The 59,796-nt window shown below is 39.1% G+C and overlaps 4 protein-coding genes and 1 pseudogene across 6 annotated transcripts; 2 read left to right on the top strand and 3 right to left on the bottom strand.

The window, feature by feature from the left end:
- Positions 1 to 3,606: 3,606 nt before the first annotated feature.
- Positions 3,607 to 6,100, bottom strand: LOC122011688 (annotated as a pseudogene).
- A 493-nt stretch (positions 6,101 to 6,593) lies between these two features.
- Positions 6,594 to 11,578, top strand: LOC122008748. Of its 2 annotated transcripts, XM_042564587.1 has the most exons (3): positions 6,594 to 6,790; positions 9,168 to 9,373; positions 9,546 to 11,578. In XM_042564587.1, exons 2-3 carry the CDS (start codon positions 9,285 to 9,287, stop codon positions 11,488 to 11,490), a joined length of 2,034 nt encoding a protein of 677 aa, XP_042420521.1. In that variant the 5' UTR covers positions 6,594 to 6,790; positions 9,168 to 9,284; the 3' UTR covers positions 11,491 to 11,578. The 2 variants fall into 2 exon arrangements, with proteins under 2 accessions (XP_042420521.1, XP_042420522.1); XM_042564588.1 differs by lacking the exon at positions 9,168 to 9,373 and having other exon boundaries at positions 6,596 to 6,790.
- A 5,449-nt stretch (positions 11,579 to 17,027) lies between these two features.
- On the top strand, positions 17,028 to 20,302 carry LOC122008747 (lipase-like). 2 transcript variants are annotated; one of them, XM_042564586.1, is made up of 9 exons: positions 17,028 to 17,499; positions 17,581 to 17,675; positions 17,798 to 17,901; positions 18,175 to 18,275; positions 18,369 to 18,469; positions 18,547 to 18,862; positions 18,932 to 18,984; positions 19,081 to 19,212; positions 19,946 to 20,302. In XM_042564586.1, exons 1-9 carry the CDS (start codon positions 17,236 to 17,238, stop codon positions 20,103 to 20,105), a joined length of 1,326 nt encoding a protein of 441 aa, XP_042420520.1. In that variant the 5' UTR covers positions 17,028 to 17,235; the 3' UTR covers positions 20,106 to 20,302. The 2 variants fall into 2 exon arrangements, with proteins under 2 accessions (XP_042420520.1, XP_042420519.1); XM_042564585.1 differs by having other exon boundaries at positions 18,547 to 18,984.
- Positions 20,303 to 20,661: 359 nt separating this feature from the next.
- LOC122008746 (serine/arginine-rich SC35-like splicing factor SCL28) lies at positions 20,662 to 27,749 on the bottom strand. Its single transcript, XM_042564584.1, has 7 exons — positions 27,454 to 27,749; positions 24,897 to 24,974; positions 23,757 to 23,921; positions 23,506 to 23,570; positions 23,372 to 23,411; positions 21,041 to 21,220; positions 20,662 to 20,967 (listed from the first exon to the last, which is right to left on the bottom strand). Exons 1-7 carry the CDS (start codon positions 27,645 to 27,647, stop codon positions 20,958 to 20,960), a joined length of 732 nt encoding a protein of 243 aa, XP_042420518.1. The 5' UTR covers positions 27,648 to 27,749; the 3' UTR covers positions 20,662 to 20,957.
- A 334-nt stretch (positions 27,750 to 28,083) lies between these two features.
- LOC122008745 (serine carboxypeptidase II-3-like) lies at positions 28,084 to 31,971 on the bottom strand. The gene is made up of 8 exons (XM_042564583.1): positions 31,656 to 31,971; positions 31,466 to 31,573; positions 31,027 to 31,289; positions 30,574 to 30,834; positions 29,274 to 29,392; positions 29,078 to 29,170; positions 28,534 to 28,639; positions 28,084 to 28,310 (listed from the first exon to the last, which is right to left on the bottom strand). Exons 1-8 carry the CDS (start codon positions 31,954 to 31,956, stop codon positions 28,164 to 28,166), a joined length of 1,398 nt encoding a protein of 465 aa, XP_042420517.1. The 5' UTR covers positions 31,957 to 31,971; the 3' UTR covers positions 28,084 to 28,163.
- Between the last annotated feature and the right edge of the window lie 27,825 nt (positions 31,972 to 59,796).

Here is a 59,796-nt window from a genome sequence, read left to right as displayed (position 1 = left end):
ACCCAAAAAATAAATAAATAAATAAAATATAGATTTTAAAATATAAAATATTTGTAATTTTAAGTATATTAAGTAGAAATTTATTTTCAAATTAAGCTTAACTTTAGTTTATTCAATTTATGCCAATAACTATTTTTCCATAAAAATCAATTTATAATGAAAAAATTTGGAAGACAGAGCAAGCATTAAATAAAATTGAAATGATTAAAAAATTTTACAAATATTAGAAACTAGCGAAAATTAAAGATATTATTAAATATTCTATAAGAAAACGTCTTATGGGAGATTAATTCAAAGAGAGTAACACCAAGAGAATTATCTAACTTCCCTGATTTATAGCACAAACACTGAACAGTCACTGAACACCAAGCTCCAAGCAACATGATTGTAAGCGAAACGTAATTAGTAGATCTCATTAGTTGAGGAATAGGATTTGTGAAGTTGACATTTGAGAATATGGAACTAGTTAAGTCTTTGACTTTTTATGGTCAACAATATTTAACACAAGTTACTAATTACTGCTGGAAACTATGCTTGGCAGTAATTGCTTCAGGCTTCAGCTGCTCAACCAAACTCTAGATTGTTAACTTTAGACGTAAGGATGAATGTTACCTGGAACAGATTTCTGAATCAGTTGCTGCCTACAGACATCCAAACCTACAAATAAAAGAAAATCACATCGATATACCCAAGTCAACGCTTGATAACATCGTTTCAATGAATAAGTAGTCACAGCAGTGTCTACGGGAAGCACAAAAGTGATCCACTGAAAAAAGAAAGAGTTGTTATAAACCTGTCTTGTGACACCTCCTCAGTGCTCCCGTCGCATCCGACCCAAGGTCATCACGAGGGAGGTAAATCACAACATCCTGAGCGAGCATGTGACAGGTGGGGTGAGTTGCACAGGGACCGGGGGTTTACGCCCCGATTAGTTGAGTTTCAACCTCGCGACCTCATGTGGCAAGCATCCCACCACATACTAGGATAACCTGTGGGATCTATTATAAACCTGTCTTGTGACAAGGGGAAGAGGAGCATCCTGAAGGTGCATCGATTGATGTTCTTGGAAGTGTTGAGACGAGATTAGTGTAGAATGGATTTAGCCTACCTCAACCAGAAATCTATTGACAAAGGGAAAGAAGATATGATAATAATGAATGCAACTCATTCTATCCAGATAAATAAAATCTATGCCAATGTCAGAATGATTTTTCGATACTTACGAAAACTTGACTACTAGGCGTCGAAACGGTCTGACCGAAAAAACTAAAATCCTTTCAAGCCCTTCTTTATGGAATCCTCACCTTTTCTTTGTTCACTTCGGACAAGAATCTTACTCCATTTTTTTCAAGCACTATTTTGGGGCATTTGATGTGTTTTTGTCTTGACCAATATCTAGTGATTGAAATGGAAAGCCAGAAAGCCAACAATCTTCAAGTAACTAGGTTTGCAGCCTACACTGTTATTCTACAAGAACGCAAGCTAAAAGTCACATGCATTAAAACGTAGGTACAAGTATTATACCAATCCTTAGTTACTGGATCAGAGATAGTCGAATCGCGTAGGGATGAAAAATGATACTACAAAAAAATTAGGTAACTTACATCCCAATAAATGAACTGTTGCAGTTTTACTATGCAATTTCGGACTTGTTCTGGGGTAGCAAAAGCTAAAGCACATGGAACTATCAATCAACTAAGCAGAAATGATCATATTCATGATATCAGAAGTGAGACGAAATTAGCACTTTGATGCAAGTATCAACCTGAACTAAGTTCGAAGAGAGCAATAAATACTTGCCGCTATGATTATGATCGTGGCATCCAAAACATCACCATGTGGACTTTAGCACTTTCAAGTTTCAAGAATTCATGCACCGATGAATTGTTAGATATATGTGAATGGAGAAGAGGTGGAAGAGACATGAAGCTCTATTGTGAATGAGACTTTAATCCCACATTGGGAGTTTTAAGGTATTTTGGTTAGTTTATATTGATTCACATGCTTTGATGATGTGAACAAATGTGTGAGAGGCTCTCATGCGCATGCCACGCTGAGTGCCGAACTTGTTGGGGCAAAATTTATCCAAGTGGAACAACCAAGATTTTGCCACGTAAACCTTTTTACTGTTTGTGTAATGGATGCATTAAAGAAATATTAATGTAGCCGAGTGAAACATTAGCGTTTCACAGCTGACAAATAATGATCATTAAATGATCATTAACGCTATCGATTGGTCTGAGCTCCCATATAAGGAGGCTACGACCACAGACACAAGGTTACACAGATAGAAAAGCAGCAGTAGAAGCTCTCCACCTACGTTCCCCTTCTCCTCCGTCATGCAGCTCTTGCTCAACGGAGTGCCCGTGATAGCAGTCGGGTACCTCTCAGTTTGTCGTGACCATCAGTGCTTGGTGGGAATCACGGTTCACCATTGTATCCTGGGAAATAGATGACCCGAGGAAACCTCGAAGCACAGCCGGAGGTGGGGTGAATCTGTTTCAAGGAAACTGCGTTCATCGCAAGCCTCGGTTCGCTTAGTGTACTCACGCGACCAATTTCTCTGCGTCACCCGCCCGGTTGTTTCATTTGTCCGGCAAAAGTTCACTCGACTGCTTCGCCCGACCGGACACTAGCTCGTCCCGACCAGCCTCTCGCTCAGCCTGTCTGCTTCGGCCGACCGGCCACTCGCTCGGCTTGTCTGCTTCGCTCGATTGGCCACTCGCTCAGACTTTGCTGCTTAGACTTAGAGCTCAGTCTGCACTCAGCAATTAGTAGAAACCAACCCCTCCGGACAACCTTAGATTATCAGCTCAGGTCATTTTGACAGATAAGTTGGATTTAATTTCAGTGTAATTTAAATTCAGCTAATACCTTATAAATTTCCGGCAACAAATTGTTTTGTCCAACATGAATTCTAAAGCTAGAAAACAAAGGCATGAAACACAGTGAAGGTGAAGAGCTAAAAGTTGTAGCTCTAAAGCTTTTAGCTCTAGCTCTAAAGCAATAGAAGCATCAATCATAGAGCATTGCTTGTACTTATGAAAGCCTCTCTTGCTGATGTTGCACCAATCAAACAACCATGATCATCTGCAAATTAATCCTTGAGACTTCAGTATTCAATCACTACAACAGAATCATCCCCCAGTTATCTATTTTATGGATGAATTTTTCCAGTTTATTTCAATTCTTCTTAAAAATCACCAAATTAAACCAAAGCTGTGCCAACTTTCTCTGAGTTGTCAATGGCGGATTAAAAAAACATGATAGCTCCATTGCTCAAGGTTGAGTGCCCAATCCCAAATAATTTGAACCATACAGATTTGAGTTTTTCAGAAATAACAAGAAGAATAATAAGTGTTGAAATCTGTACATAATGTGTAGGTATGGGGAATCAATCGTCATGTTTGTGGCAAGAGTGATATAGCCTCTACTATCAAGGAGAAAACAGAATTTCATGACCTTCTGACTTCTAATCACTTTGGCACATTAAGCAACATATCGTATTTGGCACCTTAATCTATATTTAATCCACTTGAGAACTAAATATCACTTTATAGGGTATAATGATCTGATTGATCTGAAAGAACCCAATTTACATGCCAGTTACAGATCAACAATGAATGCAGAATCCTTGATACTCATCTTCAAAGAATTTATTAACTACGTAACATTGACTAAGGAAAAATTGTACATGTTTATCGGCTCATTGTCAGCAATTGTTAAAGACCACTTCCACAGATTGACAAAAATTTAGCTCCACATTCATGACAGAAAATGAAAGATTAGCAGAGATGAAAAATGTGGAAAACAACATTTAAGTACTACGTTTACCATTCAAAAGCACATAAAAAATATTTGTCCAGTAAGGAACCCAGTAATGTACAATGCCTTGCTAAGGATGAAACAGCCTTCAGCTGAGATAAACAGATGGAGAATGATTCAATCAATAAAGCTAGAACTTTGAACAGTCTATGGTGAAACATCTCCACAAAAATGCCATATTTTGTATTTTAGAGGCAATCAAGTATGTGTTTTAATGGCGAGTAACATGAGACTGATCTGGTGTTCCACATTATCCAAGGCCACCATCATAGAGATGAGGTTTATCAGCAACCAGCTAAGAATGTTAAGATAGAATAAGTAATGTAAATAACTTAATATGTTTTAACAATAAGGTGGAAAAGGAAATGTTCACCTTCAATTTTTCAAAAAAAAACTTACAGGTAGAGTGGTACATCCATCCCCGTGCCTTGATAGAATTGGACCTTCAGGGCTCCTAAACTTCATCCCAATACCTCCACCACCTTCGGAAGATCATCATAAATTGCAAATTGAAAATAACTAACTAGAATTTTTTTTAAAATGAACATAAGGAAAAAGAAGGAAAAATTTTTGAAACAAACTAGAAAAGTTAAGAAAGATCCTTGGCAAAATCAATGATCACTCAGAAATGTGATGTATTGTTAAGAACAAGGGAAACTATTAACCATGTTCAAACAACACATTAGATCAGGTAACAATGTAAGTTGAGAATTGTAAAGTAGATATGAGAGTTTAACTGGAACAATTTCTAATTTCACATTGTCAACAATAATCCTCTCTAAGTACGAAGCCTTATCTATCAAATACGTTCTGAGATATAGGAAAAAAGGAATTTAACTGATTTATCTACAACCCATGGTCTCCCATCCATGGTAGCCAAATCAGCACGTGACTTTTCAATCTCACATGTCATGGAAATCAACTTTTTCTCCATTGACTGCTTTTGTTCCATTAGTTCATAGTTTCCTTTCTTCTCGTACTCAATACCCATCCTACCAATAAATAATTTAGATGCTATGTTGATAAAATTCGCTGTTTAAGTCACTGAGTGAGTGAAATTCCAACCAAACACGCATAAGTTCCTGATGAAGCTTATCAATTTCAGCCTTCATAGTGAGGATTTGTTGATTATCAGCTCGCACTCTTGTTAATTCTTGTGTCAGAGATTGAACCTGGTGTAGAAGTTAACTTCTTAATTTGCAAACGAAGATGTATGACTTCCTCCCTTAAAGGTTCAGCAGCTCTCAGGTCAGCCTCAAGCTTTAGACCTTTCTCAATCAACTCCCTTGCATGGGTTTCTTTCTCAGCATGGATATTTGTAATCACCATGTCCACTGACCGATTCCCTCCTGGGTATCGATCATCTCCCGATGCAAAGACATTCAATCCTCTGCTAGCCTATGATTGTCAACCAAAAGTCTCCTTATCTCCAGCATTTGCAATTCAAGTTCGTCTTCAATTCCTGCAGGGTCAGGGGGGCGAACTATTGGACCTTGAACAAATGACCATTCAGGAGGAGCAGGATATTCATGCCATCGCTCTTCAAACGCTTGACGAGGCACACGACCTCTCCCAGCCATGCTGATCTGGAAAAAAGAAGACAAGCCATCAACAAACGAAAACCTTGCTTGAGTATTTAATCAGCTCTTCAACCTATCTTTAAACCAGAAAGCATAAGAGGCACAACAACACTGTCATCCCTGGAACATCAAATTGACAGCCGTATGAAAATTCAAAGGTTTTTATTAATATGAAAAAAGAATGAAAAAACTCCTAATTATGGGTATCAGAAATGTTGTATCTTTACTCCACAGACCTCTTCCCACCAAAATCCAATCTCACTCCCACATACACTAGCTCCGAATCGTTATGCCCATCATCAAATCACCCAAATAATCCACAAATTTTCACCCTTTCCAAGTAAACCAAGCTACAACTTGAACAAAACATGAAATCGGCGTCCAAACAGGTAGTGTGCTTAAATTGCATCAAGACTAAATCATTTAGAGCAGTCTTTCACGTAAATAGGAATCCCCACTTTTCTTCCGGATTCAAAAACTTGATAACACGATCTATGGATCAACTAGTACCCAATAACAGCAAAGAAGAAAAAAAAAACAGGAAACAAAAAACGATGTGGCATTCGTAAACTAATATAGAAAGTAAATGAAGCAACCGGCAAGAACAGGGTATGCTAAAGCTGAAACCTGAGAGCAGAACAAAGCAAGTGACGGAGGACAGAGCCCCCAACTGATCGCGTTCGAGCTCCCCGGTGAATCCTACGAGAACTTTCTGAAATCGAGGTTAAAGTGGAAAACTTATAATACCGAAAAACAGAGAAAGAAATATTAATTTCAAATAATAATTTTAATTATAAACAAGGCGTCCTTTTTATCATTACATTAAAACAATTAAAATTATTACATACTGTTATACATAAAAATATTTTTTTGACTTAATAAATTAAAATCATTCTAACTTAATTAAATTTACTTCAACATTATATATTTTAGAAAATGATAATAAATTTTATAGTTTTAAAATTAAAAGTTGTTCAAACTAGATTTATTTTCTTTAAGCATGTTGATTCAATTTTAACCCACGCCTCAGGCCGGCCTCGGTATGTTAGGCTCAATCTGAACCGCCGGTTCGACCGGTCGGCCGAAGAGTTCAAAAATTACACGTGATCGACTCACAGCTCGCTACGTGGCAATGCATTGATATTATTTTTGGGAGACATCCGGACCCCAAAATCTTCCACTTCCATTGCGGTTTAATACGCGTTCGCGTCCGCGTTTCGGCCGCAACGACTTAGGAGAGAGAAAATCGAAACAGATCGGCTTCGCTCTCGTCGCCGCTCCCAATTGCCCTCCCCTTCAAAACCCTACCTTCTTCCGCCCCTCGATCGCGCCCCCGGTCGTCGCCTCCGCCGCTGCCTACGACTAGTGCTCGCAGCATCAGATTGGTATCTTATTTATCGTCCGTCTGTTTTGTTCCATTCCGTTCCTGTTTTCCAGCTGTTTTTGGTATGATATGCATTAATTTGTTCCCACATGGGTATTCTTCTTGTTCTGCTTCGTATTGGTTGTTATATTTATTGCGTCTTGATGGGCAGTGCGATTATTCGTGATGTTGTGTGTGGGAGGTGACTTTGGAAGGATTTCTACCGGTATTTAGGTTTTTGGGATACTCATTTGAGCGATGCTGCAATTTGAATTTGGTCGTTTATCACTTGGACAAATTAGTGGGGTGTCCATAGGGCGAAAGTTGTGCAATTTTCATACGTTGCTTGCTTGTTAGATCCGTGGATTCGTTCGTTTGCTTTTGTGAGATTTCACTGTTCCTTAGGACGAAAATTCTGCTACACTTCTACTGCAGTACCGTTCTTGCTTTTGCAAAGGAGACGCTTGCCAAATGGTGAAGCTTTGGGGTGTAGAATCGAAATTTATGGCTTTTCTTTTTATTTTGCGGTGTTTTTTCTTCTTATTTATGATTATGGGATTTAATAAACGGTTAATGCATTCAATAGTTTTATCCTAGTGATTGTTGTCAGTTATACAGGTTTGGGTTTCAGAGGTTTCTTAAATTTGGACTCATGATCAATCTGTTTTAGATTGCATTCACTTTGTGCATATCTTATCCGGTGATGACCAAGAGTTCTTTTGGTTTTTTATCATATGAAAGTATGTTCTTGTATATTTTCTGCAAGCAACATCATGTTTTTGTTTAATAATTTGAATTTCATTTTCCATGGCTAATTATTTATTACATGAATTTTGCTGAACCACGGTATTTATACACTTGTACAAGATAGGATTGTAGGAAAACAAATATGTCAATATTTTGCATTTAATGCAATTTATGTGTGGGCATTACTTGATATCTGCGGATGTTTTCTTTGAGACAGTATACAATTGTAAATAATTTGCGAATGCAAATTGAATTAGCAGAGATTCTCAAGGAATCCAAGATTACTAAAATCTTAGTGTTTAAATGCATTCATATATATAGTAAATACATGTTGTCATCAGTAAATCACAATTCTTTAGTAAAGTAACACCTAGATTTTTGTATTAGATTGATTACTTTAGATGGTTAAGAAGGAATACATGTTGATATATAAAGGAGTTGTCTGATAATGAAGCATAATTTAGAGGATTATTAAAATCCCAAAAAAAAATACTTCATGGTTAGTAATAACATAAGTTGGTTTTTATTTTGAATTTTATTTAAAATGGCATGAGGGGCAACAATAATTGTGAGCCCTTCTCTATTTCTCTGGTGTAGCTGACCAGGTGTGGTAGCTGAGTTCTTGTTTTATCAAATTGACAACAATAAACAAAAGCTTCAATGGCTGGTTGGGTCGAAATGCTTAGTTTCATGCAAAACCAATGTGCAATGAAGTGTAGGAACTATGAACAATAGAGAGCATTGTCCAGTGTGTGTTCTGTAGTAATGAAGCACCATGGGTCGCGAACGACTGCTAGAAGAATGTTACAAATCGGTTTGATATTGGGATAGGCCATCACTAGAATAGGTTTCAAAGTTGTCCATCTATCCAATTTCTTTTATTGATTTGGTGATTTTGGTTGATGTTTTGTTTGATTTTGTTGTACTTGAAAAGATACTTGAAGAAAAGATATCTTATTGAGTGAAGTCCCACATAACATTTGTATAGAGCGAAAAGTAACTGATAATGGAAAGGCCATGTATGTGAATAAGTGCCAAATAACAAGGGTGATCCATTTGCTGTTGCATTCGCCAAACTAAGGTGATGCTGGAAGCAGTAATTTGTAACCTCATATTGCCCACTGTGCATTGTAGTCGCCCCACACCATATTCTCACTTTAAAATAATTGTTTCACATTCTTTGTTTCCAATTATTAACTGTATCAGGCATTATCAATTTGGATTAAGTTGACCAATTTTAACAACCAAGCAGATGTACAATTGAAGTAGCCATTACATGGCTATTGAGATGAGTGTGGGTTTATTACTTTGAGACTGCTATTAGACACTGGCTTAGATTTGCCAATAGGGTTTGTGATGAATGTGGAATATCATGATCATCATCTTCCTCCTCTATTACAATGTTCTTTTTATTTGAAAATACAAATGATGAATTTGATTGTTTCTCCATTTTTGAAGTTAAATTTTCCTTTCTTTTTCTGATTTCTCCTTTGTTTGTTTTTTATCTGTAGCATCTTCCTTTTTGTGGTTTGATTTTTAAAAAAAATGACCCAAGCAGTGTTTTTTAGAATTTGTTGTTTAGGAAAAATTAAGTCAGAACTCATTTTTTTCATGCTTAATTTGGTGGCCAATTTGCACAATATATCTATCAGATTGGTGAAATCTACTTGTCCTCGGATAATACCAACATTCAGTAACGACATGGTGGCATGATAAACTGATATTACTTCTTGCACATTTGAAATTCAACCATTCAATCGGGTAACCAAATGGATGCATATCAAACTTTCACATGTGGCAGATGTAGGGCATCTGGAATTGTTGTTCCTTTCTCAGTTGTGCTGAGATGGAGTCCTTGGTATGCATTCGATAGTTTTCTTGTTATGTTAATCCTGTAGTTTCATGTTACTGAGCTATTAGATTGTTTGAGTTGTCAGCATCATTTAGCAGAGCCATGTTTGTCTCAAGTTTGCTGATCCAATGATTTGAGCAATTTATTAATATGTTTCTTTTGTAATGGTCTCATGCAGTAAAATGTCCCCAGCAACTAAATCTAAGTCAGGCAAATTGTCTGGAAAGGTAGTCAAAGCAAATGGCAAAGTCTCTTCAAAACCTTCTTTAGCCCTTCCAAACCACGGAAATGGTGTCCCCTCCAATGTTTATAATCCAGTGACCGGCAAATTCCACAAGTTTGATGTGTCTGCCACTGTTTCCATAGCAACAAGCCAAAACAATGGGCGTCTTGGAACCATAGATGAAACAGAGAATCAGTCTGTTAGTTCATTTGGTACAAGTGGCGAGTTAGATTCCATGTCTAATCATAATGGTTCTGGTGAAGAGGACCAGAAGGAGAAAACAACTACTAGTACTGTATCTCGCACAGAACCTGTACCTGGTTGTGACACGGATAAGAGGGAGAAGATTCGGCAGAAGAATGAGAGAAAACATCAACGGCAGAAGGAAAGGCGGGCTCAGGATCTACATGAACGCTGTAGTGGATACCTCATGTCTTGGAAACTAGATATGCTTGCTCAGAAAATTGTAGCAATGGGTTTCTCTCCTGAAGAGTCAACAATGGCACTGATACAAAATGAAGGACGGGTTGAAGAATCCATTGCGTGGCTCCTTGAACTGAGTGAAGAAAACAAACTCCAAATTTCTTCCAACACAGACAATTCTGGCAAGTGGAAGATGGACATTACAGCAGAGCTCGCAAAGTTATCAGATATGGTGATGAAGTTCAAGTGCACAAAGCAAGAGGTCGAAAGGACAGTAGTAGCATGTGAGGGTGACTTGGAGAAAGCTGAAGAGACTTTGAAGGAACAGAATCAGGAAGGAAAATCTGCTTCATCAAAATTGGAAGAAGCTGAGAATTTTGTCTCAGAAAGTGGCCTTGGCAATAAGATGATAATGCCTGTTCAAAATGGATTGTTAAGACCGCAACAGAAGGGAATAATTCCAGTTGTCACTCAACAACGGATAGGTGAGTGCAATTTAAGCGATAATAAAGCTGTGATAAATGGAACTGTGGACTCTTCAAACAAGAATTTGCAGTCTTTGAGGAGGATGCAGCCCAAACCAGATTGGGGAAGACCACCCCAACTTGTTACTCCCACAAAAGTTGTTACTCCCATGGATAAAAGGTGGTCCAATGCTAGCTCTGTTCCTTCCATTTCATTATCTATGCCATCGTCTCAGCAGGTAGCCGCACCTCCATCTAACCCATACATGCTGATGACGAGTAATGAGCCAAAGGCTAACATGCCATCACTAACATTGAGGGAGCCTGTTATTGTAATGCAGCGGCCCCAATCTATTCCTCCCAAACAAAACTTAGCATCGACAAGCAGGAACACCAGTGCATCGTTACCCTCTTCCACAGGATCATATCCAAATGGTATGTTGAGTGTGGAGATGATCGCGGAAAATGGAAGCTTGAGGCCAAACTCATCTTACTTGGGTTTGCATGGTGTTACTGCTCAACAGTTCGTTAACCAGAATCATTTCAGAGCTCCCAGTGCTAGCTCAGTGGATCTGGATTCTTTTGCAACTGGTTGGGGCACTCCATTCAACTCAAACTTTTCAGCATCATCTTTTGCGGTTCCTTCTTCCCCCAGTCGCTTTGCTGGTCTCCCATCCGGGCCATCCCCTCCATCCTCAGTTGACTGGAGTTCTGGTGTGTCAACACGATACGACTATACTCGTGTAGATTGGAGGATGGATAAAGCTCTTATGGAGCCTTCCACAAGGAATTTTGACTCATCATCAACATGGTCCACCATGTTCATGGGTGGCGAGGTGCCAAGGCCAGCCGTGAATTCATCAGGCAGTGCCTACATTCCTTGGCTGCAGGATGGCGGTCTCACAGCCGAGGAGTCTTCAAACTCCTCCGGGTTAACTGAGTGGTCATCTCCGTTTGCAGGGAAGGACCTACTCAGCATATCAAGACGGTATGTCACCGATTCTTTGCTCTAGAAAGGCTGTAAGATGAAAAAAGAATAATAAGACATAAATTGGTTGTTACTTTTTGATGCTCATGAATGAAAATTTCATGCTTTGATTAGTGACTTAACTGGTAGAATAGAGTTAGTATTCAAGATGGAGACATTGAAGGCAACGCATCAACTCGATGCATTGCAACATTGTTCTCCTTCCTTGCTCATTCAGTCTATTTATATATATCCTTACATATCTCAAAACTTACACTAAACAAAAAAAAGAAATTATCTGAACTGGACCGGATCTAAATCTTAACTTTCATTCTTTAGACAAGGAACATGTTATACCTCTGAACTGGACCATATCAAAAAAATAAATAAATAAATAGAGAGTCCATTTTTCCCTTAAACTTTCTTAGGTGTTTGTTTCTTTTCATTCTTGCATAAATAAAATAGGAAAAGAATTATAATGTTTGCTTGCTTCATGGAAGGAAACGTGTGTTTGCCTATGTAGTGTCTTCTGGAATCCTCTTGCCATTTCCACAAAAGAAAAAGCTCCAGAGCTTCAGTTGATTTGGTTTTTATTTCAGCCTGATTTAGTTTTAAGACAAAAAATGTTGAATTGTTATCTGTGAGGATAAGATGGTGGCTCACCGTTTATTGTCCCCATCTATTTAATTATTATACAAAAACAAATAAAAAAAATCATAATTGTTACTTATGTTTCACTTTCATGTTACGACCAAAATATAATATGAAGAATTTTAAATGAGATAAATATTTTATATAAGTTATATTTTGAGTTTATTTGTTAGATAAATTAGGAGAAGATTGTCTTAACCCTTTCCCTTTGATTATTTTGGTTAAAAGTTATTATTGATAATTTTAGTTATATTTAAAATTATCTATAAAAATCTTATTTAGTTTAGATAAAGAATGATTCTTAGTAACGGAGTATGTTCGCTATATTAATGGAGTATGTTCGTCATGTCAGAAAATGAGAGATTTAATTTGAAATCGGAATACTTCTAAAGTATAAGGTTTTCTACGATTTCGAGTTAATTTTTTTTTTTTTTCCAAATTACCTTTTGATTTTTTTTCCCCCTACTGGACGGTTGTTGTGGGTTCATGTTGAGTGTTGGCAAAGGCGCTCAAGTGTGCCGCCTGTGATTGCCATTGGAGCTTCCACCAAAAAGACCATGGTTAGGGCGCTTGAAGGCTTTCGACGTTGCATCCAGCCTGATAGTGCAAGTTGGGAATAGCAGCGTGGTGGCAGCGGGAATGAAGTCGTCGAGCAAGGATCTGGCGGCGTAGCGACCGTTTATGGTGTTGAGGAAGAGGTTCCAGACCAAGTTCACGGCGGAGCAAAAGGAGAAGATGATGGCGTTTGCAAAGAAGATAGGGTGGCGGATGTAGGGCGGGGATGAGGGGGCGGTGGAGCACTTATGTGATGAGGTCGGGGTGAGAAGACATGCATTACTGACGAAAGCTCACTCAAGAAGTAAAATCACCACCACCACCACCACCAGAGACAACCAAGAACACCAAAATCAAGCAAGTCCATCACCACCGCCACCTTAAAATGTCGGGGGAGTGAGAAGTCTACTTTCAATTACTTCAGTTTACGATCATATTGTAGCAATAATTTCATAGATTTTGACTTATGGTACGATGAACGAATAGTTCTTGTTGGTGCAATTTCAGGTCAAGGTTGACTAAGTTGACAAGCTTGAATTGGCTCAAGCTTGAGTCTTGATGTTTGACAATGTATGGAGACTACATGTGCAATCATCCATTTGGGGAGATTGTTAGAGAAATTCCCCTTTGGTCAATGTTTGACTAGTTTTATGTGAAGAAGAATTAAGTAGGTCAAGGCTGATCGAATATCTGACTGAGAAGTCCTAGGTAAGTGCAAGCCCAACGGAGATGTTGGCAGATGATGAAATTCAAGTGGATCAGTGTTGACTAAACACTTGATGTTGGAAAGTCCTGGTGAGTGAAACCAGGCAGATGAAAGTCTTGGTGAGTGAAGCTAGGCAAGTGAGAAAATTCTAATGAGTGAAGCCAGGTGAAAATCCTAGTGAGTGAAGCTAGGTGATGAAAAACCTTAGTGAGTGAAGATAGACAATGATGAAGTCCTGGTGAGTGAAGTCAGACATGTAGAAATCAACGTAGATCAAGGTTGATCGGACATATGGTGTTTGGAAGTCCAAGTAGATTAAAGGATTGACCGGATACTTGGCATAAGGAGAAAAAGTCCAAGTGAGTCAAAGGATTGACTGAAAATTTGGTGAAAAAGTCCCAGCAGGTCAAAGTTGACCAGATGTTAAGCAATGTGAAGTCTCAACATGTCATAGTGGACCGGATGTTGGGCAAGAAACCCCAGACTTAGGTTTTGGAAGTTAGGGTGTGGTACTCGATTTGCCTAGTCGATTACCATAGCTTAAGCGATTAGATCAATCACTTAAGCTTAAAATCGCCAGGAAGATTTCCTAATCGATTGGTGTAATCGATTAGACACCGTAAGCGATTAGGTTAATCGCTTACGGTGCGTTTCTGCTTCGAACAGAATGTTTCTGTTCGAAGCTTAAACAATCAGGTTGATCGCTTAAGTCATTTCTTGTGATCGAACAGAATGTTGCTGAATCGATCTGGCTAATCGATTCAGCATGTCTTAATCCACTAGGCTAGTCGATTAAAGCTTGAAAATCTAGCCATTGTGCACCCGATAAAAGGGTTTTGACACACTATTTCAGGTATCGCTCTATCCTCTCCCACCGAGCTCACAGCCTTCCACCAGTTTTTGAAGTTTTTTGGAGACAAGTGTCGTTGCACTTTCAAGGTCAAGAGGTGTTCCAAGGCAAGAAGAAGAACAAGTTAGGGTTTCTTTATTGTAAATCTTGTAAGAGTTGACATTGTATTAGCTTGTATTTCTTTCTTCTTGTATATTCTTGTGTGTGAGTTTGTACGAGGCTTCTCCGCCTCCGGAATGTTTCCGAGAAGGAGGTATTTGATAGTGGATGAGTGAGTGAGGGCCAGATTTTTGAATTAGTCACTTCTTCTTGAGGTGGATACCAAGTAAATTCATAGTGTTAGCATTGTGAATATGCTTCAAGTTTAATCCGTTGCAAAACCAACATCATTAAAATACGATGAGTTATTCACCCCCTCTACCTCTCAAAAGGTCCTAATAGTCTTGACTTTTTGAATAAGGATACTAAATGTTAAATTAAATTATACTTGAATAAGGATAGTACATTGACCTCCAAATATGAAGTTGAACCAAGCATTACGTTTCTTGCTTTAAATACTCTATCATGCAAAAGTAGAAATCTATCACCCTAGCAATCCCTATAACTGTCTCACATCAATTGGAGGGAATAAATCAGATACGAAGTATGCTCCCATGTGTGATGGTATTTTCATCGTTTTTGTCATGATTTAATATTTGCTCAATTCTCCAAATCTGGGTGCCAACTCTGATTACTCTATTTGAGTAAAAGGTAATATCACTCATCCCAAGTGGTACAGTATCATTGGTCTCACGGTAAGATACAGACAAATAAATTAAGGGGTATTTTACCCTAATACAATGAGAGATCAGATATTCAACGAGATATTTTGTATCAGTTAAAAATTGCACTCGCAACTCTAATTACTCTAGGTGGCAAAAGGTTATACGTTGACCTCAGACGTCCCACACAATCGGTGCCATAGTCATTTGTAGATAAATAAATCACGAGATCATCTGTTTGTGTAAATCATGAGGAAAGTCCCTCTTGATGGCAATGTCTTATGTAATGACCATCTGTCCGTCCTGTGAAAATAGCTCCGACTATTCTATTATAGTAAAAGATGATTTTATTCATTCCAATATCTCTTACAGCAAGAAGCTCTCTGATTACTTTAGCACATACGTCATAGAGACACAGTGAGAAAGTTTTAGAAAAATATGTTAGTGCATTCACACTAACTTTCTTATCCAAAATATATAATTTATGATAAAAAATTTATTTTATTAAATTTAAATATTCACTTTTCATCATATAATATATCTATTCTCTCTCTTTCTTTTATAATATTTAGGAAATGAATTGTATTCCTTAAATTTAAAGAAGCACTATTTATAAATATAAAATTTAAGAAATGGATAGCTAGCTGATATAAAATTTTTTTAATTATCTTATTTAAAATTTAGAGTAAAATTTTTAGATAAAATAATTGACGTGGGTGCTCTTATGATTTACTATAATAATAATAATAATAATAATAATAATAATAATAATAAAATCAAGATTAATGCATAGGAAAATCTAAGGTGTTTTTTGTGGCTGAGTTTATATAAGGAAATAGAAACATTCTCGTTGACTTATCCTATTTGAAATTAAGAATACATTAAAAAAAACAATTAAAATAAATAAATAAATAAATAAGAATATATTCTGATGAATAATCAAGATTCAAATGAAGGTTCTAGACTTGAATTTAATGCAAAAGAGAGGCATTGGTGGTACCACGCCTCCAATTGCTGACCAGCCAAGAAAGCAGGAGAATGAAAGGAGGCAATTTTCAATTTCACTCCCTAAAGTTTTATCTTTTTAAGATAGCTCTCAAATATTTAAGGTTGTACCCATCATTAATACATCGCGAACAAACAAATCACAATATCTTATTGCAAATAGATTCATCAAATCTTCATTTTCTTTTTTAAAAATATCATCGAGATTAAAAACTACAATTCTAATAATCCTGCCTTTACAATCTCCTTATTTGAAATGCCCCTAAAATGCCTATAAAAAGTTAAAATATCAAAATATTATGCTACAATTAAAATGACTATCAATGCCCAATTCATGGTTATAAAATATCTTATCTAAAAATCAATATTCACTACTACTGGTGGAGCAAAAATAGAGGGTTGATGTGGTAATACGTATTAAAGGACTCATCAAGAATTGACCTAGTAAAGTCTCTCCAATATCTAAGTCATTAGGATGAGTAGTATGTAAAGAAAAGAACAAGAAATAGAATCCGAGGAAGCTCTTTTTCAAAGCATAAAAGTGGAGAATCATGACCCATGTCTTATACGACTCGGCCTAGCGACTTGGTAACTCAACCGCTTAGACTAGCTCGGTAGGTTGGTAGATCGGCAAGTCGATAACTCGGACCAACTCAAATTAGCTCAACTCAGCTTGGCAAATCAATACTCGGACCAACTCGGCTAGGTGTAATCAGGATAACGACATGGCAAGATGACCGAGTTAGCTCAGAGTGGGACATGTGAGTGTGTCCTCCTGACCTAAAACAGACCGGATGCTGGTAGAATCAAGCGCGATTGCAAAATTTATGAATCACCCATCCTTGGTTAGGGGTATAAGTGGAAATTTGCAAGCCGATTGAGAATTATAAAGGATATTTTAACAATTTAAAAAGTACGAGGGGCACGTTCGATGAGATAACTTTAGGAGGGTGCATTTTGAAATTTCCTGGAAAAATTGGCGAAAAAGTTGGTTGATCATTTTTGCTGCTGCCCTTCTTCACAAGGCAAAGACTCGTCCTATAAATGCAGGCAAGAGCGTTCCTTTTCCTCTTCCGAATCACAAGGTGCGAAGAAAAATCGAGAAAATCTTGGAAGAAGATGAGAAGAAGGAAGAAGGTCGTGGCTTGAGCCTTCTTCCATTCCTCCTCTCTTCGTCTTCTTGTTCCTTCGCTTTCGATCGAAGATTAGGAGGGGATAGACGCCGAGAAAGGGAGCTCTTTTTGGTTCGTTTCGGGAGGAGAAATGGCGAGGCTATCGATCGGAATCCTCGGGCTGACGGAGCTCTTCGTCAGCGTGACGGTGCACCTACTCTTCGGCCTCTACATCTTCAGCGCCGCGCTGGCGTCCGACCTGTCGCAGGCCGTCACCGACTGCCTGCGGCCTAATGTCTTCAACCTCGGCGCCTGGCAGAGGGAGGCGGAGGGAAGGGGCCAGCCGCCGGTGGTGTTCGAGGGTTCCCCGCCGCCTATCGTGTTGGTGCACGGTATCTTCGGATTCGGAAAAGGGGTAAATGTCTTGATCGGGATTGTGATTTTACCTTTCTTTTCATCGATATCGCATTAACTCTGGGTTTTGTTTGGGTTGCAGAGACTTGGCGGTTTGTCCTACTTCGCCGGGGCGGAGAAGAAGGATGAGCGTGTTCTGGTCCCTGATCTGGGATCCCTAACCAGCATCCATGACAGGTGCTTCTTCTCAAAATTATTGGTTCGGTTGCTTCCCTTCTTCTTTGAGAATCTGATAGGAAAAAAAAAAAAATCGATTTCACCTTTTGGATTTTTAAAACTCGATATACCTTTGAGCACAGGGCAAGGGAACTGTTCTATTACCTGAAGGGAGGGCAGGTGGACTACGGCGAGGAGCATAGCAGGATCTCTCGACATTCACAATTTGGGAAGATTTATGAACAAGGCAAGCTAAAACTGGAAAATAGGGTTCAAATTTTTATCTATCCGGTTTTAAAAGATCATGTTTACTCATCCTCTCTTGCTTGTTTTGATCCAATTCCTGTTCAGAAATAATTCCTTAGTGTTGTAGAAGTTCATACTTCTAAATCTCAAAATATTGAAACAATAGAATTCTAAGCCCCCTTTTTGTATAACAAAATAGAAATTTGGTACAATATTGGAACTAGATTTCTGATTATAAACTTTGATGGATCCAAACAATTTGGCTGGATTGCAGGGCACTATCCTTCGTGGGACGAACGCCATCCTCTCCATTTTGTTGGGCATTCAGCAGGTGTTCAGGTTGTTAGGGTATTGCAGCAGATGCTCGCCGATAAGGTGCTTTACTTTCTCAGTCGATGCATATTTGTATCTCTTGCTTTCTTCCTCACAAGGATTGTGAATTTACTCGCATTTGTGGTGCTCCAACAGGCATTCAGTGGCTATGACACTTCAGAGGACTGGGTTCTGAGCCTTACTTCTCTGTCCGGCGCGCTCAATGGAACCACTAGAGCCTACTTTGATGGCATGCGGTGAGCAACTTCTTGGTTCCTCAAAACCCGATAGCATACTTGCTTCGAGTTCCTAATCCTTTGGTTTTGTTTTCCAGACCGGAGGATGGTAGGTTCATGAAACCTATATCACTGCTTCAATTTTGCCGGCTGGGAGTTATCATCTATGATTGGTTGGACATTTCATGGCTCAAGCACTACTACAACTTTGGATTTGATCATTTTCAGATGGGATGGAGGAATACCGGCCTCTCAGGTCTGGTTGATCTGCTCTTAGGAAACACCGGGCCTTTCGCTTCAGGGGATTGGATCCTACCTGACCTAACAATTCAAGGCTCAATCCGGCTTAATTCGGAACTTCAAACCTTCCCCAACACATTCTACTTTAGCTACGCAACTAAGAGAACGAGAAAGGTATTTGGGTTCACAATTCCCTCCAGTATCTTGGGTATCCACCCGTTGCTGTTTCTTCGAGTCTTGCAGATGTGCCAGTGGCGATTCCCTCGCAATGCTCCACCACCTTACAAAGGATACCGGTGAGTCAGACATGTATATTAATTCATGTATAGTTCGGATTTCAGATGAGGTTTATGGTTGGAAACCAATTTGAGATTCTTTGAACACTGGAGCAGGGATGAAGATTGGGAAGACAATGATGGGGCTCTGAATACAATATCCATGACACATCCTAGGCTGCCTATGGAACACCCGAACAAATTTGTTGCAGATGACTCAAAATGCCATCCTCTACAACCAGGAATATGGTTTGTACTCCTGCACATCATCATCATTTTCCGATACCACATTCTTTCCCATAGAAGCATGCAATTGGAGAAACTTAGGTTTGGTTTCTATTTTTGTTTTATGAAAAACATGCATTTTCTCTTGTCATAGAAAATGACTTTTAGGCATTCTCTATTTTCCCATACAATGATTTCTCCCTTTTTTTTAGAAAAAATAAATGTGGAAATTGTCAACCAAATAATGTTTTTCCTTTTTCCAGAAAATAAAAATGGAAAATTAGGAAACCAAATGCTGCCTTTACACAATCTCAGATTCTTGGGTTCGACTCGAAGTCGAGTTTAAATTGAAGATGTGATTTATTCCATGGTCATTGATGTTGTACTCTGAAATCAAGTTCCGCTTCTGGTAAAATCTGTTTAACCAGAACTGGGAACACAACCGTATTACTTGCAACAAGCATGAAGGATTAGTTCGTTTGAAACAATGTGTCATGTTAGTTACCTCACGATGATCATGGAATTTAGCATAGTTCAAAACATGAATGGCTCATGCTTCTATGATGTCGCAATGAATTGCTCCTAGTTGTTGTTAGTTTATCAAGCACAATGATTCATTCTATTCGCCTTCTTCCTTCTTTAATGTCAAGAATCTTGTATTCAGTCGTAAACTATCAGCTAAGTTCCCATTTGTTTGTAATCCTTTCGTCAACTCACATTACCCAATTTGAACCAATCTTTCTTTCTACCGTCACAGGTACTACAGGATCCTTGAAGCCGATCACATCTTCTTCATTGTGAATCGAGAGCGAGCAGGAATACAATTTGATCTTTTGTATGATAGCATATTTCAAAGATGCAGAAAGCACATAATTCGAAACAACATGCCGCCTATCTTGCCCAAGCAAAGTGGCTAAAGATTGAAATACTACTCAAGTAGGTGATTAGAAGCTGTGAATTTTTGTTCAAGACTATAAAGTAGGCGATTAGAAGCTGTGAATTTTTGTTCAAGACTTGAACTTGAGCCACCACAAACTAATGAGTTTTGCACTCGATAACAAACTACGCCTCACGAGTTTTCTTCTTATTTCCAAGCAAGAAAAATTTAGGTGTCTTTTTTTGGTGTCAATGTTGAGTCACTTGTAAATATATGCTCTACGGGTTTAATCAACATTGAAGACTCATTGATATTATAGACGACCGCAATGAGAACTCTTCGTTGACTTATGGAGAACAAATGTGGAAAGAACTATCAAACAACGATTACCTTTCCATATTAAGTGGGTAGAAAGCCAGTTTTATCGAGCAAAATTGTCATTCGTATTGGTGATTGTTTGATGGTCAATCCTATGGAAAATCAAATTAAGTCAACTAGATTCAAATTAAGAATTCAACAATTTATTATTATCCGCAAAATATTTTCCAAAAACATAGATATTCGTGTGGGCGAATTGCATAAGATTAGTCAGAATCTAAATCAAGACAACACTCAAGATTAATATCGTAACAGCATAACAAGTAGGTTCACAACTGAAGAAAAAGTAGAGGTTCAGAAAATTGCACTAGACCAAGGCCTCCAAAACATCTACAGATCCATCAGAACAGAGATCTCATGTAGCGAGTGTGTTACAAGTAGAACATTTGCCTAACGAGCGCATTGCTACCAAATTTTAAGGAAAAAACCAAATGCATTTGGCAAAAGTGTTTACTACAGCTGGTTCTCCCATTCTGGTAAATGATTCATTTTAGAACGTCAATATTTTCAGTGCTCATTTGGGGCTGCATAAATTTGGTCACTAGTAAGATTGATAAGCAAATAAAGATGACGAAAATGAGAGGAAATGAGGCTGACCTGTAGGAATGTGATCTTGACAGGCTCTGTTCGATACCCTCAGGACCTGGAGACTGACGTTCCGACCTCTTAGACCTGTAATCCCTAACATCAGGCGACCCATACTCCCTACCATTGTGAAGAGATGGAGAAACTGATCTCGGCAGAGAGTAGTAATCACGGCTGCCCCTTCCATTGTCCCTGCATTCGACCATGTGTGAGTAATTATTCAGAAACGCAGAGCATACTATGAGGCAAACTGCTCGCTAATCCCAGGGTGCTGTGGCATTAGATATGTGATCTATAAGTTGCAAAGAACGCCAGAAAGCAAAAGAATTATCTGCTGATCTTTATGATGAACAATAATATAATATATTGGTCGAAAAGTGTGGCACAGGTTCTTAAGCAGCATCTCCAATTTGATGAACTGGAAGCAGTGAACTTTACCTGGAACATATCACAACTCCTGAAAATATATGGTAGCATGTTTTTTTCTCTTATTGGTGTACTTGCTTATTGAACAGCATCGACAGCACTTTGCATCAACTCTCTTAGGCCAAAATTATCTTACTTTCATCTCACACATGACCCCACCATCAAGAAGATTATACCCTCATCACAGGAAATCATGGTAATTTCCCTTTAGGCTCTTTTCATGAATCTCTCTTTCAACTTTGAAAGCTCTAATTTCTTTTTTTTTTTAACTGGATAGTATAAGACAATCAAACAGCCAATTAAGAGAACAAAACATGAACTGAAAGTTGTTTCTATCGAGGGAAAGGAAAGTCTAAAATGGACTTGTATTTCTACCAAGTCATGTATAATCAGTGATTTTCAGTTGAAAACGAAGACAAACTGAAATTTCTTCATAGCTTTCAAATTAGGTGATCAATAAGCGAACAACAACTTTACGCCCGCTTCCACTTTCCTTTTTTACTAAACCTTTGATTCTTTACATACTCGATTCACTTTTACAATCTGTATGATCATTGGAAAGGCTATGAAAAAATAAATAAATTTACATCTAAAAAAGAAAGACATTAATACAAGGAGGTTGGGTAATTTTCTTGTAGTCACACAGCATTATCCAATTTAAACAACAAAGAAAGCTTAATCCCAAAACAGAGAGCGAGAGAGAGAGTAAACATAATTTTATTTGACTAAATATTGAATGCCCGATTCAATTTTTGAATTGTACCATCATAATTATCATATTTTTCAGTAAAGATAACTAGACTGTTGGTGAGATATGGGATAGAGGAAAACAGGAGACTGCAAAACTAAAGTCCACAAAGCTATAAAAAATTTCAAATCATCATATAGCTATTCAGATGATTAGGGAACTCTTCGATGTAGTGCAATTCCTTGGCAAGTAAAATCTGTGTCTATTGGGACAATGGCTAACCGTTTTAAGGTCTACTGGATCATGAAAGAAGGGGTAAACTGAAACCAGCAAGACTAAGAGACCTATTGATAACTTGATGAGTGTTATGCATACTGATGCTTTTGATTTGTGATTATGAACAAAGATATTATGCGGTTGCTTATCGATGACAGCCTCATTACCAATTTAGCATATCTATTGTCAATCACTAACATCAACCTACCATCAAGTCACTGGTCATTGAAGAACTTGTGCTAAGGAATCAAATTTGGTTTGTGTCAGTTGGCATGGGCAAACTTTTTTCACTCACAGCCTAGCACACAAGAAGCATGCTGCAAGCCATTCCTCCTCCACTGCAAGTGACAAACAGCAAGAACCACAAGCCGCTTTCCTCCTTCAAGAGGCAATGCAGACTAAGGTTCCACAGTGAGACTTTGAAAGGTACTCCGCTTTGTCACAATCTTGTCTGCCACTTCCTCCTCTCCCTCCCTCGTTAACCTCCTCTTCTACCTCATACTCATCTTCCTCCAACTCTCTTCTTCCTCAGCAAAGCAGCCAACACCCAACCAAAATGGAATGATACTGTTCCAAAACTTTGTTATGAATTCAATTTAAGAACACTTGTCGCTATACTTTTAACTAAGGACTTCCCATTTAACTTACTCCAAAAAGTTTGGAACATTGATATGCACGATTATTAATCTTCAAATAGAATATTGTAGGATGTATTACAGTATTAGTGTATACTATTTACTAGTATACAAATTGAAGGTCCCAAGTCTTACCTTCCTATATCAATGGAAACTATTAACAAAATGAATGCCCTTTGCTCAGGCATTCGAAAGATATTTAAATTGTGATGTTTAATAGATGAAGAGATTTTTCATATATGCCAATGATAAGAACCAGCAGTTAATTTCTTTTAGCGGATAACATGCAAAAACAATAGTGCAAGTATTGTAACAAACCTTGAACCATGCTTGGGAGGACTAGGAGAACGAGAATATGCTGCCACAGAGAATGATACATTTTAAGTATACTCAAGCAGATATAAAACTGGATGACTTGTGAATTTGATGCAATGATACAGCGGAATACTAACAATGATATTGTCGTTTGGGAGATCTTGACATGGACCGCCTGTTTCTTCCTCCCATATATCTTTCACTGCAGAAGGTTTCATTACTATGAAAATCACTTGAAGAAACAACTAAATTAACCAAAAGGCATGGACTCCACAAACAAACAGAATACAATTGATAACTATTAGATTATCAAACAATACATCTACCAACAGCTTTCCAACATCTAATAAAAAAAAGTGATAATGCCAGAATGTATAGATGAGCACACCTAACCCTTGCCGTCATGCGCATCTCTTGAGGAGTTTTCCTATTTTCTTCTGCATAGACAATTGAAATTTCACGGCCGCCAATAATCTGACGATTCATATGTTGCTTAGCTACGGCAGCATCTTCTGCATGGCGAAATTTAACAAATCCAAAGCCACGTGGCTCCCTGCAACAGCAGAGCCATAAGATCGGAATTCATCAGTGCAGTGAAATGAATACACAAAGGAGGACCAAATCTGCTTATTCTGAAATGGTTGTTTAGCTTACAAAGATAAACAAGCAGGAAAAAATTACTACCCAACACTACAAGGAAACTGACTGATACAAAATGTTTAGCATGATAGATAGTTAATGGAGTTGTTTGTTTGTGGTCCAAAAATACTATTACATATATAAGGATGACAGTGTTCCACAATGATGGACCAAATACAGTAGCTTCAGTTGCTTGGACAAGTATGATTATGCACTAGGTGAGAGGAGAGCAAGCACCACAATTGGCATATCCCTTTTGGAGATTTCTCCTTTGCAATAGTATCTTTTGACTTTCACCTTTTTGGTTTTCTTGTTTTTTTGTCAAGTTTAAAGTGGAGCAGTTAATAGTTAATACAACAAACCTACCATTAATTTCTTCTCTTTTTTTTGGACTGAAAGGTTTTCACTTTTTTTAGCACTTCATCTAGTGGTGAAAAAAACACTTTCATCATACCAACTGGCATAATTTGATCCTTTAAAAGTGTTTCAATGAGGCATTTTTTGTCAAAATTGTGGAAGGAAATCGGAGAGGTGAAAACTCTAAGTGAATAAACATATCCAATTTTTGTACAAAGTTGAAGTTGTTGATATTCCAAAATGCAATCCATGCTAAATATCCAATAAAGCAGCAGTTTCTATGTACCCCCCTCCATTGCCTTATTTTCTTTCAAAGTAGAAATTATGTTCTCAAGAAGCAGAGAAAAATTCAACTGAAGTTTGTTTCTTTACTCTTTCCAAATCTCACTCAAAAAGAGGATACGGATGATGAAAGAGTAATTTAGCAATGGCACATAGGTCCAACAGTTGGACGTTAGTGTTTGTTGATATGAAGAGGAAACTAGGTTGATGGAAGTCACAAAAAGGAAGTACCCTGAATAGTATTTCTTACCCTGTATAGTAATTCTTTGGAAGGTAGACATCTTTCACTGGACCAAACCGTTCAAATGGAATCCGTAGATCTTCAGGCCTGCAAATGACAGACAAATTTTTATTTAATTCATGCATTTTGAACATATATTGAAGAACACATAACAAAAAAGATCCTTCACAAATAAATACACAAAAAACTAAACAGTTGTGGAAAATGAAGCAACATTGAATCAATTAGCATGGACACATTTCCCCTCTCAAAATATGAAAGCAACAAAAATTGTCCAATTTCAGAAAAAATTATGAACTGATACATTTCAAATCCTTGTTTCTACTGCTTAGCAAACAGTCTATCAGAGTATTTACTTTTACGAGATTAAAATGGGAGACTTACCACATGCATAATCAAAGTTAGCCATGAAGGCTTTAAAACAACAGTGCAACTGTGTAACCAAGATGAATTACCCATGACGACTTAACCACCTGTCTTATTTCATTCCATGAATGGAAATTAAACAAATAATTAGAAATTTCATCCTAAGACATTTTAACATGGGAAAAAAATTGGCTACACCTTTGCTATCCATTATGTCTTGATAGCATTAACACGATTGAAGAAAGAAAGAAAGAAAGAAAGAAAAGAAAGAGGCAAACGAGTCTGCTACATGAAAAGATAAACCGGCGAGAATTTTTCAATAACATGAACTTCAGTGATTTGTTCTTCTTCAACTTTGTTAGATGTTGAGGCCACCTTAGCTATCGTTTACTATCTCCATGTAACATGATGGTCTTTTTTGTATGTAATCATTAACTTTGAAATTATAATCTCCTCCACCTTATATTTCTATCATACAACATAAGATTCATCCTTCTTTTTTATAATGACTTCGTTTAATCTTTGAAACATTAGTTGAATTTAGTGCTTTCAATAGGTTATATTTATTTCTGGTTAGTTGAATTTAATTTCTAATGGATCAAATTCCTATTTTAAGAATCGTATAAAATAAAATCCATATTGAATCATCAACTCTGATTTGAATCACAATGGTTCTTTTGAATTCGTGTTTTATATATGAACTAAATAATGAAAACACTAATATAATTCTGTTCGCTTCCAGTATAGAATACTATTCCCCCAAGCACAGTATAAAGCAACATTTGTTACTAGAATACATACCTGTCAAACCACCGACTTACATACTGACTAAATAATACCAATAGGTGCTGATGTAAGCAAAAAAGTTCTTTTATTCTCTTTCCCCCCTTTATATTTAGCCTAGTTTCTGTACTTATTCTTTCTCTTTCGTGCTTATATCTTTTAATCTTTTCCCATTATTTTAATTTATCCAGCCCACCACTTCAATCCTCTTCTCCTCCATCCTATATTCTTCTTCTCTTGGTACCATCATCAAGTAGGAGAGAAGGCCAACACAAAGATAGGCAGGTAACTTTACAGTACACATCTGACTGCAGATCATATAAGATTAAGACCCAAACTGATACATTAAATTTTGTTCTAGAATATGAAATACATCATATCTAAACTCAATTAGTCAATTCCAATGTCTAATTATGCCGAATCATAAGTATCATCGCTAAGATATACTGCACTATCCTACAAAGCTGACAAAAAATCCATTGAAAAACAATCTTAAGAATGAATATGAACTTCTCTAACTAAGTAATGCAGTGTTGAAGCCTTGGGGTAAGGTGAAAGTCTAGGTTGTTATAATTTGTTTTTTTTTTGGTATACTTCTGTTCATAATTATTATGCAGCACTCCAAGGTGAGTAATTTTGTGGAAGAACTTAGAATCACAGATATCCTAGTGGATGTAATATTTTTTCTGGAATTTGAATGTAAAAGACATCTAGTAGTGTGGAAGTTGTGGTATATATCCCATTTTTTATCCTGTGGTGTATCAATTATAATATCACAATGTTAGTTGCCTTAATTTGCACTTGTTTCTCATTTATACTAATCAGAATCCACAACCTAATCAATTGAACAACAAATGCAGAAGTCAAGTACAGAATGTCATCTATCCAAACATTCATTTAGTATGTATTATATGGGTGTTTTTTTTAATCTCTTTTCTTTGACCATTTTTTAACTCTCCATGTCAATTTCTCGAGCAAGGAAGTGAGAAATAGTTTTATCAGATTCAGCTAGCCATTCCAATCTGGTTTGAAATCATGTAAACCACCAAACAAAGAGAGAAATGGATAGTGAAACTTCATAAGTAATACCTAAAACTTCAAAAACACTATTGTAGTTGCCAGTAGTGAAATGCAGATCAAGACACTTTCCAACAATGCCACTAAATACAGGTCACCATGGTATAGAATTAGAATTCCATGAATATAAATAAATGAAATCAGGAGTTGAAACAACAAAAAGACTGAATTGTCCGAGTCACAGATATTTAACCTAGCACGATTTGTAGAACGTGGAAGAGAACGACCATCGTCATCTTAGCTCGAAATACCACGAGCAGTGGAGAAATCAAAAGGATTTCTCACTGCAATAACAACGAAGACAAATTAAGGAAACCTAAAGGAGAATACATAAAATGACCTGGCGTCGAGAGCAATGTTGCGGATGAGGAGTCCGGAGGAAGCGGAGCGATAGTCCCTATACTCCCGTCCCCCACCGCCGCCTCCACGGTATCGGTCACGGGGGTCATCGTAGCGCTTCCGGCGTGGAGGGCTACGGCTGTAACGCCGCGGGCTGTAGCTTCTGCTGTGACTGCGGTATCCGTATCGCCCCATGGCAGGAAGGTCCAGCAAGCGAACCCTAGGCGCCGTACAACTGCAGAAGAAAGGAAGGCAGAAAACCTAGAAACGAGACTGGAATAGCGACTAGCGAGGCTCTATATACCTAGTACCACTACTACCAGGCACTGGATAAATCGGTTTATTATTAAAAAATATTATAAAACTTAAGTAAATTCATTTTAATAAATATATCACCAATTTAAAAAGTTGCATCGTGCACCCTCAACTTTCTAAAATTAAAACTACTCTATGACGCTGTCTTAATGCTATTAATTCATTTTTAAATATTGACATAATCACTTGTTATTAACCTATCACACCATCTTAAATCCGTCAATGATAAATTAATATAAAATTAAATCCCCTAATAAGAAATTTCTAAATTACTAATTAAAGTCAAACCATGATTAACTTGAGCCAGAGATAATAATTAAAAAAAGCATAAATTTGATTTTATTCAATGGTTGCAATAAACAACACCACCACCAACAAATTGATTGGTTACATTTCTTAAACAGCAGGGAGATGCACCCCTTGAAGAAAACTCTTAATCATCTCGAGAGCTCGAGCTGGTTGATAACTTGGAGCCTCGTGTCCTGCTCCTCGAATAGTAGCAAATGTTAAATTATGATCATACACCACGGTGTATCCTCCAACCTGTTTATTCATAATAAAAACCATCAAAATTAATATTCTAGTAGGCGTCGTCATCATTCAAGCAATGAAGAGAGTTTGACACATTTCACTATCAGTCTGCCATTATCATTGGAGGATAACTTATAGTCATCAATGTAAACACTTTCAATTCTTTTTTATCTCGGAGAGTGGATTTGAGGATAATTAAATACGTGAAAAGATTTAAAACAACATAATTGTCTACCTCGCTATTAAGCATCCAAGCTCTCCATGGAACATTCACTTTAAGCTTTAGCTTGTTGAGGGAGTATCTTGTGGATGTAACAGGAACTCTTCCATCAAAGTCACCACTGCACAATCGCATGCATGCATATGAAAGTGAACCAAGTCAAAGCTTATTTAGGGACAAAATTGGATCGAAAACCCCTTCACTCGTGATCTCATGAACAATATCTTCATCTATATCATATGACATATGTTTGTACACCTATAGCTACTAATTCAATGGACCTCGAAATGAAAAACTGATATATCTATATTTGTTATCGTACTTACACAATGTATGCAAGGACCATGAAATTGAACCACCTATCTATACGGAAAGTATTGAAATGTAAAGCTAATAGGCCATCTAATATGACGAAAATCTCTATTTACTTCTGCAACACTGCTGTCATATAATGAAGACATGGATGGCGGTGAAGGGGATTTTCACCTAAATTTTGTCTCTTCAACTCATCTCCTAGGTTAATTATATAACATAATGATGAGGTCATAATTTTTTTTACCTGTACTTCAAAACCCTAATCCCATTAGATAACAATTCGTGAATAATTGGCAACATTGTGAAAGGCCGATCTGACCAACCAGGTATCACTTGGCTGCATCGAGACAAAAATATAAATAAGTGAGCTGAATTTTCATTATTTTGTTTAAAAGAAAATAAAATTACCAAATGGCAGCTTATACGAGATATGTGTATACCTACAAGCCGACCAAGTGTAATTGAGCTTTGTCACATTGGCATGTAGAGCTTTCTGCACCTCATGATTGTTAAGGTATGCCTCCACGTAATTAGAAGTACAAGGATCAAAATTGTCAATCTGCATCAGAATTTGAATACAACATTTCAGTATACAGAGATAACAATTGGTAGGTATTACTAGGTAGGAAGGGATTGGCCAAAGTTGCCATATTTTGAAAAATAGAACAAGATCGAATCTGTTAGTTCCATGGTTTTTAACTTGGCCATAAACTATATCTCTATTATTCACAATTGATATGATTGAGTGAAAATTTGAACCAGTTCGGTCACAAAAAGAAGCCTCCTAAGGTGAACAAAAATAATATGCAAGTTCCAGTTCTCACGAGTGGAAGAAGAGCTTGTGAAACGCATGGTCAAGAGGAATTTATAATCTTGCTCACTTGAATGTAGAATGGCCGTGATCAAATCCTGCTCAACCAATCATGTAAAGCATAAGCCTCCCTTCTCCATTTTTGCAATTTAATTACATTCAGTAACCGAGAAACCATAAAATGATTTGAATGAAAAATATTCATATAAGTGATTAAGTTTAGAATGAGTTCAGTAACAAATTAAAAGGGAGCCTCTGAATGAATGCAAAAGCTAGTGTGCAAGTCTTAGCTCTTGCAGGTGGTTTTTGCACGGAAGGGGAGCCTGTGCACCAAATGATCTAGGGAAACTTATAACCTCGACCACTCACATCTAGAATGGCCAAGATCAAGCCCCGTTCGATTAATCGTGCAGCGTATAGGTCTCCCTTAGTGCAATTTAACCTTATCCAGTGACTGACTGAGAACCATAAAATGATTTGAGTGAAAACTATGTAATGTTAATGATTAGCATTCAAATGAATTTGGTGGAGGGGCCTTGAAAGGGTAGGAAGACCATTGCAGATCTCTTCACACATCACATGATCAAGCGGGGCTCAGTCTCGGGATCTTGCTCGATTGATAGTGTGGCCTTCATAGGCCTCCCTGGCGTTCATGCAATTTTTTGCATAAGAGGGTTTGCATCAAGTTAGTTGTTATTCTATTTCTCAAAGGGACCATGAAGGGATACGATTCAGCATGATAGAAGTTAGCAGTTAGAGTCTGATTACCTCTAAATCCAATATAGATTTTTCCTAATTTAACTTGCGATCAAACAAGAATGCAATGAACTATGATTCTCCAGTTAACAGGTTGAATCGATCGATCTAAATTGACTCTGAAAATACCAAGAAAATGAGGATAAATATAAAGATGCTTGCAAGAGACAAACCGAAGGCAACTTTGGAGTCGGCGTCACACCCAACGAGAAGCACAGCGGCGCGTATATGTTGTAGATGTTCACTTCGTCGAAGACGCGGTTCGCCTCGGCGACCGCTCGGTCGCACTCCGGAGGCTGCTGCTGCGTATCCGGCGAGAAATTGCAGAACTTGTGGATCGAGACGATGGTCTCGTCGGCGATCAACGCGTGTGTCCAGAAGTAGTCGAACAACCCCTTCCTATCCGTCTCCTCGTTGATCACCGCGTTCCCGATCTATGTCATTCGAAAGCAAAATGAGATCTTTCGCTCGGGAACTAGAGGAGATCGATCTTTCCCAAATTAATTTGCAATCGAAATGGGAACTTTCGATGAAGCATCGGAGGGGATCGATCCTTCCCGATTTAATTTGCAATCAAAATGAGTGGGGATCGATCGGACTATTTGATTTCGGGATCCATGTCTTACCGCGATGCCTTTGAGGTTGATGAGGCGATCTTTGTGATGGAGTATGGCATGGGCGAGCTGGGGGACGTAGTGGCCGGCGTAGCTCTCGCCGGTGATGAAGAAGTCCCTCCCCTTATACTCCGGGAACCGCTCGAACCAGTTGACGAGGAAAACCAGCGCGTCGGTCGCCGTCCTACGATCTCCGCTCTTGGCGTAGTCCGACGTGGTGTTGGAGTAGGAGAAGCCGACGCCGGCGGGGCTCTCGAGGAACAAGACGTTCGCCACTGCATTGGACGATGCACGTCAGTCGTTCCGGGTAAAGACAAAGCAAAAACCTTTTTTCACTCTACTCCCTAAACTTTAGGAAATAACATTTATATATACAGATATGATGATGACAACAGATTCCTAACATTCGTTCCAAGCGTAGGGATTCCTGTGATGACAACAGGTTCCTAACCTTCGTTCCAAGCGTAGGGATTCCTGTATAGAGTCTTGCCGTCGCTCATGACCCGAAACGGCCCGAGCTCCTCCATGGCGCCGTACCCCAGTGACGAACACCCCGGCCCTGCACCCACCCACGCCACAGCAATGACCACTCTATCGAAAAGTAATTCATCCATCGATCGATCGATTCATTTTCTACGTACCTCCATTGAGCCAGAGCACAAGAGGCTTCGACCCGCTGTTCTCGACAGCCTCGGCGAAGTAGTAAAATAGAGCCCGACCATTGGGTTTGTCGACGGTGACATAACCTGCGTACTGATTGAAATGCACGCCGACTGGTTGGCCGGGCAGCCGAACTACCTTGTCGTCCTCCTTCATCCCGTTATTGTCGTAGACCTTCGACTCCAGGTCAGATACCGAAAGGAGACTGCTAGGCCATGAAGAAGAAGACCTCCTTGCTGTGTTATTAAAGCAGAACTTGTTCAGTGCATCTCCCTGCCGCATTGTACCAGAAGCTCTGCAGTGTAAAAAATAGAGGAAGAGAAAGAGAAAGAAGAGACAGCTGAAACATGGCTTCATTGTCTGATTGGGAATGAGGAATGAAATGGAATGGAATCTTTTTTATACGATAAGCAATCCTCTAATTATGGAGTAACTTATTGACTCTTTGTCTGATTGGGAATGAGGAATGAAATGGAATGGAATCTTTTTTATGCGATAAGCAATCGTCTAATTATGGAGTAACTTATTGATTCTTGTTGGAGCCGGCGGAGAGAATGATTTATGATCTGTCTGCTTCGTCTGGGAACAATCAGTTGAGCCTTGTCGTTGCGCGGAAGGAGGCAAATCATCTGTTTGGAAAGTGGCCTGACCCGGCTCCGTTCGGGTTAGGTTTATTCAAAACGGCTAGTAGGAAGGTCCCAGATTGATCATGTCATTGTTCTCCCCGCTATTAAAATTCAAAACGGGAATTATCCATCGTCAAAGAGGCATAATATTAATTAACGGAGATAAAAAAATAATTTAAAAGACTTATAAAGTTGATTTAGACTTGTCGAACTAAAAGGTCTAAAAATATAAAGATACGAGAAAACCTAGACATCATATTCTAAATTGAATTCTATGGTTATCCCATAGCTAGCTCCTTAAAAGGAACTGATATGCCACATGTGATGTTGGTTTGTTTAGTTTTGAACAATGACTTGAAATTAGTAAATGTGTGAATATAAAGTATGAAGTATAGCTTTTGCTGAAGTTTGTGAATATAAAGTATATTCATGGTCTCGACTGAATGAAACATGATAAAAATATTGTGCACGCACTTGCAGGGGTGCAAAATTAAGTTCATTTTTTAATAAAATCAATTCGATCCATATTTACCTTGATAATTATAGTGGTTAAAACATCTTCTTAACTTATATTTGATTATCAAAGTGGTTTAATAATAGTTGTATCCTGTAAAATTAATTATCCATTCAAATCTATGTTTTTTTAAAAATTATGATTATCATGAGTCTCAATTCATCCTTCACAAATCTACTAGTCCACGTTCAAGAACAAGAATCTGTCTAATGCAATTTTTTATTTTTATCGATGAAATCATTGCAAGTTTGTATAACCCTTCTTGAAACCTTATCTCTATAAAATAACTTCAATTTTGGTATTTTTATCGGAGGATATTTAGAAATTTTTTCTTCAAATAAATACATAATTACGGGATGTTGGGTTGATCAGTTACCCCAAATTCAGTGTTATCTGGTTCAACATCTTGGAGAAAGGTCGATCGTTCACCTAATCTAATTCCATGGCTATCAGACGACGTGTCTCTCCAATGTCCCCTCCACTTCGCTACCACACCCTTCCGGTCACCTGGGGCTTCTGCGGGTCGTGGAGGGATGAACTCACCTCGCTGTACTTCTACCTCCTCCGCAAGGTGTCGGCTTCACCTGCTCAGTTGTCGCGTTCCTCATCTGGGGCAAGATCTCGACCTCCGTCGATAAATTGCACCTAATCTTACTTGATTCGATCGCGGGCCCTTGGACTATGCGACCATTGCCCTCCCACCACCACTACGCCGTGTCGAGTTACAGCCATGTCATGGTCGTCAGGTGGGATATGGAGGTGGTCGGCGGATGGGACAAGTACTCTTTCCTTCGCCCAACCGGCGAGTTCTACATCTACGACCTATTCTTTGGCGCCTAACACCCGGCATCCAGGTGCGCCAATGTCGACCTCGCTGCGGACTTACTACATGTTCGCCGCAAGGTCAGGGAAGGTGTTTGTGGTCAGCGGGCTGGATGCAAGAAAAAACAAGCTATGGTCGGCGCTGGCTTATATGACATGGCGGCCAATGTGTGGGATGGAGCTGTCGAAGATGGCGGCACCTACGCAGGACACATGCCGTGGGACTTTCAATGAGCAAGGAAGTAGGGAGGAATACAACACGACAGTTCAATGGTGCAGGAGGTCATTAAACAACAACCAAAAGCGTGTGCACCTCCCGAAGATCAAAGTGAGGCCGACCGGGGGCGTAGATTTGCATGCGTCGACAAGGAGAGAATTGGAAGGCGTTTACTTTGCGTGATGACACCATAGAGGCCTTGTGACATAGGTTAATTAGGAGTGTCACTTTATGAGTTTGTTTATTGATCCCGTCTGAAAGGGAGAAGATGGTTGGCTGGGAAAGTGACTCTGATGCTAACTGGTTGAACACTTTGATTCAGCAAAAAGTGGCTTCGAGCAATCCTATGTGTCAGAAATAGTGTTAGTGACTGGGCTAAGAAAAGGATTCTTACGTAGACCCGTCGAGTCTCAAGTTAGTGATCGAGTCAAGTAGATGAACATTAATGAGTGTGCTAAAATCCGTAGCATCACATATCTCGGCCTATAGATGGAGACATCCTTTTATATTAATATTAATATTTGTTTGTGCACGAATGTCAAAGTGTGTCCAAAAATGACAGACCATAAAGATGTCTTGATACATTTCCCAAAAGGGACTGGCAATCTCTACTTTTGGTATAGAGAAAGCTTCTAATGTACAATTTATAGGTAGAATATTCTCTATCCTCTGTGGCACAAAATGCCAAAAAAGAAATATAAGGTCGTTGAGTTGAGGAGCCCACAATACACTTACATGGCTAGCTGATTGAGTTCTCGATGTGATCCAGTCGACAATCGCTCATAAGGATCGGACCAGCCGATCGGACTTATAGAGTGTTGTCAGGAACTCGTCTTTCACTCAACCTATTTAGCCAAAGGGTTCAATCGGACCGAGCGTCCATTCTGTTCGATTGGAATATAGTTTCGATTGGCTGGACTACTTTACCTAGCTAGGTAATCGTGCTATCTTCAAGTGACAAATAAGTCTTAGCTTCGAAGAGTGTTGACTCGTCTTGAATTATTCATCAATATTTAGGGATTTGGCGTCCGATCGACCCAATGATCCAGTCTGATAACCAAATGGACTCAATGTCTGACTGGGTCAATGGTCCAATTGGATAACCTCTTGGCCGCGATCATCAATTGTGTTGGCTTCAAAGGTTGACCTTTTCTTAACTTTCACTGTCATGTTAGCCGACCTCCTTGACTTTGATTGAACTCAGGGGGCCACCTCAATCTCCGTATCATTTACTATCTTCGATCTTTCTGCATCATTTACTATCTTCGATCTTTCTGTGCCTCCTAGTTGTAAACGTAGATCAAGGTAAGGAATTCGTCACTTGGGAAGAGATTAGGATCTTAACCCGAAATCCTTATACTCAAACCTGACCAACCCAACTAACCCGAACCCCGACCTGAATAATCCGATTTAAAATGATTTTTTTACTATTTTTCCTATAATTTTTTACTTTTATCTCAATATCTCATCATTATCATACTAGCATACATAAAAGCATCTTAATTTTTAAAATAAAAATTGATTTAACCCAAAAAAAATCCACTAAACTCTAAATTCGAGTAAACCCTGGTCAATCCGAATTCGACCCAAAAACTTTCAACCCGAAACCCTCCAACCTAAATCCGACCCCAACCCGAAAACTTGAAAATCCCTAACTCGAACATGATTTTTTTTCGTGTAGACTCGGATCGGGTCGTCAGGTCAAGTTAATTTTGACACCCCTATTTTTCGTAGTACATTGATACAATTAGAGTTACTAGATTGATATATAATCATTTTTATGGTAAGCTTTCTTAACTTGTGTTTTCTTAAGTAATATATATTAAATTTATTTTGTTTCATAAACATTTTCTATTAATTAGATGAGCAACTCGTGGGCCAAGCCAAACCATCACAGACATTTTATTTTATTTTATATTTTGGTGAACCCGCAGGTTAGCCCACCTAACCCACAACCCACAACCCACCTTGAGTTGAATTGGGTTGGAGATTTTCCAACTTCTCAAGATGACAAGTCAGCCTGCTCCGTCCTGCCAAATGGTCGGCCCGCCTAGTCACGGGTCGACCCGACGACTCTAGTGGGAGGGGGTTTTTTCTCCATGGTACGCATCCGTCGGAAATTGAACTCTTATCCTATTATAGAAAATCTGTCACTCCCTAACTAACTAGGTATTCTATGGGAACAGTTTGTTAGTCCATTTGTCCTGTATGATTGTTGATAATGATGAGGCTATAGAAGGTTTAAAATGAATTAATCTAGCTCGGTTTAGATTGTGGTCATGCTTGCGGTTTGATAGTGTAATTATATGAAGAAATTGTGATAGTGTAGTTATATGTAGAAATTGTTTAAAATGTGAATGAAAATAAATTTTTAAAAGAAACTCTAATGCAAAGATAAAATAGTTGCACGTTAGGAAATTCAAACCAAATAAATTAATTTGTATTAAATCACACTATTAAGATAATGTAAATATTATTGGACGAGAAATTGTCCTGTCACTTGTGGGTGCAAAATTAAGCACAATTTATAATAAAATCAATTTAATCCGTGTTAGTTTAACCTTGACAATAATAGTCGTTAAAACATTTTCATGGGCAGTGGCCAGTGGCCACCAATCCTTCCTCTTTCACCTCTCTTTCTTCATGGCTTGTTAATCTTTGTTTCTGAATTTTTTTCTTTCGTCCTTTCAGTACCGACAGTTGACTTTCGTCCTTTCAGTACCGACAGTTGACTAACGTATAATGATATTATAATTATAAGATCTAGAAGTCTAATATAGACTAAAACCCGGGTACTTATCTTCCCTCGTATAGTATGCAATTGTCCAATACTAATAACCATTGATAGACCGGACGAATCATCTTTATATAACCATTTGTTTTTTTTTTCTTTCAATGCTTCCACAGTAGTATTGAGGTGGGAAATTCAGTTTAAATGTTGTATTCTCATAAATTAATTGTCCATTCAAACCTGTAAACACCAAAAAAAAAACAAAAAAAAAATAAATAACAAAGGAAACAAATATACTTTTTTAAAACAATATATGATTTAACGTAAAAAAGGATGGAGGCCTGTGTTAGCCTACCGCGGCTTTAGCTAGGGGCTGAAGATTTAGCGCTTGAACTACTGCTAGGAGTGTAATCGAATTGAAATTTTGAATGTTCGAGTTTGACTTGTTTATAATCAAGTTGAGCTCGAACTTTATTTAACGAATATATTCATGGCTCACAAGCTTATTCGAATTTTTATCGAGCCTAAACGATCTTAATAAACATAAATTATAAATTTAAATATTCATTAAAAATTAAATTATATATTTAGAGAAAATTATAATATTCTTATTAAAATTAAAATTGTATTCTAATAGATATATTTAATATATTTATCTATATGTTTCATAAGTCGAGTGTAAAATCTATAAATTCAATATCAAAATTATTATTTTTTTATTTAAAAATAGATTCATGAGCTTAACGAACATGTTCACCAGTTAACCAGCCGAATATTATGAAACTTGAGCTTGATTTATTTATCTTAACGAGTCTCAATGAGGTTCAAATGAACTTTTATCGAATCGAATTTTGAATAACTTATAAGCGATTTGGTTCATTTACCCCCCTAACTACTGTATCTAAAAAGCAAAAGGTGGCTGAAATGCAGTAGCCAACTAAGTTACGTAATTTGTGCTGTACTGAAGGGCAATACAGTTTTCTTTCTTAACCATTGTTCATCCGATCTTCCTAAATTCTCGAATCAAATTTCATAATAAGTCCTAAAGTTTTTATTCTATATGCAATTTTTATCATCAATCAACCCTAAATCCATGGACTGTCATCGTTTGACCATCGTAAAAGAAATGCCACCCTTCAATAAATTAATGTATTGGTGATGAGGAAAAAAATGTAAATGTTTATCTGATTTCTAGTGATTTTCATGTAAGCCATGTAATTTGAGTATAATTAAGTTATTTTAATGACCTATCAAGAGAAAAAGAGGAAAAATAATATTTTATTATTCTTTAATTCAAAAATTAATAATCTTGTATCATCCGAACCTCCTTCTAAATCTTAAAGAGTTAATTAAATTTGATGAAACTGCTCTTAATTAAAAGAAATCTGGGATTGCATATCTAACGTGGAGACATCTTGTTAATCATCACAATAAAAATCACTAAGGGCTATTTGAAACAAAAAGTTACAATACTATAATTTGATCAATAAATTGATCCGTCTAATTTTAATTTTGGCTATTTACATGACAACTACAAAGCATGAATTTTGACTATTAAATATGTTAAAATAGTTGTTTGTAATAATATGGGAGAGGACTATCTTATAGATATCGTGATTATTTACATTAAGAGAGTTTGCTTCAAGTATAGGCTCAGATTCCATTATGGGTGAATATTATATTTTGAATTATTATTTATCCCGTTCGAAAGCGGAGAAGAGAGGTGGCTGGGAAGGTAACTCTAATATTGAGTGCTTGAAGACTCTGATTTAGTAAAAAGTGTCTCCCAACATGCATGTCAAAAGGAATGTTAGTGACTGAGCCAGAGAAGGGGTCTCAGGCGTAGACTCTCTGACACTCGAGTCAGTAATCGAGTTGAGTAGATGAATAATGAGAGGAACAGTAGATATGAGTGTGTAAAACTATGTAGCATCGTGTACCTCTCTGCCTGCAGATGAAGATCCATTTTTATAGTGTTACTGTTTGTTTGTGCACGAATCTCAAAGCATGTCCAAAAAAGGATAGATCGTAAACATGCTTGGACATCTTTCCCAAAATGGACCCGCAATATCTATGCTTGGCAAAGGAAGTTTCTAATGTACAACTTGCATGCAGAATATTCTCTGTCCTCCATGGCACAAAACGTCAAAAATGAATATAAGGTTGTTGGGTTAAGGGGCCCACTATATGCTTATATGGTCAATCGACCGAGTTCCTCCTGTGACCCGATCGACAATCACTCATAATGACCAGTCAATTGATGAATATAAGGTTGTTGGGTTGAGGGGCCCACCATTTGCTTATATGGTCAACCGACCGAGTTCCTCCTGTGACCCGATCAATAATCACTCATAAGGACTAGTCGATCGAACTTATAGAGTGTTGTTAAGAACTCGTCTTTCACTTGGCCCATTTGTTTAGCCAAAGGGTTCCATTAGATCGGGTGTTCATTCTGTCCGATCATACTATAGTTTCGATTGGCTGGACTACTTGACCCGACTAGTTAATGATGCTATCTTCAAGTGGCAAATATGTTTGGGGCTCCGAAGAGTTCTGACTCGCCTGAGTTATTTTTCAATATTTAGTGATTTGACGTCCGATTGGACCATCGGTCCGGTCAGATAACCTGTTGGATTAGGCGTCTGACCGGCCCGATGGTTCGGTCGGATGACCACTCAACCGCAATGATCGACTGCGTTGGCTTCAAAGGTTAACCTTTCCTTGACTTTGGCCACCATGTCAATCGACCCTCTTGACATGGACATCACTTAGAAACTCCACATCATTCGCTGTATCAATTATAAATCACAACTTCAATAGTATATGTATGTCTATAGTGTTAGTGTTAAACGTTGCATCAGTTGCAACGTCGGGAAGATGAAGGAGTGGCCATTCACCTTCATCTTCCTCCATTGAAAGCTGCCATCAAGGTATCGGTTGGTAATTGATGTCTTGTTTGATATATATGGTGGCGTCCAAGGCAATCAGCAGGGTGATCGAGAGGCCAGCAGAGGAGCAACGAAGGTGATCTGAGAGAGCAAAGGGAGAGCATCCAGAGGCTGGGATTTGGCTCGTGAACCTTGAAGCGCTTTCCGGTTGCTCCATGATCGTGCTTCCGACAGCGACAATCTCTTCATCGATCGGCATTTTCGGTTGCGGTTCTTCGGGAGATCAATGTGAGTGGTTACCGCATTATTTTAATTGCTTCGTTTTAGTTTTTCATGCTCTCAAAACTATCAACAGTTAGGACCCATGCGAGCTAGAGGGAGGGGGGGGGGGGTAAAATAGGTTAATCGCTTCGTCTCTATCTTGTGTCAATCGTTTTAATAGACAGCGGAAATCTTGATTCAAACTTGACTCTATATGCACAACTCCGGAATTTTACTTCATATCCTCCTCTTAAGCGACTAATCCAAGGATTAGCTCTAGTGATCTTTCTCTACAATATAACTTCTCTTTTTCAAAAACCTTCTGGAAGTGGAAAAGCCTCTTATACCTTATTCTTACAAGAACACAACAAGCAAATACAAAATTTCTTACAAACGAAGAGTAAAACACTTTGCTTGCTTCTTTGTTGCTTTAGAATGTCTCTTGATGGTTAGAAATACAACACTTTGCTTCTAACCTCACAAGAATTGGCGCCTTCAAATCTCTTCGAAATCACCTTTTAAAGATTGTTGTTTGGGATTGATTTTTGTCAATCAGTCGATTGATATCTTCCCCTAGTCGACTGCCCCATCTAATCTGATTGTTTAAACCTATTGAACTCCTCTTTCCACACAGTTTGCCCACATCAGTTGACTAATCATCATTTATTGAGTTTCCCAATCAAATTGATAAGCTTTTGCTTGCTTATTTGTCGCTTTAGAATGTCTCTTAATGGCTAGAAATATAGCACTTTGCTTCTAACCCCACAAGAATCGGCGCCGTCAAATCTCTTCAAAATCATCTTTTAAAGATTGTTGTTCAGGGTTGATTTTCGTCAATTAGTCGATTGATATCTTCCCCAAGTCAATTGTCCTATCTAGTCTGACTGTTTAAACTTGTAGAAATGCTCTTTCCACGCAGCTTGACCACCATCAGTCGACTAATCATAATTTATTGAGTTTCCCAATCAAATTGATAAGCTTTTGTTTGATTCCTATAGTCATCAGTCGATTGATATTGAATGAGAAGTATAGATCTCTGAACGAGCTTCGTTTCACTCTAAAAATCGTCTCATTCTGATATCCAAGTCAAAAGTAATGACCTTCAAAATTTGCTCTATTTGGATTTCCTTATTACCTAGCATCCGATCAATCTTAACTTATCAGGACTTCATTACTATCTGGCATCCAGTCAACTTGACCTGCAGTGACTTCACGCCTCAAGCTAACTCCATGTTGGACTTCCAACCGCTAAGTATTTAATCAATCATGATCTACTATACTTTTCTCTTGTCAACTACTCGTTGGACTTTTGATCATCAAATGTCAAGTCAACCGTGATCCAGTTAGACTTTCTGTCTTGTGCCAGCTCCATATTGGACTTCCGACCGCCAATTATCCGGTTAACCATGACCTACTTGGACTTTCTATCTCATATCAGCTCCATATTGGACTTCCGACCGTCAAATGTTCAGTCAACCGTAACTCATTTGGACTTTTCTCTTACCAACTACTTGTTGGACTTCTAAGTATTAAGTGTCAGGTTAACCGTGTCTCACTTGGACTTTTCTGTTACCAACTTTCTTTGATTACAAGTATTTAGTTATTCTTAATCCACTTGGGCTTTTCTCTTGCTAACTCATCATTAGATTTTCTATCACCAAGTGTTCGATCAACCTTGATCCACTTGGACTTTTCTCTTGTTAACTTTCTGTTAAACTTTAGATCACTGAATATCTTGGACTTTCCCTCTCATCATGTATTTGATCAACCTTCACTTACATAAATTCTTACTCATATATTGATTAAATATTGAAATTAAAACTCGAATCAACTCGAATTTAATCAGCCTGATCAACCGTGTCTTGAAATCGATTACACCAAGGGATTATCTTTCTATTTTTTGGTTACAAAATATTTAATTTGATTGGGTAGAGATATTCATATTTTATTTAAAATTTATTAATTTATTAATTTCTTAACGGATGATGCAAATATAAAATATTATATTATTAATGTTTTTCAAAAATGTTTTCGAATCTTATTGAACATCTTGTTAGATAAACTCATAAACCTTTTGCCATAAAATTGAACATTTTAAAAAATTTAATCCGAATAAATTATAATTTTTTAATTTGTCACGCAACTAATCATAAAGTTCAATTCATCCTTAACAAATCTACTCGTCCACGTTCAAGAATCTGTCTAATGTAATTTTTAATTTTATATTCAAATTTATTTCTATGTTCTCTTGCTAAAGAAGAAATCATTGTAACCATTCTTTAACCTTATCTTCGTAGAATTGCTTCAATTTAGGTATTTCTATGAGGATATTATGAAATTTATGATGCGAACCTCGACGAACAATACCTCCAGACCCAGCAACAATAAGATTGGAACTCAGTTCCGGGATCGTCCAAAGGAGGTTTCGGAGGGATGGAATATTGACCCATTGATTATAGAGAATCAAGAACCAATATTATGAGAACAATGGAGAATATTGACCCAATGATTAAAACAAAACTAAGAACCGATATTATAAAAGTGCTGAGAATTACAAGTGCTCACCCGTAATCCCTGCAAAGTTGTTGAAGAACAACAAGGAGGAAAACTCTCTCAAAATATAATATTTTCTACCCTCTTTGATATCTACTCAAGACATTATATAGAACTGAAAATGGTAGTTTCCAAGGCATGGAAAAAGAAGATAATGAATGCAAGTCTTCATGCATACTCCCTTTCCAACAAATGGTAGTTTCCAATGCATGGAAAGAGAAGATGGTGAATGTAAGTCTTTATGCACACTCCCTCTAGCTGTCCTCCAACTTGGGAATTCGTCCAAAATGTAGGTGGCATTAAATGACACACCAATTCCAACCAGAATGGTGAGTTTTTCCACCATTCTAGTATGGTATTTGACTAGGAACATGTTGTATCATGATATTCCATTCTTCCGCAGCTAATTGACCCATTTTAGGGTCGACTTGTATGAAGTTGATCATTCGGCATGACATCGACTGTAACTCCATAGCCTGCCCTTCCAAGATATGAGATGTCAATGCTTGTACAGTATGTTGAACTTGCTTGACCTCTGTTTTCATTATCAGCTCAGCTGGCACGTGCAAGTCATCTTCATGCTCCTCGTGGTTCGGGACATACATTTCGACTTGCAGTCCTGTCTCATTGGCTTGGAGCTGATCCGGAGTTGTATCATCCCCTCCTTCCTCAAAAGGATTCACCCTCGAATCTGAAACAACAAAAGGGAAAAGATCAGAAACATTAAAGGTTGAACTCACTTGGTACTCACCTGGAAGATCCAACTTGTATGCATTGTCGTTGATTTTCTCCAGTACTTGAAATGGTCCATCACCACGTGGGTTCAACTTGGATTGCCTTCGTTTCGGAAATCGCTCCTTTCGAAAATGAACCCAGACCCAGTCTCCAGGTTGAAAAGTAATTGACTTTCGTCCCTTGTTGGCACGGGTTGCAATCTGCTCATTCCTCCTCAGCATGTGTTGCCTTGCCTTGTCATGGATCCTTTTCACCAAATCAGCCTTCGCTTGACCTTCAAGGCTAGCAATCTCATCCACAGGTAATGGAATTAAATCTAATGAAGTTAATGGATTAAAACCATAGGCAATCTCAAAAGGTGAATACTTAATAGAAGAATGCGTAACCCTATTGTATGCAAATTCAATAAATGGTATGCAATCTTCCCATGCTTTCAAATTCTTCCCAATGGCAGAACGCAACAAATTTCCCAAGGTTCGATTAATGACCTCGGTTTGTCCATCAGTCTATGGGTGACAAGTGGTAGAAAATAACAACTTTGTCCCAAGTTTTCCTCACAAGACTCGCCAAAAATGGCTGAGGAACTTCACATCTCGATCACTAACAATTGTTCGAGGGACCCCATGCAAACGGACCACCTCCCTAAAGAATAAATTTGCCACATGTGTAGCATCATCAATTTTATGGCAAGGGATAAAGTGTGCCATCTTCGAAAATTGGTCCACAACCGCAAGAATACTATCTCGGCCATTCCTAGTCCTAGGCAAACCTAACACAAAATCCATTGACACATCAGTCCAAGGGTGGCTAGGCACAGGCAAAGGCATATAAAGTCCATGTGGTTGCACCTTAGACTTGGCTTTTTTACATGCAAGGCACCTAACGCAAATCCTTTCAACATCTCTTTTCATATGAGGCCAGAAGAAATGTTCTTTCAAAATGTCCAAGGTTTTCACAGCTCCAAAATGCCCCATTAATCCACCCCCATGTGACTCCCTAACAAGCAACTCACGCAAAGAACTTTGCGGAATGCAAAGTCTATTTTCTCGAAACAAGTAATCATCATGCATATAGAACTTATCAAATGCACCCTTTTCGCATGCTTTAAAGATATCAGCAAAGTCAGCATCATTCACATACAATTCCTTCAGGTGCTCAAATCCAAGAAACTTTGATCCTAAGGTAGAGATAAGGGTGTACCTGCGTGACAAAGCATCTGCTACCACATTCTCTTTTCCTTGCTTGTATTGGATCACATAAGGAAACATTTCAATGAATTCAATCCAACGAGCATGTCTACGATTCAATTTACCTTGGCCTTTCAAATGCTTCAGTGACTCATGGTCCGTGTGAATAATGAACTCCTTGGACCACAAGTAATGTTGCCATGTCTCCAAAGCTCGCACCAATGCATAGAGCTCCTTGTCATATGTTGAGTAGTTCAACGCTGCACCATTGAGCTTCTCATTGAAGTAGGCAATTGGCCTCTTTTCTTGCATAAGAACAGCACCTATACCAATACCAGAAGCATCACATTTTGTAACGACCACCCTTCTTACTACTACTACTCTCTAAGAATGACCGTTACTTATGTACTAACTCTACTTAACCGGTATAATTAAAATCCTCGAAGAAACCCTACCGAAAAATTTCGACAGAATCTCCCCTGTACCGGTGACCATAATCATTGATACATAACATAATATACACAGTCACAGGCGACTGGAACATTTATCAAACAACCACGCAGCTTATAAGACACAACAACTAAAGAAAATAAACTATTCTAGCAATAACAAATGAATAAAACTAAACTAACAATGCGGAATGAAAATACAATCTAAAAAGACATAAATCATAAGGTACAACTCAACTATTTCTATCCACTAAACATGAAAACTCAAAACTTCCCAGGTCTCTCCATAGTCCTGGCATCACACACCATCCGCGCCACCTTGTCGCCTTCCTTGCTAAATCTTTTCTTTTCCTTTATTTGCAGTAAGAGGAAGTGTAGTCTATAAGCAAAATTTGCTTAGTAAGCGCTATCTAACTCACAAAAACACGAATGTGCATGTATACGAAAAGAACTAAAAACTATATGCTCTAAGAGGAAATAAAGCATAAACATAACTGCTCATGTCAAACTGATAGCAAAGAAAAGCTAAGGAATCTACTTATGTAATTCTAATAGCTAATCATGCTGCTCATCTAATAGGTAAACATGAAAACTACTCATCTACTAGATAAACATGGTAGAATAAGGAACCAAACTTGCTGAATTCTAAACACCTTCTGAATCTTATTTCACTTGTTTAAAGACTTATTCTTTAAATACTTTATACTTATGTAAAACTTGCTTTACTTGTTCAAAACTTATACTTATAATACTTCAAAATAATAATCAACTTCTTCTTGGGCCCGGCAACTGTACTTGCTATGCGCGCATCCCTAACTAGACCCGAGATAGCTGGTCCCGAATCTAGTAGGATTTGCTAGGTTATCTAAACCTAGGGACCGACTATGGGAGCCCAGCCCAAGGACTACTGAGAGTCCTGCATACTAGGTTATCTAAACCTAGGGACCGACTATGGGAGCCCAGCCCAAGGACTACTGAGAGTCCAGTACAGTGCCACTGATAAAAGTAAAATACTTGTTATCTTTTAATACTTCTAATATATATATAATGCCTCGGCATTTTCTTTAGCACCTTGTGTGCCAAAATCCCTAAAGTCTTGACTTCGGGATCTACTTAAGGCCTTGGCCTTTTTCTTTCTTTCCTTTATCTTTCTTATACTTTTCTTTATTTTTCTTATACTTTTCTTATAAAAGAATGTCTTTTACAAAACTGAAATGTTTAAACAAATTCTAACACTGAAATGCTTAAACAAAAATCTATATACAAAGCTTAACATAAATCTGCATGCAAAGCTTAACAAAAAATCTGCATATTAAGCTTATCTAAAATCTGCATACTAAGCTTATCTAAAATCTGCAAGCAATACTTATGAAAGTCTGCATATCATACAAGCTTAAAGTAAATCTAAAACTTGTTGGAATTAAAACCCTAAATCTTACTACAACTGAGATAGAAGAAAGAGAGTAAAGAATGCATGCTACTCAATAATCTCTAGCTATCCCAATGCTGTACAATGAAATCTAAAGCAAGGAAAACAAAGAACACTAGCTGTACAGAAAATCCAAAGCGTGGAAACAAAGCACACTATCTGTACAGAAATCCGAAGCATGGAAGCAAATCTGACTTCTTCAAGTAGGCTACAACAAAATTAAATAAAGGAAACCACATCTGAATTCCTTAAGCATGCTACGTCAGAATTAAAACAAAGGAAAGCAAATCTGAAATCTTTAAGCATGCTACGTCACATGAATAAAAATTTACTACTCAACTGCAAGGCTGTTTAAAATCTACTGTTTCTGAACAGTTTTGAACAATAGATGAAGACTTCTCAAAATTGTACCCATCTCTTTACAGCAGGGTACATTAAATCCATTAGGCACCAAATTAAATGCATCCTGCTACTATAGATGTCATCTCTTCTAAAATCTATACAAATTTTGGATTTAGGAACTCCATCTCCATGAAGTATGAATCTAAACCAGTAGTAAGGTAACTAAATCTGCTCAAACCATAAGCAAAGACTAGATAACAAAACTAAATCTGAATATGAAACGCAAATTATATGGCTGAAAAATCTAATCTACATGCCTAGTTCATACTATTTATTTCATTCCTTTGAGGTTCTCGGCAGTTAGCTTCAGACCACATTCTTTACAGCATACTAGATAAAGAAGAAAAACCAGTTCCGAAACCTTAACTCACGGCAGCAAACAGAATCTTAAAAACATATTACAGCATACATGCAAAGAAGAAAACCAAGCGGTAGGAAATTCCAAAGCCACGAACTCTACCGAAACAAAGAATGAATTCGAAGTTCGAAAACCACTCTTACTGCAGGTGAGTAAGCAACTTACCTTGCTGTTCTTGAGCTTACTGCCGAAGGAGAAGGGCAACTCTAGGGTTTCCGAGATACTTGAGTTCCCGGCCTCTTCCTCGTCCCTCCGAGCTCACCTCAACGAAAGGATCGAAATCACCAAGGTTCGCCGAAAGGAAGTCTTCGCCGGCCGCCGGAGGGAGGAAAAACCTAGCTCGGCTTTGTCTTCGCCCGAGAGGAGAATCGCCGACGCTCGCGTGAGGTGAGGAAAGGAGAGAAAGGTTAGGGGGAAAAGAAAACTTAAGTTCTCTTTTCTTATCACTAGGGTTTCAATTTTAACATATATATATCTCGCACCCTACCTTTACGCGAAATACTCGCGGAAGAGTTGGTTGGCTGCGGTTTTGACCAAGTCCCAGGTCGCAGCTTCGATTCCTCAGCCGCGCACTTTTCGTTTTGATTTATTTTCAATGTTCCTAACTATACCTTATATAAATTTGTTCTGACATCTAGTTAACAAATCGAGCATTGCTCGGTTGGTCGGGCCGAGTTCTGCTTGGGCCGAGGAGCTCGGTTCGAAACCCAGCTTCTTCAACTTATTTTCCTTGCTATTATTCTCCATTACCATTTTCTACATCATATACATCTTATCTCATATATTATTAACAAAACTCTCGTAGACTAGCTGGTTGGCTGAGTCCGGTTAACATCTGGTTCGGGTCCGAGGTCTTGGGTTCAAAACCCACCTTTAACACTTTTATTTCTTCCTTTTTTTTTTTAAACTTCTTCCTCTTGGTAAAAATACCAAACGAACTCCAAAAATTGCATAAAAATACTCTATAAATTCCTAAAAATCTCTAGAATTTTTCTAAAATATTTCTAGATTTTAATAAGGTCTTTCAGAACTCTAATCATGAAATTTGGGGTGTTACACATTTGATTTCAAAAACCTTAGAAAAATCTGGTAAAAGTAGTAAAGGAGCAGTACTTAGCTTTTCTTTTAATGCGTTGAAGACTTTCTCTTGTGCCTCTCCCCACTTAAATCCAATATTCTTCTTGATGATTTCCATTAAAGGGGCAGCGATGGTGCTGAAATTTGACACAAACCTCCTATAGAACCCGGCTAAACCATGAAAACTCCTTACTTCAGTGATGGTGCTAGGGGTAAGCCATTCCCTGATAGCTTTCACCTTCTCCTCATCAACTTCCACGCCTCTGGAACTAACAACAAATCCAAGGAAAACAACCCTATCTACGCAAAAGCTGCATTTCTTAAGGTTAGCAAATAATTTCTCACGCCTCAAAGCTTCAAACACACATTTCAAATTATCAATATGGTCATGCAAACTCTTGCTATAAATCAGAATGTCATCAAAATAAACAAGAACAAATTTTCCAATAAATGCACTTAGCACATGGTTCATGAGACGCATAAATGTGCTAGGAGCATTCGTCAATCCAAATGGCATCACTAACCATTCATATAACCCCTGTTTTGTCTTAAAAGCTGTTTTCCACTCATCTCCTTCCTTAATTCGAATTTGATGATACCCACTCTTCAAATCAATCTTAGAAAATATAGTGGATCCATGTAATTCATCTAGCATGTCATATAAGCGAGGAATAGGGTGACGATACTTTACCGTTATCTTGTTTACAGCTCGACAATCCACGCACATCCTCCAAGTCCCGTCTTTCTTGGAACCAGCAGCACGGGCACAACACAGAGACTCATGCTTTTATGAACATGTCATTTGGTCATAAGTTCTTCGACTTGCCTTTGAAGCTCTTTGGTCTCTTCTGGACTACTTCGATAAGCTGGTCGGTTTGGAATGGAAGCTCCCGGAATGAGATTAATTTGATGCTCGATTCCTCTTTTGGGTGGTAACCCAGGTGGCGTATCCTCGGAAAAGACATCCTTAAAATCCTGCAAAAGAGACATCACAACACTAGGCAAAGAAACATTATGGTCAGCCAAAGAAAGATAGGCCTCCTTGTATAGAAACAAGATCATCAGTCTATCGGAGTTCAAAGCCCTTTTGATCTCTCTTTCTTTTGCATAGAAGCTCATTTTTCTCTCTTCTTTCTTTTTCAAGGCCGAACTCTCAATCTTTTCTTTTTTTTTCCACTCTCTTTTTTCATTCTTAGTCCACCATCTTTTTTTTCATTTTCATTTTCATTTTCTTTTTCTACCTCAGCCACACCTTTTCCTCTTGCTGCAACGAACTTTTTAATCTGGAGTTGTTCCTCAAATACTTGACGAGGTGTCAAAGGTGCAAGTGTAATGTTCCTACCATCCTTGCTGAAGCTATAGTGGTTCTTATACCCATCATGTGTGGTCCGTTTGTCAAATTGCCACGGCCTTCCAAGAAGTAAATGGTGTTGGAGTGTATACTGAAAGCCTAAGCTTTGTAAACATTCATTATGAATAAAGAATCACATTTGGTCTAATTATCTACATTTGTTTGTAGTTGTTCATTTAATTTATATTGTAGATAACATAGTATGTGGTGTCACATACAGAAGATGATGTTATCAGTACCTTATAAATTATAAACAGTAACTCACGACCAGAATGGAAAGGAACAAACCATTAGAAGGTCGTAGTGTAATTAGGTATTAGTTTATCTTGACTATATAATTACACTAGTACACTCAGAGTGTATTGAGTAGGACCATTTGAGGTCATTTCTTTTATATTGACTTTATAGAGGAACAAAGACCTCGGTTATTATGGAAGTGTGTGCTCTTAATCCTAATATAATAACAAGCACATATATTTGATATTTATTTCTTTAATTTATCAATGGGTGAGATTTAGTTCGATGAATCAATAAGCCCGATAAATTGGGAAATGATATCACTTATAGTGTGTGTTGTTGATTATAGAAGGAAACCGTGTCCTAGAGATACTAGGTTGATAATGTCCCCAAGAGGAGCTCATAAGGATTGTCATGTTAAACCTGCAGGTGGACTTAGACATGACGATAAGGTTGAGTGGTACTACTCTTGGACTTAGACATTAATTAAATGAGTTGTCAGTAACTCACTTAATTAGTGGACATTCGATATCTTAAACACAGGGAGACTAACACACTCATAATAAGAAGGAGCCCAAAAATGTAATTTGGGATTGGTGCGGTAGTTCAATGATAGTTCTCTAGTGGAATGAATTATCGTTGATAAAATTAAGTTGTGTGTTCGGGGCGAACACGGGATGCTTAATTTTATCGGGAGACCAAAACCAATTCCTCCTCTCGGTCCCTATCGTAGCCTCTTATTTATAGAGTTCTATACCCACCCAAAGGGGGCCGGCCAAGCTAGCTTGGGAATCAAGCTAGGGCCGGCCTAGGTATATTTTGGGGTGGCCGGCCCTAGCTTGAACCCAAGCTAGTAGGACCGGCCAAATAAATTTAAAAAGAAATTTAATTTTAATTTTTATTATGTGGAAGATATATTTTAAAGAGAATTAAAATTAAAATATCACTCTTGTAAAAGATCTACAAAAGATTAAAGAAAGAGATTAGATCTCTTTCCTTATTTGTAGATTGGAGAGATGTTTTATTTTTTCTTTAAAAATTATTCACATGTTGATAAAATTAAAATTATAGAAATTTCCTTTTATCAACCATGAAGAGATTTTAAAGAGAAATTTTATTTTTTAAAATTTCCGGAAACAAATTAGGAAGTTTTAATTAAAACTTGTCCTCTTTGTTATCCAATGATGGCTGGCCACTTGAAATTAATTGAGGAAATTTTATTTTATTTCTCTCAATTAAATCATGTCAAGGAAATTAAGGAAAATTTATTGTAATTAAATTTCCTAATTTGCCTAGGCCAAGGAATATAAAAGAAGGGGTGAGGGTGCCTTCACAAGACAACATCTATTATTCCTCTCCCTCTTTTGTTCCTTGGTGTGGCCGGCCAACCTCTCCCTCTCTTCCTCTTGTGGTGGCCGAACCCTACCCTTCTATTGGAGCTCTTGTGGTGGCCGGATACTACTCGGAGAAGAAGAAGAAGAAGGAGAGAAAGCTAGCATCTCTTGGAGCTTGGTTAGTATTTTGTTTTTCTTCCTTGGTGAAGCTTCCTCTTTGTTGGACGAACCTAGCTAGGAGGAGAAGAAGGTGATTGGTGGTTTCTCATCTCGGAAGATCGTTGCCCACACAACGTCCGAGGTTAGAAGAGGAATACGGTAGAAGATCAAGAGGTTTTTCTACAAGGTATAACTAGTAAATTTTATTTCCGCATCATGCTAGTTATTTATGGAAATAATACCAAATACAAGAGGCTTACGTTCTAGTATTTCGAATATGTTTTTTCGAAGTTGTGTTCTTTTGTTTCTTTCTTTTCCTTGTGATTTGATTGTTCTCTTTGGTTAACCTAAAGTTATTTTAGGAAATTAAATATTAGCTTTCTATTAAAGGTTTTGTCTAGTCGGTGGTGGTTGCTCCCATATCTAAGAAGGTCATGTGCCTCGCCACGTCAGTACTGGGAACCTTTTATGGAAATTAATATTTAATGGAATTAGTAACTTAAGGAGACTTGGGTCGAACGTGTTAAGTTCCGCAGGAGATCCAAGTCAAAACCTAAAAGAACAAATAGGTTAAGTTTTGGATCAAACGTGTTAAGTTCCGCAGGCGATCCAAAATTTAATTTAAAAGAACACATGGTAGCTAGGAAAAGGTTCAGACCTTTGTACAAAATTTTTGTACAGTGGAACCTATAGGTTTTCCGAGTAGCAACCAACAAATGGCTAGCTTGCATGGGTACAACATCACACAGAACCTCATCCGTGTACCTTCCAATCGTAAATGAAATAAGGACCTGCTTGGTTACCTTCATTTCTCCACTGTCATTGAGCCATTGGAGTTTATATGGCTTTGTATGCTTCAAGGTAGGTAGACCAAGCTTGTCCACCATTAACTTGCTTGCCACATTAACACAGCTGCCACCATCAATAATCAAATCGCATACCCGATCTTTCACATGGCAGCGGGTGTAGAAGATGTTCTCCCTTTGCAGCCCGTCATCATCTTCTTTGGCTTGCATATGGAGAGCTTTTAGCACAACAAGAGCTTGGCCATCAACAGCAAGCTCAACATCACTAGTATCTTCAACTGATGGAGTGGACTCATTTCCTTCATCTTCCTCTTCAGTTTCGATCTCCCCATTATCCAATGTGATCCTTCATTGCTTGTTTGGGCATTGAGAAGCAATATGACCTGATCCTAAACAACAAAAACATTTAATGTCATGATTTCTTTGAGGTTGGGAAGATGAGTTACCCCTATCTTTGTTGCTAGGTTGTGTCTTGGCCACATTCGTCTCTCCCTTTGATTTTGAAACTACTTTCTCAGTTGGTTTTGATGATCCCCACTTCTGCTTCCAAGGGGATGAACTCGTAGCCTCTGTAAAATACCGGAAAAATGACGATTATTAATAAGGGAATTTTTCGGAATTTTTGGAGATTTTTCGGGAATTTTTCGGAGCTCGTACGGACGAGTTGACGGGGATAAAAACGGGGTCCGGAAAAGCCTGTTTAGGCTACCCGATTTAAGCGAGGAAAAGATTATATTTATATATATCTTTTTCCTTTTTATTTTCTTTATTTATTTCGTTTTCTTTTGTTGCCGAACCCGAGCCATCCCCCGCATCTCTTCCCTATTTCCCCGACGCCGCCGCACCCTCTCGAGCCCTAACCGACGCCGCACGGTTTAGCCGCCGCACACGATCCGCCGGCCACCGCGACTCCCTCTGTTCTTCTTCCCGAGACCTCTCCGGCCACTAGGTTTAACCTAGCGCCATCGCCCCTCTCCGATTCTCTGTGCCGGCGACCGAGCCTCCCTTTCTCCCCACGGCAGAGCACCATTTCTTCCTTTATTGTGCCGTGTCTGGTTTAAATTTGGCTGAGCCTTCTTCGGTGTCCTAGGTTCCGGTTGAGGTAAGTTTGGAATGTCGAATTTTCCATTTTCTGTTCTTGATTCGAATAGTGTAAATCATTCTCAACTAATGGTTGATCGTTCTTGATTCTGTTCTGGACAGAATCTGTGAAGAGGATTTTAGCAGCAAAACTTTTAAAGCTTCAGCAGCAACGATCCTTGTTATTGAGCCATAGCGATTGTGGTTAAGCAACCCTTTGATTTACCGCAGCAATTTATCTTTGTTAGCAATAAGTTTTGTTTTCCAGCAGCATCTTGGTCCAGCGGCAGTAAGGTAAGGGTTTAGTTTATGGATTGAGTTGGCACGCTTTTGATACATGTTGTTTAGGTATGAAATGATACATTGATGGCGGATCCTTATTGTAGATTGAGTTGGATTTTAAATGAATCTAATGGAACGATTAGGGTTAAGACCATTAACCTTAGTCAATGGTTAGAATTAATTTTGGGTAGGCAATTGGTGATGTTAATTAGGGCTTTCCCTGATATTAGTTTCGTGGATTTTATTAAGCTATTTAAATTCATTTGAATTGTAGCTAAATAAAATATGTCTATATGTTCGACACAGGACTTTGATTCGGGACGGTATCTCGACGAGTATTTTGATTACCGGATTGGACCACTTTATTGGAGGCGGGTACTTTGACTTATGTCTTTTGATATGCATGATAATATGTTTAACATATAACAATAATTGTGTTATCTGTTTGTTTCGGTTGGTCGCTACATGATTAGTTACATGTTTGTTTGTTTATTTATGCTGCACTGCATGATATCTACCTGATCACATATGCTTTAGGTAGTGAACCAACCACATGCTATGATATGTTCTGGATCTAGGGTTTATTTGATACCCTATTTGATTGGTGTACCTTCTATTTGATACTTCTTCCAATGGTACACACTTGTATCTAGTTATATGGACTATGCCATGTTTTTAGTGTCATGCATCATGATTGCATCTTGTGTGCGATTATCGGCTCCACTTTGGTTGAGCCCATCGACATGTACTGCATACACCACCCATGGATTAGTTGTATATCCGCTGGAGTGTGGCGGTTCATTGCTTGGCTCCGTTGGTCGTGTGACTCAGTAGTAGCCGTGCGATTCGCCTGTTTGGCTCCGTTGGCATTTAGGGTAGCAGTGGTAGCCGGCAGATGGTGGACTCTGCTTGGCTCCGTTGGTCGAGAGCGTGGTAGCCGGCAGAGATTTTTCCTCCCCGTCGTTAGGGAGATGAGAGCATTGAGCTCCCCATTTATGATTTGGGGCCAGAGGACAGGAGTACTCCGACAGCATTCCGTCCACTCAGTCACTGTCAGGAGCAGTGATGTCCGAGTGCACGGTCACCATATGCATTTATTGCATTTTATTGTTGTGATTGCTGTACTTATATGCTGCATTTGTATGGATGCATTTGATTGACATGCATATAGGATTATGATTTCTTCGGTCTGACGACCTGTTACCTTTGTACCTTGATTCTGGTTAGTACAGTTATCTCCTGATTTCATTTCAGTTGCATTTATTCTTTCTCGTATTCAGGAGACTGTACGCATGATTAGTGTTGTCTGTTATTTGTTTTATTATGCATATCAGTTGTACCTGCTGAGTGTTGGACTGAGGCTGTCCGGAGCAGTTCCAGTCGCTGGCCCCCCATCTGCACGTAGAGCTAGTTCTCTACTAGTTCGTTATTTGTTTTATTTTGTTTTTTTTCTATATCAGACTTTGTTTTAGCATTGTCTTTGGATTTTTACTATGGATATTGTATGGAGTGGTACCTTTTGATGGATTTTTGATATGATATTGGATTTCATTCTACTACGTGCCTGCCTAGACGACAGAAGAGGTGAGTTCGTTGGATTTGAGCTTTACGAGTGTAGTGGAGTAGGGTGGATTTCGAGTCAGAGTCCTATTGTTGTTGTTTACTATTGTTAACTGCGTGGTTGTGACAGCCAGAGGCTGAATATCTTTATAAACTGCGTGGTGTTTATTTTTTTTTATTTTTGTTATCATTCCAGCCGCCTGTGGCTGATGTATATGTGATATGTAGAAAGTTTCATATTGTCCGCCGTACAGGGGAGATGCTGCCGAAATTTCTTCGGACAGAGACTCCTCTGGGGCGTGACAATTTAGTGGTATCAGAGCAGGTATACGATACTTGCTGTGTGTTCTAGATTTATACGATCTTTGTTTTCGTATTATGGATACTTTGAATAATCTGATATCAGTTTATTGGGTATCAGCGCGCCAAAGTTTGGCGATATTTATTTGATTTCCATGTGTTGGATTTTTTTGAGATTTATCTGATACCAATTTATTGGTATCAGAGCAGGGTGTGATACCTGCTTTTAGTATATTGGACATTTTTATACTAGCCCTAGTTGCGAGACAGATTAGTCTGGGCAGTTAATTTTGGGTTGTACGGATTTTTTCGTTTCGATTTTGTTATGGATTTCCGTTATTGATTTATATGGATTTCCAGTGTTGTTTTTCTCGTACGGAATTCTGAGGTCAATTTGGGGGTTGGACATCGACGGAACATCTCCAGACAGCAATTAGGTATGGTGTCATTTTGGTAATTGTTTATACCTGTAGTAATATCTGTAATATAATTTAACAGATATGAGGCGATCTACGCGTATTGCTGCGAGACGTGGTGCTGGACGAGCACGTGCGAGGACTGCAGGATCTTTGGATATACCAGAGATGCCTACCGAGGCTGAGCCTGTCGGTCAGGGACAGACTCAGCATACTAAGAGTGCGGCGGGCCTTCAGACTCCGATGGCTCCCTTAGAGGTGCCTACCTCAGCTGCACCAACAGTATCCACTGCTCCTGTATTTCCGGTACCACCAGGGATACCATTAGCATATCCGACACCACCCTCACCTATGCAGACTCAGACCACCGCCATCCGGGCCTACAGCAGATCGATGCCTGCCCCAAGACCTATCGTGTACCCAGCCTCGGCGATTAGGGATACCTGGTTGCTTCACATCCCCCTACAGTGCCACCGACAGCATATGCTCCCGGTTACCCAGCAGCACCGGGAGTACCTCCTCCAGTTTATACAGCGGTACCTTCTGTAGCATCAGATCCAGTGTTTCCGCCAGTTCCGACAGCCGTACCGTCACACCTCATAGATCCTGTTACGGCACGAGCCAGGATTCCAGTGTTGGCAGAGTCGATGAAGAGTCGATTCACACTCTTCCGAGGAGACCGAGATCCGAGTGTGGCCTTGTCTTGGATTGAGACTATGGAGCATACCTTTTTCTATATGGCTTGCTCCGAGTGGGAGAAAGCAGAGCTGGCTGCTTTTCACTTACGAGACGCGGCTGATACATGGTGGCTCACCCATCGTTCCATCATCGGTGAGCAGAACATCACTTGGGCCAGATTCAGAGAGGCTTTTGAGAGCCGTTTCTTTCCACGAGCTTATCAGATGGCTCGCCGGCAGGATTTCCTGAGCTTGCGACAGAATAATCGGACAGTGACTGAGTATAATGCAGAGTTTGACAGATTGGCCAGATTTTGTCCAGAGCTAGTTGCTGAGGACAGTTCGCGTATGCAGCAGTTCATTCAGGGACTGGATGGACATTTGCAACTAAGACTTGTCGGTCTTGGTATCACATCTTATGCGGAGATGTTGGACAGAGCCCTCATTATTGAGTCAGCTCAGCAGAGAGTTTTTCCGGATAGGAAAAGGAAGCAGCCGAGTCAGACATCTGGACAGATCCAGCAGCCTCAGGCTACACCACAGCAGAGCAGGCGTAGTCGGTCAGATCAGGGTATATCTGGGGGATCACGTAAACCCCAGAAATCAGGACAGTCTTCTTCTGGACGTTCCTGGTCTTCCCAGCAGAACCGAAAACAACCCGCCAGCGACATTCGTTGTTTCAGGGTTTGCTTTCATTGCAAACTGCCTGGACACCAGAGCCGAGATTGTCCGCAGAAGACTCAGCATATGACTTCCGGAGGGACAGATCATGGAGGACAGTCCAGTCAGTCCGGTACTTATCAAGGAGGGCGTAGAGCCCAACCTTTGCCTGGCCAGCAGCCTAGTGCTTCACATGCAGCAGCGACATTTGGCATGCTTGGACAGGAGTACTCCAGTGCTTCCATAGCACCCCAGAGTTCTGTTCCGGGACTTTATTATCCGACGCAGGGGCAGTACCAGACTCAGTCTCAGCCAGCTGCACAGTATCAGTCGCCGTCTTCTCAGTCTTCTCTGGCGCAGTATCCAGCACAGCCTCAGTGGCAGGCTTCTGCCCAGCCGCAGCAGCCGCTGGCAGCGTTACCTCCTCCTCCGCCAGAGACTGGACGTGTTCATGCGATGACCAGAGAGGATGCGCAGCGAGCCGACGGATCCGTTTTCCGCGGTATGATTTCTATTTATGCCTTATCTGCAGATATACTGATAGATACTGGTAGCTCGCATTCATTTATATCTCGCACTTTTATGCGGGAGGTTGGTAGATTACCCACTTTCAGACCCCAGCGATTGACCGTCTCCCTACCGTCCGGTGATTCATTGGACGTCACCCAGGAGGTCAGAGGTTGCCCGTTAGATTTTGGCAACCTAATACTTACAGTGGATCTATTAGTATTAGAAATGGTCGATTTTGATATTATTCTTGGCATGGACTGTTTGTCAGCATATCATGCCACAGTTGATTGCCAGACGAGGGTGGTCACATTTCGGCCTCCGAACCAACCCTCGTGGGATTTCACTGGCATCAGAGACGATGGCTTATCGATCATTTCGTCTGAGCTCGTGAGGTTACTAACACATGGTCGCTGTGGTTTCTGTTATCTTTGATCGATCACGAGGACAGCAGCATTCGCAGCCTCCGACGCGTTCGTAGTCCGGAGTACCCGATGTATTTCCGGAGGAGCTGTGTTTGCCTCCCGTAAGGCCGGGAGTTCGCTATTGAGTTGATTCCGGAAACCGCCGCCATCAAAGCTCCTTATCGTATGGCACCAAAGGAGTTGAACGCAGTCAAGGTTCAACTCCGGAGCTTTTGGATAGGGATTCATTCGCCTAGTGTTTCTCCATGGGGTTCTCCTGTTATTTGTTAAGAAAAGGACGGCACCATGAGGTTATGTATTGACTACGGACATGCAGTGACCGTTAGAAATAAATATCCCTTACCACGGATCGAGGATTTGTTTGATCACCTCGAGGTACATCAGTGTATTCTAAGATTGATCCGCGATCCGGATATCATCAGCTGAGTCGAGACTGATATTCAGAAGACAGCTTTCTGTACTCGATATGGTCATTATGAGTTTTTGGTAATGCCATTTGGGCTTACCAATGCTCCAGCGGTGTTTATGGACTTGATGAACCGCATATTTCTGGAGTATTTGGATCAGTTTGTTATCATTTTCATTGATGACATATTGGTTTACTCTCATTCCGAGGAGGAGCACGTACAGCATCTTCGCACAGTTTTGGAGATTCTTCGACGACATCAACTGTACGCGAAGTTCAGCAAGTGTGCGTTTTGGCTATCCTCAGTCGGTTTTCTGGGACACGTGGTTTCTAGTAGAGGTATTTCAGTTGATCCTCAGAAGATCGAGGCTGTCACCAGTTGGGAACAGCCGAAGTCAGTGCAGGAGATCCGCAGTTTTCTGGGATTGGCCGGATATTACCGACGATTTGTCGAGGGTTTCTCGCGTATTGCTATGCCGCTGACACGCCTTACCAGGAAAGGCGTGAAGTTTACGTGGACCGAGGATTGCGAGACCAGCTTTCAGGAGCTGAAGCGGAGATTAGTGTCGGCTCCAGTTTTGGTTTTACCTTCTAGAGAGGACGGATTTGTACTCTACACCGACGCTTCTCTATAGGGTTTGGGTGCTGTTCTGATGCAGCACGGCAGAGTAGTCTCTTATGCTTCTCGTCAGTTGAAGGAGCATGAGAAGAACTACCCAGTTCATGACTTGGAGTTAGCTGCCATCATTTTTGCTCTGAAGCTTTGGCGACATCATTTATATGGTATCACATTTGACATTCTCACTGATCATAAGAGTCTCAAATATATTTTCACTCAGAAGGAGCTTAATCTCCGATAGAGGAGATGGATGGAGTTCTTGAAGGACTACGATTGTACCATTAGCTACCACCCAGGGAAAGCTAATGTGGTTGCCGATGCACTCAGCAGGAAGTCCAGAGGGACTTTGGCTTGCCACCGGACTTCAGTCACAGACTTGATTCAGAGTTTTTCCGAGTTAGACCTTGAGGAGCAGGGATCTACAGAGCAGGGTATTCTGGTTACCATGGTTGCTCAGTCGTCGATCAGGACGAAGATCCGAGAGGCTCAGGCTGGTGATCAGCATTGTCAGTTCATTGGCAGTCAGATAGTTTCCGGGCAGCAGACCGAGTTTACACGAGACGAGGGGGGTGTTATATACTTCCGAGGCAGATTATGCGTACCTCAGTCTCATCCGGTCTTACAGGAGCTACTTCAGGAGGCACACCGCTCTCGATTTGCGATCCATCCAGGCGGGACCCGTATGTATCGAGACTTGAGACGTTCCTACTGGTGGAACGGCATGAAGAAAGACATCGCGGATTTCGTAGCTAGATGTCTTGTCTGTCAGCAGGTGAAGGCTGAGCATCAGAGACCTGCAGGATTACTTCAGCGGATTCCTATTCCTGAGTGGAAGTGGGATCACATTACCATGGACTTTGTGGTAGGATTGCCGAGGACACGACGAGGTCATGACGCGATTTGGGTAATCGTTGATCGATTAACCAAATCCGCGCATTTCTTAGCGATCCGGAGGACTGATCCCCTGGATCGATTGGCAGATCTGTATTGTCGGGAGATCATCAGACTACATGGTGTTCCGTTGAGTATCATTTCGGATAGGGATCCACGGTTT

The sequence above is a fragment of the Zingiber officinale genome, chromosome 8A (genome assembly GCF_018446385.1).
Source record: "Zingiber officinale cultivar Zhangliang chromosome 8A, Zo_v1.1, whole genome shotgun sequence".
In the NCBI taxonomy this organism is placed as follows: Eukaryota; Viridiplantae; Streptophyta; class Magnoliopsida; order Zingiberales; family Zingiberaceae; genus Zingiber; species Zingiber officinale.
This window is presented reverse-complemented; position numbering and strand designations above follow the sequence as displayed.

Coding starts and splice junctions, on each gene's coding strand:
- LOC122008748 (XM_042564587.1), top strand. CDS start 9,285: ATGGATGCATATCAAACTTTCACATGTGGCAGATGTAGGGCATCTGGA. Junction 9,374..9,545: donor GTGCTGAGATGGAGTCCTTG/GTATGCATTCGA, acceptor GGTCTCATGCAG/TAAAATGTCCCCAGCAACTA.
- LOC122008747 (XM_042564585.1), top strand. CDS start 17,236: ATGGCGAGGCTATCGATCGGAATCCTCGGGCTGACGGAGCTCTTCGTC. Junction 17,500..17,580: donor TCTTCGGATTCGGAAAAGGG/GTAAATGTCTTG, acceptor TTTGGGTTGCAG/AGACTTGGCGGTTTGTCCTA. Junction 17,676..17,797: donor CTAACCAGCATCCATGACAG/GTGCTTCTTCTC, acceptor CTTTGAGCACAG/GGCAAGGGAACTGTTCTATT.
- LOC122008746 (XM_042564584.1), bottom strand. CDS start 27,647: ATGGGGCGATACGGATACCGCAGTCACAGCAGAAGCTACAGCCCGCGG. Junction 24,975..27,453: donor AACATTGCTCTCGACGCCAG/GTCATTTTATGT, acceptor TGTCATTTGCAG/GCCTGAAGATCTACGGATTC. Junction 21,221..23,371: donor CCTCCCAAGCATGGTTCAAG/GTTTGTTACAAT, acceptor GGTCGAATGCAG/GGACAATGGAAGGGGCAGCC.
- LOC122008745 (XM_042564583.1), bottom strand. CDS start 31,956: ATGCGGCAGGGAGATGCACTGAACAAGTTCTGCTTTAATAACACAGCA. Junction 31,574..31,655: donor TGTGCTCTGGCTCAATGGAG/GTACGTAGAAAA, acceptor GGGTGGGTGCAG/GGCCGGGGTGTTCGTCACTG. Junction 29,171..29,273: donor TACACTTGGTCGGCTTGTAG/GTATACACATAT, acceptor GTCTCGATGCAG/CCAAGTGATACCTGGTTGGT.